This window comes from Jaculus jaculus, chromosome 1, assembly GCF_020740685.1.
Source record: "Jaculus jaculus isolate mJacJac1 chromosome 1, mJacJac1.mat.Y.cur, whole genome shotgun sequence".
NCBI classification, from domain to species: Eukaryota; Metazoa; Chordata; class Mammalia; order Rodentia; family Dipodidae; genus Jaculus; species Jaculus jaculus.
In genome coordinates, this window is record NC_059102.1 from 103,448,054 (window position 1) to 103,515,619 (window position 67,566).

The following is a 67,566-nucleotide window of genomic DNA, read 5'->3' on the forward strand; positions in this document are numbered from 1 at the left end:
AGACGCAGAGAGGGAGGAGGATCAAGATGGAGAGAGAGATATAGTTGGTACAGACGCAGGGAGGGTAAAGAGAGACGAGCAAGAGATAAAAGACCTTAGTGACAAGCAGCCCAGAGAGGGGGACAGGCAGGCAGAGGCGGAAAGAGACAGTGAGATGGGTTAATAAGAGAGACAGGCAAAAACCGACGCAGCAGGAGAGAGAAGAGAGACTAAAAGAGAACAAGAGAAAACAGCAGGGCACAGACAGACAGACAGACAGACAGACAGACACAGAGCTGAGAGGCGGAAGGTAAGAATGGAGCAGGTACTGGAAGAGGGCGGGCGGGGCAGAGCCTTAGGCCGGGACGGGCACTCTGCTCTGGGCGCCCCGCCGCTGCACTCACCTGCCTGGCGCGGCCGGCTGTCCCCGGAGTCTCCACGGCGGTCCGTCCGCGCCGCCCGCCTCCCGGGCGACCCCTGCCTCGCTCGGCTGGGTTCCCCGCGCAGGGTCCCCGCTGTGCGTTCCCGCCGCCCCGGCGCTGCTCTGACCGCGGTGCGCTCACTGGCCGTCGCTCTGCCTGCAGCGGTGGCGGGGGCGGGACCCGAGCGGGCTGGGCGGGCGGGCGGTCGCGCGCGGGCTCAGCAAGAGAAGCCCTTAGTGGGGTCTGCCCGTACCGGCCCCCCAACAGGTGTCTCCCACCTTCCTTACAGCCGGACTCCAGAGAGGAGCCGGGAAAATCGTGGGGCTGAGGAGGGGGGTCCGCCGTCACTGGATTCCGGCCCAGAACCCGCGCCTAGCCTCATAAGTCGTGTCCCCCAATACCTACATTCAGTGCCCACAGATAGTGCACAAACAGCCACACCTTCACACCTCTTCACAAGTTCAGGCCCAATTTCACATACTGCGTTAAAAGGTCAACAGAGGGCCAAGGGCCTGGGCAGGCTGTGAGCAAGATGGAATCTCTCTGCAGGATGCTGGGGTGAATGTGGAGCCCCTGCCCAGAACAGAGCTTCCCTATTACCCCCACCCCACCCCGCTGCCCACCTGCTGTCCTCAAATGCAAGTGTGCAGCAGTTTGCACACCTCAGGGGATCTACATCTGTGCACACACACGTAGATGTTTCTGTGTTGACTGCACATCTTCAGCAGATACACACCCACACGGCTTTGTCTTAAAAAATAACTTTCTGCATTTATTACAGATATTTCCAAATGTGGATGGAAGAGATATGCCCTCAAGTACTGGTCATCTGTTGATCAGCAGTTTGCCCATATTCACACACATCTTCCACCCATCTATCTCTTGATTTCCAAATCTGTAAGTCCAGACCCCTTCACCAAAGTTCCTGGACCTATCTCAGCTATTCACCAGATAATGTTCCTCTTGGGTGGGGGTGGGGGAGAGATAGAGCAGGGGGATAGGGATAATTGGCAGGCCACAGTTTCTCTTCTGAGTAGCTTACATTATTATTTTTTTTTTCCTAAGGTAGGGTCTCACTCTAACCCAGGCTGACCTGGAATTCACTATGTAGTCTCAGGGTGGCCTTGAACTCATGGCAATCCTCCTCCCGAGTGCTGGGATTAAAGGCATGTGCCACCACATCCGGCTGCTTATACTAAGAATAGTATAAGGCACCCTCATACTTTTCCAATATCTTGCTGTGCCCAAGGAGACCTACCTACCAAAGGCAAGAGAACTACCAATGAATAGCATGTGTCTGCAATGGTGACACCTGCATGGGTATGAGATGATACCAAACCTTTTAGCACAAAGGACTATCCTCAGATGTGATACACAGTGAGACACATATGCCTGAGGGCCACCATCTTCTAAAGGGCAGTCTATTCCTCTCAACCTCAGTGTGCCCTGGCCCAGACCAGCAGCTCTTCTCACTAGAATCCCACGATGGGTGCTACACCTGTTTTCCTTCCCTCCACCCTATTCCACAGCCCAGCTCTTGTTCTCTGCCATCATCCCTTCCATGCTGAAAGTCATCCACACTCATTCTTTTGGCAAGTCAGTGTTCTTCCCCTCAGATAGTAGACTTCACAGCAAGTCAAGAACATTACCTCCCACCCCCTTCTTCAATAGAGCCCCATTACCCCCAAGCCCGCAGCTGCATGAGGATGAATGTTCTCCTGCACCACCAAGCCTGTTAAAGGTGGCATGGATGGCTAGAGGTCAAAGGGTAGAGAAATGCAGAACTCCCAGGTCCAACTGGCTCCTCTGTCCCCAGCCTTCCCTGTCTGCTTACAGGCGATTCTTGGAGGGAGAGCTCAAGAGTCTTCCTGGAAAGGCAAAGACAGGCTTGGGGAAATTCTAATTCCAAGGAGCTGGAGACTGCTTTATTGAGGGTGGGGATGGGGGAGAAGGCCTTTGGTTAGGCAGTTCTCCCCCCAACCAAATAAACCCACCTTTGGGATATGAACCAGGAAGGCAACAACTGGGATGGGCTGAAGAAAAGGAATAAACTAAAGGAAAGGCTGCCTCTCACACCCACACAATCTAGTCCTGTACTTCATACAAGGCAAACTAACCTGGACCACCAGAAACCAATACTTGAATTATCCAAAACACACACACACACTCACACACAAATACACACACAGTTTTGTTTTGTTTTTTTCAAGGCAGGGTCTTCTCACTGTAGCCCAGGCTGACCTGAAACTCACTCTGTAGTCCCAGGCTGGCCTCAAACTCATGGCAATCCTTCTACCTCTTCTCCTGAGTGCTGGGGTTAAAGGCATGCACCGTCACACCCAGCCAACTTTCATACTGAGAACCTACTTTATGACAGGTACTACTGGGTACAGCATGAATCAAACAAAGTCTCTGTCTAATTTAGTGAAAGAAAGATATGCTATGTCAGATGGTGATATGTAGCATGGGGAAAAATGTGGTTATAGCTGGGGCTAATGTCATAGACATGTACAGAAAATCAAGTTCAAGGCCTGTCTGGTCTAAAGAATGAGTTCAACCAGGCATGGGGGCACATGCCTTTAATCCTAGCACTCAGGAGGCAGAGGAAGGAGGATTGCATGAGTTTGAGGCCACCCTGAGACTACATAGTGAATTCCAGGTCAGTTTGGGCTAGAGTGAGACCCTACCTTGAAAAACAAAAACACACAAGAATGAGTTCAAGGTCAGCCTGGGAAACATAATGATACCCTTTCTCAAAATAACAAGTAAAAAGGTTAGTGTTGCAGTCAGGTTTGCATTGCTGGTAGAAATCACCAAACCAAGAGCAATTTCTGGGAAAAAGAGGTTTATTTTGGCTTACAGGCTCGAGGGGAAGCTCCACGATGGCAGGGGAAAACGATGACATGAGCAGAGGGTGGACATCACCTGCTGGCCAACATAAGGTGGACAATAGCAACAGAAGAGTGTGCCAAACACTGGCTTGGGGAAATTGGCTATAACACCCATAAGCCCACCCCCAACAATACACCCTCTCTAGGAGGTATTAATTCCAAAATCTCCATCAGCTGGGAATCTAATACTAAGAACACCTAAGTTTATGGAGGACACCTGAATCAAACCACCACAATTAGTATGCTAGGCATGGTGGTACACACCTTTAATCACAGCACTCAAGAGGCAGAAGTAGAAGGATCACTGTGAGTTCAAGACCACCCTGAGTCTACACAGTGAATTCCAGGTCAGCCTGGGCTAGAGTGAAGATAGTGATATAGCTCAATGGTTGAGCACTTGCCTAGCACACACAGGGTGCCACGCTCAATCCCTATTGTGTGTGTGTGTGCTTGGATTACAGGAATAGAAGGAGAAGGTACATTGGTTACTTATTGCTGTTTACCAAATTATTCCCTAAACTTAAAAGCTTAAAACAATAAAGACTAATTTTCTCACATACCTGAGGGCAAGGATTTAAGAATGCCTTTGCTGGGTGGTTCTGACTTATTGTGAAGCTTTTATTAGTTGCTGTGACAAAATACCTAACAAAAGCATTAAGGAGGTAAGGGCTTACTTACTTTGGCTTACAGTGCGGGGGTACAGTCCATTCTGAGAGGATCATGAGACAGCTGGGCACATTGTACTATAGTCAGGAAGCAGAGATGAATGGTAGTGCTTAGCTTTCTCTATTCTTTTTATCCACTTTGGAATCCCAGCCCATGGGGTGGTGCCACCTATATTCAGGGTAGGTTTTCTATGCTGTTAAACCTCTCTGACTGGGTGTGCTGGCATAGACCTTTAATCCTATCACTTGGGAGGTAGAGGTAGGAGGATTGCCATGACTATATAGTGAGCTCCAGATCAGCCTGGGTTAGAGTGAGACCCTACCTCAAACCTCTTCCCCCACCCCCCCCAAAATATAACCTCTCTGGAACACCTTAACAGACATACCTACTGGTGTGTTTCCACAGTGATTCTAAATCTCCTCTAGTTGACAATGAAGATTACCCATCAGGAGACCGCAATAAAAACATTGGCCTGAGCCGGGCGTGGTGGCGCACGCCTTTAATCCCAGCACTTGGGAGGCAGAGGTAGGAGGATCGCTGTGAGTTCGAGGCCACCCTGAGACTCCATAGTGAATTCCAGGTCAGCCTGGGCTAGAGTGAAACCTTACCTCGAAAAACCAAAAAAAAAAAAAAAAAACATTGGCCTGCTAGAAGTCTACAGGAATAGGAGCCCAAAAGGCAATCTGTTTGTTGTGTGCACACTTCTTAACTCCTTGATTTTATTCTTTCTCTCCAACATTTTCTTTCAAGACTGTCTTCCTGCACTCCATCAACAACTTTTGGGGTCTCTTAGATAGTCCCCTCTCTGGTCTCTGGGAGAGACTCTAACTGCAATTCTATGACCTCATTGAGCTGGAAGCAGTTAAAGACTAACTGGTCTTTCTTCTTACAGCAGTTAGAGGACCTTCTCAAGAGAAGGGGAATGAGATGGAGTCACATAGCTTTGTTAGGCAGTTAGGGTGACTGGGCCCTTAAAAAAAAAAAAAGCAGGGAAGTCCTTGGTGTTGCTACAGATCAGAGAGGAAGCTGGCTTCTCCTTATCCCTTGTCTGAAGGAGTTCCCTAGATTTGTTTTCCTTGTAAACAAGCTGAGACCTTCCTAGGATGGAGGTCCCTAGAATGTAAACCTAATCTTGACATTATGGTTGGTCCAGTTCAGCCCCTAGAACTTTGGCATCATGGCTAGCCTCTTCCTGAGACAGCCCCTAGTCCAGACCAATCAACACTCACTCTGACTCACCTGAGCCAGAAGGTAAAGCCCACTACAGTAGTTATACAGTTCTGAGGGGAGAGCAACCTCTCTTGGTGGCTCAGTCATGTGTTGTGTACCTCCAGGCTCTGGTGAGTCTCTCCTGAACCTCTACTCCCACCTGGGTTCTCTACCCTCTCCTGTCCTCCACGTGGGAGGAACTCTTTGCACTTTCTTTTCCTTCCTCTCTAATTCTCTCTCTCTCTGTTTTTTGAGATAGGGTCTCACTCTAGCCCAGGCTGATCTAGAATTCACTATGTAGTCTCAGGGTGGCCTCAAACTCATGGCAATCCTCTGACTCCCGGGTGCTGGGATTAAAGGCATGAGACACCACAGCCAGCTCAAGGAAGGCATTCTTGCAGCCCAAACTCCATCAATAAAGAGAGACAAGTTGCTACGAAATGCTGTCATGTGATGTCTGTAGCAGACATGAATGAAAGTCTCAAGAATTTCTTTCTTACTCATTCCAGGAATATTCCTAGCCTCCTCCTGAACCATAAAGAATGTGTCATGTGTTCAGCTCTAAGTGAGACATCTCTATCATACCCTACAGGAACCTTGAGGAAGAGGTGATGGAAATGTAAGAGCCAAAATAAGTGGAGGTGTCTTCCAGACACAAGTTTGAGGCTTAATGACAACCAGCTGAGGATATGGGGAACATTTACATTCAAACCACCACAGAGGTTTAGTTACTGGATATTTGGTCAGAGGTCACATGGGTCTTGGAGTAGATGTATGGGAGGAAAGAACCAAATGCGATGGAAAGCCATTGGAGATGTCTCAGAATGAATGATGCTGTTGTAGCAAGCCTCCACTGAGGAAGCAAGCATGAGCAGTTAGATGGCCATTGCAGTCCAAGCAACGGATGATGGGGTATAGACCAGGATGACAGCAGTGGAGGGGACAAAAAATGATTAGTCTGAATATCTTTTTTTTTTTTTTTTTTTTTTTTTGAGGTAGGGTCCGGCTCTAACCCAAGCTAACCTGGAATTCACTAGTCTCAGGGTGGCCTCAAACTCACAGTGATCCGCCTATCTCTGCCTCCTGAGTGCTGGGATTAAAGGCATGCACCACCATGCCTGGCTTTTATTGCCAATACCCTTAACTGCCCACCAGAACTAGATGGTAAGATCCTATTGCTGAAGACACTGAAATCAAGCTGGAACTGAGCTGGAAGTCTTTACTATGCTGGTTAGCTATCCTAGTGCTGGAAAGTCCTATGCAGCCTAATGGAGGAGAAAAGTCATCAAGTCTTAACCAGAGCTGGGCATTGTGGTGCATGCCTTTAATCCCAGTGCTTAGGAGGCAGAGGTAGGAGGATCACTGTGAGTTCGAGGCCACCGAGACTACATAGTGAATTTCAGGTCAGCCTGGGCTGAGTAAAACCCTACCTCACAAAAAAAAAAATTAAAAAAAAAAAAAGGCTAGAGAGATGTCTTAGTGGTTAAGGCATTTGCCTGCAAGCCAAAGGATCCGGGTTCAATTCTCTAGGACCCACATAAGCCAGATGTACAAGGGGGAGCATGCTTCTGGAGTTTGTTTGCAGTGGCTGGAGGCCTTGGCGTGCCCATTCTCTCCCTCTCTCTCAAATAAATAAATAAATAAATAACATTTTAAAAAAGTGTTAACCAGAAGTTTACTCTGTCCAAGTAGGCAAAATGTGCCACTGGTGTAATAGTGGCATGATTGTCATGACGGTAACCAACTGCTCTCTGATTGGATTTGAAGCCTGCTCCATGGGAAGGAATTCCTGTCTACTACTGAAAGCCTAGTCAAAAGCTTATGCCTGGGAAGATCACATGCCTCAGGAGGGAAGCCACTACTGTTGTTTGGCTAAATGAAATATGATGCCTGTCAAATTGCCTTCTAAATATTTAGGTTTATGCCCATAGATTAGTGCCATTCTCACCTTTGGTCTGAGAAGATTTTTTTTAAATATTGTTTTGATTTTTTGAGGTAGGGTCTTGCTCTAGCCCAGGCTGACATGGAATTCACTATGTAGTCTCAGGGTGGCCTTGAATTCACAGTGATACTCCTACCTCTGCCTCCCAAATGCTGAGATTAAAGGCATGTGCCACCATGCCTAGCTTTTAATAATTAAAATTTTTTTGTTTTATTTATTTTTTGTTTTGCTTTGTTTTTCGAGGTGAGGTCTCACTCTAACCCAGGCTGGCCTGGAAATTACTATGTAGTCTCAGGCTGGTATCAAACTCATGGTAATCCTCGTACCTCTGTCTCCTGAATGCTGGGATTAAAGACATGTGCCACCACGCCAGGCTACAAACGTTTTTTTGTTGTTTCTTTATTTTTATTTGAGAGCAACAGACCGAGAGAGAGAGAAAGAGGCAGGAAGAGAGAGAAAATGGGTGCATCAGGGCCTCCAGCCACTGCAAACTCCAGATGCAGTGCCACCTTGTGCATCTGGCTTACGTGGATCCTGGGGAATAGAGCCTCAAATCAGAGTCCTTAGGCTTCACAGGAAAGCACATAACTGTTAAACCATGTCCCCAGCCTGCTTTTAAGAATTTTTTAAAAATATTTTTTTGTTCATTTTTATTTATTTATTTGAAAGTGACAGAGAGAGAGGGAGAGAAAGACAGATAGAGAGGGAATGGGTGCTCCAGTGCTTCCAGCCACTGCCAACGATCTCCAGATGCCTACGCCCCCCTGTGCATCTGGCTAATGTGGGTCCTGGGGAAATGAGCCTCGAACCAGGATACTTAGGCTTCACAGGCAAGCATTTAACCGCTAAGCCATCTCTCCAGCCCAAGAACTTTTTAAAAATATATTTTATTTTTTATTTATTAGAGAGAGAGAGAATGGGTGTTCCAGGGCCTCTAGCTACTACAAAAGAACTCCAGATACATGCACTGCCATGTGTATCACTCTTATGTGGGTTCTGGAGAATCGAACCTGGGTCCTTAGGCTTCACAGGTAAAAGTGCCTTAACCACTAAGCCATATCTCCAGGCTGAAGATTTTTTTTTAAACTTTTATCAACAACTTTCATAAACACTATACCATCATCATAATCTCTTCCCACCACCCTTTTTTCTCCCTTCCAAATCCATCCTCCACTGAATCCCTTCTTCTTTCCAACTTGTCTCCTATTTTTGATGTCATTCCCTCCCCCTCGCCCCCACTATTCTGCAGGTCTGGTGTAGGTAGCATCAGCTACTGTGAGGTCATGACTACCGAGGCCACTTGGTGTCTGGAAGACTATTAACACTCCTCCCCTTCCTTCGGCTCTTACGATTTTTCTGCCACCTCTTCCACAATGGTTCCTGAGCCTGTGAGGGTGTGACAGACATGTCTTACTTAGTGTTGAACCCTCCACTGTCACTTCTCAGCACTTTGGTGAGCTTTGAGTCACCCCAGTAGTCACAGCCATCTGAAAAGAGAAACTTCTCTAACCAAAAGTTAGAGTAGTATTAATATGTGGGCATAAACATAAGTATTTGGAGGGCATAATGTATTTGTTATAGCCAGACAACAGTAGTAGTTTCCCTCTAGAGCTTATGGCCTCCCAAGCCATAGGTTTTTGATTAGGTTTTCAGTAACAGGCAGGAATTCCCTCTCATGGAGCAGGCCTCAAGTCTAATCACAGAACAGTTGGTTTCCTCCCTAACAGACATGCCAGTATTTCATAAGGTGGTACATTTGGCCTGGCTTAGCCAGCCAAGAAGTATGCAGGGTCCACCGTTGGTTAATACCATAGGGTCTTACCATTTATTTGGGGGGAGGGCATTAGGAGTCTCCCTGGCCAAGAACTCACTGGCACTGAAAACTTCTAAATATTTATGACTTCTGGGTATAACATTATCCACAAGATACTTCTACCCAAACTCTCATTTTCACTTTTGTTGGTTTTCAAGGCAGGGTCTCACTCTAGCCCAGACTGACCTGGAACTTCCTCTGTAGTCCCAGGCTGGCCTTAAACTCATAGTGACCCTCCTATCTCTGCCTTCTGAGTGTTGTGGTTAAAGGCTTGCATCACCACCTCTGATTTTTTGCACCCCTTGATCAATGGAAAGGCACCAACCAGGGCCTGTCACAGCCAAGGTGTGTGTGTGGGGGGGGGGGGGTGTCAAGATGGCCAGCTTGCTTGAGTTTCACATTCATTCACAGCCACTTTTTTCTTTTTGGTGTGTGCGTGCCTGAGTTCATGTGTGTAAGCATGGGTATGCACACAGAGGTCCTCACCTTCCAACTCACTAGGTCTCTTGTTTTTCACTGCTCTGCTCTCCAGGCTTGCTGGTCTGAGTTTCTGGAAAATTCCTATCTCCACCTCCAATCTCACTGTAAGCATCCTGAATTACAGAAACCCACAACTTCCATCTTACTTGGGATCTAAGGATCTCACCTCAGGTAGTCATACTTGCACATCAAGTGCCTTATCCATTAAGCCACCTCCCAAGCCCATATTTAGATATTTATGTTGTTATTTTTTGAGATGGTGTCTTGTTCTATAGATCAGACTAGCCTGGTACTTGTTATGTAGACCAGGGTGACCTCAAACTTTCAAGTCTTCCTGCCTGTGCCTCAGAAGTGCTGAGATACAAGCACGAGCCACCACACCTTGCTCCATTTTAATATTTTCAAATAAAAGTTATATATATAAGCTGTAACTTGTGTTCTTTAGAATGTCATGATTAATCCAAGAGTCCTGAAAAGTGAGAGTGGTCTTTCCTTATTCAATCTGAGTAAGCCCAGGATGAGGGTGAGGCAACCTTGGTATACAGTTTCAAAAGTTAAGCTGAGAGAAGGGCCCTTGGGAATGAGCACATCTTAGGGAACACTTTTTGTCTCCTCTCTCTAGGCTGGCCATACCTATCTCAAATACTACCAGGCAGAGTGACTACTTCCTGCCCTAGTTGTTCCCATCTAAATGCTAGGTCAAAAGCAGACTACGGAGTGGAGGAACTCTTATCTAGTACCCAGTCTGGAAGCCTAGCAGCAGTGAGCTTTCATCTCAAACGTGGGAGCACACTGCCACCCTGTGGCTATCCAAGGCTGGATTTTCAAGACATCCCCAAAATTGAACTGGGAGAGTAAGGCCAGTACTTCATTCAGCACTCAAAGTCGATTGTGGCTTTCCTAACTGTGATCTCAAGGCTCAACCCAGAAAAAAAGTGGTTTCTGCAGATGGAACCCAGTCATCTGTTGACTTGAGACTGCCAGGGATGGGAATGTAGCTCACTTGGTAGAGTGCTTCCCTGGCATGCACAAAGCCCTGGGTTTGATCCCCAGCACTACATAATCAGCAGTGTGGTAAAGTGTATCAGTAATCCGAGGACTCAGGGAAGAGGCAGGAGGATCAGCAGCTCAAGATCACCCTCTGTTCAAGGCCAACTTGGGATACGTGAGATCCTGACCCCCTTTCTCTCAAGTCTACTAGGTCATTCCTAGGCACATTCTAGTATGTAGTCCCTTCTGTCCAAAGCCAGTCTTTTTTTTTTTTTTTTTTTTTTAAGGTAGGGTGTCACTCTAGTCCAAACTGACCTGGAATTCACTATGTAGTTTCAGGTGGCCTTGAACTCATGGTGATCCTCCCAAGTGCCAAGATTAAAGGTGTGCAACACCATGCCCATCCAAAACCAGTCTAATAAACTAGATTACGCCAGTGATGTTTTCCTGAGATTCCTCTAGGGAGGAGTCAACCATCTTTCCTGATGTCAGACACACAAAGAAACTGAACTGTTCAACAAGTTTTTATTAACAGAGAGACAAGACAGGTGGACAGAGAATGCAGCAGGGCGGGGGGGCAGTGTCTGGAAACTGATGGGGGGTGTGTGCATACATGGAAACAGCCTTCTTTGGACCAGAGATGGCTCCTTGGACCTAGGCCCACTTCTCCAGATTCTCTCCCCAGTGAAGGGTCTTGGACCGAGGCAGGTTTCTCATCATACCCCCAAAGGAGAAAGTGGGGTCTCTGAGATGGAGGAAGGACCTTCACTTAAGCACTGTGTACCTTCCTCTGGTTCCCCAGCTGAGCTGGTTGCTTAGGGGCAGGGGGACAAGCCACAGGGCACTTGCATAGCACGGGAATGGAATGGAGATAAGGCATATGGTGAGGACAGGGAAGATGAAGGGGAAGAGCATCATAGCCACAGGTGAAGGGGGACTCCAAAGGGCAGCTCCTCCTCTCCCTCACTCCCAAAATGACTGCTGGGCTGAGGAGTCAGACTGAAGCAGAGTGTCATACCCATCCCCACCCTTAACCTCAGAGCCATGAATGCTGGCAGGAAACTCTGAAAAGGCCTGAGTTAGTGAGTCAAGCTTGTGAAATGTATATTCAACAATGACTGGTTCCCCTGGTATATACACGGGGGACCCTCACTAGATGGACATGAGTGATGATCCTGCAGTACACACAGGTCTTAGCATCTCTATATATTTCATTTGTTCCCAAGGAGCTCTGTGTGTCTAGAAGTAAAAGCATATATGTCCCTCCTCATACAGCAGGAACTCATTATCTGTAATGGTGTATAACCCTGTCTGTGCACATGGGCTCCAGCAAGTGGATGTATACGGGCCTGCCCGCTCCTGTCCATCCACAGGTCTTCCTTCAGGCCTGACTGGTCAGGAGTCCTGGCCGAAGAGGTAGGTGGTAAGCTCAAGCCGGAGGCCCCGGGCATAGGATCGAAGGGTGTAGAAGAGGGTGAGGAAGTCCTGGGTGCTGAAGACAGTGTCAGCCAGTGCAAATGCCAGAGTAGACGGGATGACACCCCGGCCGTACTCCACCATCCATGTGTTTGGCCCCCACTCCACAGCCGTTGCCTCTCCAGGCCCGTGCACAACTGTCTCCCCTGAGGGATAGGGAGCACCCACATAAGGAGCCCAGCTCTTCCCTGTCCTTCCTACTGTTGCATTGCCCTTGCCTAATGGGCTGTCTGGCTATGTAGCTATCTATCTATCTATCTATCTATCTATCTATCTATCTATCTATCTGGCCGGCTATCATCTAAGGGCAGAAGGTGAAGGGAACTTCAAGAAAAGAAAAAGCCCTATTCCACTGGCATGCCTTCTGTTTGAACAGGAAAGACACTCAGATGGCCCCTCCTAAATATTCAGTGACATCACCTGGCCCATGTCTCTTGGGGGAAGTCAAGAAAGTCTACCTCACCTAGCTCTGGGCTACTATATAGAAGCCATGGACGTCTGCATTCTCAAGCCTCACTCATGCTAAGTGGAAATGCAATTAAATGGGTTGGTAGTTTGATAAGGAGGGGTGGTTAAAAGGCTTCCGTTTAATCTCAAACACTCATTTGAGGTGTTTTTCTTTTCTACCCACAGCTCCATTTTTTTTAATTTCAAATTTTTATTAACAACTTCCATGAGTATAAAAAAATATCCCATGGTAATACCCTCCCCCCCCCCACTTTACCCTTTGAAACTCCATTCTCCATCATATCCCCTTCCCCATCTTAATCTGTCTCTCCACAGCTCCGTTTTTTGAAGCTTAATTAAAGAAAAGGAGGATGGAGAGTAATGCCTCTCTTAATGTTGGGTTATGAATTTACTTCTGATTGGTCTCCAAAACAATTGCCGGAATATACTGGTTAGGTGAAAGCGTCAAGGAGACAAAATTCAGACAGGAATGTGACAGGAAGTTATGCTTTGTTTCCTTTTGACCGGAAGGGGATAGCGTCCCTTAGATCTACCCCAATCAACCAGCCACCTGTAGATTGCCAGGGCCGGAAGGAAGGAAACCATGGGGAGGGACTTCTTAACGCTGTCCGTGTGTGTCATGCTCCCTCCTCCAGCCTGAGGGGAGCCCCCTCTCTGACACAGCTTCCTTACCTGGGTAAAAGACCTCACTTTTGGTGGTGCCCTCTCTCCACTGGTGGAAGGTGCCAGAGATGATGGTGTCAGAAATCTCAGCCCAGTAGCGTCCTGAGTGATAATGAGATGGACGCCGACTATTAGGGTACCCTCATCATTACACAGTCCAGCCAACCTTCAGAAAGGAGGGCAATGGGCCCGTGCACAGCCCCGGCCTCCCGGTCCAGCCCGCCGCCAGCACTGACCCGAATGGCCACGGGAGCCCAGGGCGGTGCCGAAGAGCAGCACGTACTCGGACAGCGAGGCGTGCAGAAGGCACATGGCGCCCATCCAGCCGCCGGCGTTCACGAACACCCACTGCAGCTCCTCGTCGGGCAGCACGTGGCCTGGGTGCAGCCGCCGCAGCTCCACGATCAGCCGAGAGAAGGCCAGCTCGTGGTCCAGCCCTGACAGGGAGACAGCGGAGCGGGGGAGTAAGACCAGCCGGGCACCGGGGCTGGGAGTCCCGGCAGTGCCCCAGGAGGGCCGGCCCGCCCGCCCCGCTCTCCGCCCGCTCCTCACCCGCGTACTGCCGCGCCAGCTGCGCGATCTCCTCGCGCTGGAAGACGAAGCTCTGCGTACCAAGCCAGAGCCACACGACCTGGGCGAGCACCGCGGCGACCGCCAGCATCAGCGCGACCCACGCCCACCGCCGGCCCATGGCCCACTGCATCCCCGCGGGCGGCCCGCCCCGGCCCGGCCCGGCGCAGCACCGGAGGGAGGGCAGGAAGGAGCGACGGAGCCTGGGCCCGAGGGACGCTGCGCGCCGACAGCCGCTCGGCCAGCCGTCCGCGGCCCACCACGCACTCCCCCGCCACCACTGTGGTATGGCTCGTCTCGGCCAATCACAGTGGTCCGAGCACCCTGGCTCCGCCCCCTCGGTTGAACCATTTTCTGGTGGGGAGAGCAGAGGATTGGCTGGGCGGCGTGGGCTCGGAGGCGAGGGGGCGGGGCCGAGCCTGTCGGCGGCCCGCGTCAGGGTGCGCGTCGGGGGGGCGGGTTGGTGGTCTCCTCGCGCCGCGCTCCGTGGGAATGGGGGCGAGTGGCGGCCCGGAAGTGGAACTTCCTGAGACTTGTGATGGCTTGGGGTCCACCTTCCCTGGCTTTAGGAGCCCCGAGGAGATAGCGCTTGCAAACCTGGCAGCGTTAGACGAGGCTTTCCCAGTGGCGGTGACGCCTTTTTAAGAGAAAGAAAGGGGTGCTGGAAAAGTGGCTTAACGGTTAAGGCACTTGCCTGCGAAGCCTAAGCACCCAGATTCGATTCTCCAGGCCCCATGAAACCCAGATGGCGGATGCATCTGGAGTTTGTTTGCAGTTGCTAGAGGCCCTGGCATGCCCATTCTCTCTGTCTCCCCCTCTCTCTCTGTCTCCAATTAAAATGAATAGAAAATAAGAGAAAGAAGACCCTCTTCCAAGAACAAAGGCACCGTGGGGAGAGCCAGTTTGGGGTCATTAGGGATCTACCACCCATTCGTTGTTCTGAAGAACAAAAATAGGGGGGGAGGGGAAAGGCGCCAGGCTTGGTGGCACTCACCTTTAATCCCAGCATTTGGGAGACTAAGGAGGATCACTGTGAATTCGAGTGAGACTAATTCCAGGTCAGCCTAGGATAGGCTAGAGAGCAAGACCATATATCCAAAAACAAAACAAAAAAGGAAAAGCTTGTAAACCAATGAAAGATTTATCCGCAGGGGAGCTATTGGTAGGCAAGGTTTGCTCTTTTCTTCCTGGAATAAATACTCTTTCTAAAGATTATTTTCTGGGCTGGAGAGATGGCTCAACAGTTAAGGTGCTTGCCTGCAAAGTCAAAGGATCCAGGTTGAATTCCCCAGTACCCACCTAAGCCAGATGCACAAGGTGGCACATGCATCGGAGTTTGTTAGCAGTGACCAAAAGCCCTGGAGTGCCCATTCTCTCCCTGCTTCTCTTCCTCTCCCTCTTCTTCTCCCTCTCCCTTTCCCTCTCCCCCCCCCCCGCTTATCAACAAATAAATACAATATTTTTTTTAATTATTTATTTACTTATTTGAGAGCGACAGACACAGAGAGAAAGACAGATAGAGGGAGAGAGAGAGAATGGGCGCGCCAGGGCTTCCAGCCTCTGCAAACGAACTCCAGACGCGTGCGCCCCCTTGTGCATCTGGCTAACATGGGACCTGGGGAACAGAGCCTCGAACCAGTGTCCTTAGGCTTCACAGACAAGCACTTAACCGCTAAGCCATCTCTCCAGCCCTAAATACAATATTTTTTAAAAATACTCTTTCCTTCCGTTTTTCTTCCACCTCCTCCTCCTTACCTGACCAACACTCTTGTTCATGTCTACTGGTCAGTTGAATGTCCAAATTAGGAGCTCAAATCCAGTCTGGAGAGACAGAGCTAGCTGTCATTTAGACAACACTTTAACATTTACTGATTTGCAAGGGTCCCAGTGCTATCTCCCCCCTCCCGCTTGATCAGGCCTAAACTAGGCCTGGGATTTGGGAACTACCTCGTGCTATTGTAATTAAAGTCACCTCTGGACCGAGAAGAGGGAAATGCCACCTCCCCAGCCTCTACCTCAACACTTCATCCAATGCTCTTCTTCACAGAGCAGCTTCTTTCTTCCTTTAAAACCTCTGGTCCTCTCTCCCACTCTTGGGACTTCTTGTTCTTTCTCTGATGCACATCCCACCGTATCCCCTCCTTCTGTCTTTTTTCCCCCTGCTCTGTCTCCCTCTCTTTCCTTGGAGTCCAGTGTCTCTCTCTTTCCTAATAGCTTCAGATCCTGCCAGTCTGTTTTGGCATGCAGTCTTGAACTCAAGGAAGGGTTTGTTTTGGTAATTCTATCTCCACCTCCAAATCTAACAATATCAGCCAAGTTATGTGGTGACCACTGAGATATAACTCAAAACAATGCAGACATGGTCTCAGCCCAATATAGTGTTTACACTAGGGCTCCTATAGGAAGGGCAGTAAATAAAAACTAAATACTAGATGAGAACCTGGAGAGATGGTTCTATGGTTAAGGTGCTTGCCTGCAAAGCCTAACGACTCATGTTTGATTCCCCAGTACCCACGTAAAATCAGATGCACAAAGTGACACATGCATATGGAGTTTGTTTGCAGTGGCTAGAGGCCCTGGCCCATTCTCTCTGTCTGTCTCTCTGCTGGCAAATAATTAATTTTTTTCTCAATTTTATTAAACATTTTCCATGATTATAAAAAATATCCCATGGTAATACCCCTCTCCTCCCATCTCAATAAGTCTCTCCTCTATTTGAATGCCATGATCCTTCCCTTCTCTTATGGTCTTATGTAGGTAGTGTCAGGCATTATGAGGTCATGGATATCGGGGCCAATTTTTTGTCTGGAGGGAGCACGTTGTAAGGAGTCCAATCCTTCCTCTGGCTCTTACATTCTTTCCGCCACTTCTTCTGCATTAGATCCTGAGCCTTGGAAGGTGTGATCGAGATGTTACTCGGTATTCTAGTCACTTCTTTCCAGCACCATGATACCTTCTGAGTTGTCCCAAGGTCACTGCCATCTGAAAAGAGAAGATTCTCTACCAAAAGTGAGAGTAGCATTAATCTAAGGGTATGAATATTCACAGAAGTGCTTACTGGGCAGTTTGATAAGCATAGTATGTACCTTAATCCAGACATCAGCAGATGTTACAACCCGAGGGCTCATGACTACCCCTGTTTTAAGTTTTAAGTATCAGGGATATATTCCCTCCCTTGGAGTGGGTCTCCAGTCCAATTGGAAGGCAGCTGGTTTCTACCATGACAGATGTGCCACTATTGCACCTGTTGGCTCATTTGGCCTGGCTGGCCAATTATAAGGCTTGCAGTGTCCTCTGTTGAGTATCTTCACTGGTGGTGTATCTTTCTCCCATTGAACTGCATGCAGAATGGCTTCTTCCAGCTTTCTGTCAGCTGGTCTACATGGAGGAGGTTATCAGCTCAGTTCCAGCAGGATTTCTCAGTGGCCTTGCAGCCCAAGTATGTGGAGTCTTCAGCAATAGGGTCTTACCATCTATTCCTGGTGAGAAACTAAGGGCCTTGGCAATGGCCTATAATGTTTTTGGGGCATCAGGGACCTGCATGGCCAACAACTCACTGGAAGGTATCCCATCCCTGGCACTGAAAAATTTTCTAGCAACTATCTATGGCTCCTGAGTGTTCCATTGTCCAAAACTGAAGGATTCCATTTGATTTATTTATATCCTCTCAGATTTTGATTAGCCCTCTCTCCACCTTTACTTTACTCAATCTCGTCCCCTGACCTCAATTTGGGCCTTTTTACCCCCATTAATCTATTCTTCTACTTACATATATACAATACCAACTTATTAAGTACCCTCCTCCCTTCCCTTCTCTTCCCTTTGTATCTCGTTTTTAGCTTACTGGCATCTGCTACTGAGTTTTTCCTTCTCACACAGAAGCCCAATTATCTGTAGCTAGGATCCACATAGGAGAGAGAACATGCGGCATTTGGCTTTCTGGGCCTGGGTTACCTCACTTAATATAATCCTTTACAGATCCATTCATTTTTCTGCAAATTTCATAACTTCATTTTTCTTTACCGCTGAGTAGAACTCCATTGTATAAATGTGCCATATCTTCATTATCCAGTCATCAGTTAAAGGACATCTAGGCTGGTTCCATTTCCCAGCTATTATAAATTGAGCAGCAATAAACATGGTTGAGCACGTACTTCTAAAGAATATTTTTTTTTTTTTCGAGCTAGGGTCTCACCCTAGCCCAGGCTGACCTAGAATTCACTTTTTATTCTCAGGGTGGCCTTGAACTCACGGCGATCTTCCTACCTCTGCCTCCTGAGTACTGGGATTAAAGGCATGTGCCACTGCACCTGGCAATATATATATATATATTTCTAAAGAACTAGGTGAGCCTGGTGGCATAGGCCTGTTGTCCTCCCAGCTATTTGGAAGGCTGAGGCCTGAGGCTCAAAAGTTTAAGACTTGTTTGGTGATGTATCTCAGTGATAGAGCACCAGTTTTAAATCCCCAGTACTAAAGAAGAGCAAAACCTAGCCGGGTGTGGTGGCGCATGCCTTTAATCCCAGCATTTGGGAAGCAGAGGTATAGGAGGATCGCCGTGAGTTCGAGGCCACCCTGGCACTCTAATGAATTCCAGGTCAGTCTGGGCTAGAGTAAGACCCTACTTCAAAAAAAAAAAAGAAAGAAAGAAAAGAAAAAAGAAGAAGAGCAAAACCAAACTTAAAAGTTGAGCAAGGCATGATTTCACATACTTGTAATCCCAGTACTCAGGAAAGCATGCCACCCTGAGCTGGGAGGACCTCGATTTGAGGCTAGTCTGGGATGCATAGTTCATGGCTAGCCCAGGCTAGATGGTAGAGCCTATTTCAAACCAAAACAAAGTAAGACTAAAACTAAAAAACTAGATAAAGCTGGGCTTGGTGGCGCATGCCTTTAACCCCAGCACTCTGGAGGTGAGGAAAGAGGATCACTGTGAGTTCAAGGCCAACCTGAGACTACATGGTGAATTCCAGGTCAGCCTGGGCTAGAGTAAGACCCTGTCTCAAATAAACAAACAAAAACAAACAAGTAAATGAAAAGAAAGAAAGAAAGAAACTCTGAACTGGGCAGTTTCACACCTGTAATCCCAGTCAGTATGTAAAGGCATAGCAGGTAGATTGCCATGAGTTCAAAGCCAGCTTTGCGTACTAGTGAGTTAAGGAAAGCCTGGGCTACAGCATGAGACCCTGTGTCAAACAAAACAAAACTCTGGAACTGGACTACCTATGTTCAAAACTTGATTCTTGTCACCTACAAGTTGTGTAACCTTGGACAAATTGTTTAAACTCTCTGACTCAGTCCTCTTATCAGTAAAGTGGAGTAAATAAGAAGTACCTGCTTCATATTACATACCTTCATTACAATGAAGATTATCCAATGAGTTAGTATTTTTAAAGCAATTAGTGACTGGCACGTGGTGAGCATTATGTGTGTTGGTTGGGTAAAGAAAACAAAGGAACAAGAAGAGAATAGCTTCATCCACAGGAGTGATGGAATGAAGGACGAACACAGTCAAATATAATTGAGAGGTTCAATCAGGTGATGGGAAATGAGTAGAGGCATGTGGCAGAGGCAGTGTTGCACTCATAAATCCATTTCCTTTTGCTGTTGGTCAGCCAGATTACATTTCAGAGTCTATTCTGTAGCAAGATGGGGCCATGCGATTGTATTTGGGGCAGTGAGATATAGGCAGAGGAGCTGTGTGTCACTTCTAGGTCTGGCTTCAACAACTCATGAATTTCCATCTGCCCACAGAGAAATCGCAGGGGAAGTGACAACATGAACACTGCTCTTACTGCTAGCCTGACAACCAGCCCCAGGTTGATGGTGACAAACATAATGATCAATAAAAACCTATCAGAACAGAATTCCAGAGGCTAAAGAGACCACTAAATTAGACAGGCTTGCTATGCCTCAGGGAGCATTGTGGAAGAGGAGGTGGACAGATAGTAACAGTCATGAATGGGTAGGAATATCCTGAGGCATGGTCCCCTGCTACCTCAACAGGGACTGACTGAGGCCTTCATGACCCTACAATGAATAGCATAATCCCACTGAGTAGGGTCGCCAGGGTAATGGGAGCTTGGACAAGGGGATAAAAGAAAATAACCTGTTATAATTAATATAAAATAAAATTTCTTTTTAAAAATACACAGAAAAAAGAATCTGTGAATTTCTTTACGTTCACTTTTTGTGCTCACCTATTACCATACTTACAGGAGACCTGTAGAATTCTAAGTAGAAAATTTGGAAGCCTCAGAACACAATAAAGCCATAGATGGATGGAGCCTGAGTCACTGAATACTGAATGGAACAAAGCTTTGCCCCATCCCCACATGCACTGCCCTGTGGCTCTAAGCCACTGACCTTTGGGGGTTACAGCAGCTAGGTTTACTTACCATGACTAATGCAGAGCCAAAGACATGTTGCAATGTACTGTTCAGCTAAGAGTAGTGGCTGGAAAGATGAACTATGGTGGTTTTGTTTTAAGGCCAACTGGAGAATGCAAGGTTGAAGGTACATTTTTTTTTTTTTTTTTTTGGTATTGCCTTTGGCTTCTAAAGCACTCCTGAGATGATCATTCTTTAAGACCCCCGATCTTTCTTTTAATTATTAAATTATTATATTTATTTAGGAAAGTACAAAACCAAGGGAAGGAAAATTGACACGTGGTGGGCCTGGAAGAAGCGTGAAAACAGATTTAGAGAGAAAAGATGAGAAAGGAAAGACAGCTCCTGCCGTGTAGAGAGCAGAAGAGGGGTCAAGGGGGTTTTCCCCTCGTCTCAGACCAGTTAGGCAGAGATCAGGGGAAACTTGCCGGAACTGGAGGTTCACGACAAGTGCTGAATGGGCCATCAAGCAAGATCTCTATGATCCTTTTTAAAAATCTTTCTTTTTTTTTTAAACCCTTAAGTTTAAACTTTTTTTTTTTTTCCTTAAAGTGCATCTCAAGCCAGGCGTGGTGGCGCACGCCTTTAATCCCAGCACTCAGGAGGCAGAAGTAGGAGGATCGTCATGAGTTCAAGGCCACCTTGAGAATGCAGAGTGAATTTCACCCAGGTCAGCCTGGGCTAGAGTGAGACCCTATCTTGAAAAACCAAAATAACTAACTAACTAACTAACTAAATAAATAAATAAATAAATAAAAAATGCATCTCAGCCAGGTGTGGTGGCATTTGCCTTCAATCCCAGCACTTGGGAGGGAGAAATAGGAAAATCACCATGAGTTGGAGGCCACCCTGAGATTACATAGTGAGTTCCAGGTCAGCCTGGGCTCAAGTGAAACTACCTTGAAAAAAAAAAAAAACAATCAAACAAAAAAAAAGTGCATCTCCCTATCTCTGTTTTCACCCCGTTGTACTGTGGGTAGTGAGTGGAGTAGGTAAAACTCATTTCCCAGTCCCTGCTCTCTCCCTAATGGCCTTTTAAGATTCCAGGCTAAGGATTCTAGGGCAGAGATCAGGTAAATGATCAATGACCCAATTTTTCTAGCTCAGCTGCCAGAAAAATGGAGTCTGGCTTGTCTAAGGGTAGGAGCCTCTCTGCTGTAGTATAGCTCCTAACTCACAGAGTTTCTGTCCTGAATTCCATTGAAGGCTCAGAGGCATCTCATTAAACTGGGAATGTTCTTAGATATCTACATTCAAATCTTGTCATAGGGGATGGGGGTGTACCTCAGTAATAAAGTACTTGCCTAGCAACACAAGAGCGCTGTCCCCCATGCCCAGGTAGGGTCTCAGTCAAGCCCAGGCCGACCTGGAATTCACTCAGGGTGTCTCAGGGTGGCCTCAAACTCACAGTGATCCTCCTACCTCTGCCTCCCAAGTGCTGGGATTAAAGGCGTGCGTCGCCACACATGGCTGAGCCTTGGGTTTTATTTTCATTAGCCCTCAAACAAGCACCTCAAACCTCAGCCTAGCCATTTATTCTCTGCTTAACCTAAGGCCCCTGTTCCTTACTGTCAAGTTTAGACAACATTTAGATGGCTTTTTAAAAAGTGCTCAGGGAGGTATTAATTTTAATTCTATCCTTGTGTTAGCTAACTGGATTGCTTCAAAGATTTAAAACAGGGAAGGGGATGTGTAAAGAAATGATGTCCCCCAAATGGTGGCTGAAGCCTGTGCTTTCTATATTTTTATATTTCTCTTTTTTTCTTTTGTTTTGTTTTGTTATTGAGACTCATCTCACTTTGTTGCTCAGGCTGGTTTAGAACTCATGGGCTCAAATGATCTGCCTCAGTCTGGAAAGTAGCTGGCATGCACTCCACTGTGTTAGGCATATATATCCTTCCTCCCTCCCTCTCTCTCTCTTTTTTTTTAATTTTTAAAATTTTTATTAGCATTTTCTATGATTATAAAAAAAAATCCCATGCCGGGCGTGGTGGCGCACGCCTTTAATCCCAGCACTTGGGAGGCAGAGGTAGGAGGATCACCGCGAGTTCAAGGCCACCCTGAGACTACATAGTGAATTCCAGGTGAGCCTGGGCTAGAGTGAGACCCTACCTCGAAAAACCAAAAAAAAAAAAAAAAAAAAAATCCCATGGTAATTCCCTCCCCCCCCACATTCTCCTTTGAAATTCCATTCTCCATCATATTACCTCCCCGTCACAATCATTGTACTTACATATATACAATATCAACCTATTAAGTACCCTCCTCCCTTCCTTTCTCTTCCCTTTATGTCTTCTCTTCCCTTTATGTCTCCTTTTTAACTTACTGGCCTCTGCTACTAAGTATTTTCATTCTCACGCAGAAGCCCAGTCATCTGTAGCTAGGATCCACATATGAGAGAGAACATGTGGCGCTTGGCTTTCTGGGCCTGGGTTACCTCACTTAGTATAATCCTTTCCAGGTCCATCCATTTTTCTGCAAATTTCATAACTTCATTTTTCTTTACCTCTGAGTAGAACTCCATTGTATAAATGTGCCACATCTTCATTATCCACTCCTCCCTCCCTCTCTTTTTCTTTCCCTTCCCCTTTCTTTGCTTCCTATTCACTTAATTAGGGATTGCATCTGCATATGAAGAGCTGGGCAGGCTGGGCTCAAACTCCAGAGCACACTCTGCTTCATTACTAGGGCTTTCACTCTCTTTTTCCAAACCTGTTCCTGCTGATGGGGATGAAGGTATAATTACAGTGAAGTACCCACTTCTCCTGGCAACATCTGAGGGGACCAGGGTTCAGCTACAGACTGACCTGTACTGGCAAGCTGGCTTCCCCTCTGCCACAGTCACTCGGCAGGTGGCCGGGTGCAAGATCATGCCTTTACTTAACCTAGAATGTAAGCCCCACGAGAGCAGAGGCCACGCCTGGACTTGCGTCCACAGGGGACCTATCTAGGCTTCACCCAGAACCTAGGTAAATATTTGCTGAATGAATGGGCAGATGAGTGAGCACAGCAAAGATGTCTTGTTTCTCGGTGCAGAAGCATTCTGCAGTAAAACCAGTTCTCGCGGAGGTTCTTCCACAGCAGCGGGCCCAGTTCTGGGTGCAGTGGGCTTGTAAATATCACCCTGCACGGCTGCGCTGAGCCCCGCCCCCAGGTGGCAGCCGCTGTCCTCCGGTTGTCACATGCTGGCTGCTGGCCAATCACTGGGGCGGGGCGGAGCAGGACGGGGCCCTTAGGAATGGAAGTGTGAGTCTGGGCCTCGCAGATTATTACCGACGGTCCCCTCCGGCGGCTTCATGTCGCGCAGCGGAACGGATCCTGAGCTGCGCCAGCAGGCGGAGGAGGCGGACGGCCCGGCGGCAACCTTCCGGGCGAGTGGTAATTGCAGGGCGGCGGGGACTCGCTGGGTTGCGGAGCTGAGCCTTCCTCTTCCTTAGGAAGTTCTTGTCCCAACGTCAAGGTCGGTCGGCGCAGCCCCTTCCAGCGTGGGTGGCAGGGCGAGAGATGGGCTGCAGGCCATTTGGCTCTGGAAGGCAAGGTGCCGTCCTTCAGCTCCTGGAAGCCCCGAGCCCTTTGAGCTTGGGCCTGCTCACACGTGAGAGCCGGGGAAGAGGGAGGCACCGTTCTGTTGACTGATCCTGACTCCGGATCCTGTCTCCAGAGCATCAGCACATCCGCTACAACCCGCTGCAGGATGAATGGGTGCTGGTGTCAGCTCACCGCATGAAACGGCCTTGGCAAGGACAAGTGGAGCCCCAGCTTCTGAAGACAGTGCCCCGCCATGACCCCCTCAACCCTCTGTGCCCTGGGGCCACACGAGCCAATGGTGAGGTAAGCCTGTAGGGCCCACAGACGTAGGGTGGGAGTGGGCTGGCGGGAAGTAGCCCTCCTTTAGAGCTGCCTATCACTCACAAGAGGGAGCAGTGCCCTTCCTTTACGTTTATACCCCGCCAAGCTTTTTGGTTCCCTGGAGGGGGTTTTCTTCACCCCCCTTGCAGCCTGTGAAGGCCTCGAAGCCCACCAGATGGTGTATGGGGTGGTCGATGTTTCTAACCTGTCCTTGTCAGTAGGTGAATCCCTACTACGAGGGCACTTTCCTGTTCCACAATGACTTCCCAGCTCTGCAGCCTGATGCCCCGGATCCAGGTACCTTCACTCTAACCATTGTCGGGAAAGAGGGAGGCTGGGCCTCTTGCAGGGAACTTCTACTGCAGAGGGTGATGTGCGCTTTAATCTTAGGACCCAGTGATCACCCCCTTTTTCGAGCTGAGGCTGCCCGAGGAGTTTGGTAATTATGGATTTTCTTGCTTACAGCCTTCAACTCAGGGTTGAAGACTTAAACTGTGGGGGAGGGCCCTGCCCCTAGATCCCAACCCCTGTCCCTCTGTTATCCCTTCCCCCCTCACCACTTAGTAAGGTCATGTGCTTCCACCCCTGGTCGGATGTGACTCTGCCACTCATGTCAGTCCCTGAGATCCGAGCTGTCGTCGATGCATGGGCCTCAGTCACAGAGGAGCTGGGTGCCCAGTACCCTTGGGTGCAGGTCTGTGAGGTTGCCCCTTGCCCTGAACCGGCGGGAAGGGGGCGGTACGACTTTGCAAACTTCCATGGAATAGCATTCCTGTTTCCACAAGGTGTGGTCTTGAGTTGATTTTATGTCTTTTAAAAGAAATATTTATTTACTTATTTATTTGAGAGAGAGAGAGAATGGGGGTGCCAGGGCTTCTAGCTGCTGCAAATGAACTCCAGATGCATGTGCCACCTTGTGTGTCTGGCTTACTGGGGTTCTGGGGAATCAAACCTAGGTTCTTCGGCTTTGCAGGCAAGGGCCTTAACCGTTAAGCCATCTCCCTAGCCCTTATGTCTTTTTGACTATTAGGGCTTTCTACCCCTGCCCAATAGATCTTTGAAAACAAAGGAGCCATGATGGGCTGTTCCAACCCTCACCCCCATTGCCAGGTAAGTGTGTCAGTCACTCCATTGGCTGAATCCAAGCCAGCATTATAGCAAGCATACTGGATTAAGGGGTGGGACAAAAAAAATATAGTAGTAATGTGGAAGCCTGGAGGTAAAGGACTTACCTTCTTTGTTTTTGTCTCTTGGCAGGTGTGGGCCAGCAGTTTCCTGCCAGATATTGCCCAGCGTGAGGAGCGGACCCAGCAGGCTTACCAGAGTCAGCATGGAGAGCCTCTGCTATTGGAATATGGCCGCCAGGAGCTTCTCCGGAAGGTGGGAGAAAGCCATTCCCTGGGTCCCCACAGAGTCCCCAGACTTCTTATCCCCAAAGAGAGAAGTGTGTGAAGGATAAGGGGGAAATGAGGCTAGCATCATCTAAAGGGAAGAGGACATGGGTGGAAGTGTACAGCATCAGTCTGGTTCTTTTCTTCTGCTTCCCCTGCTGTTTGCTGTCTCATATCCACTTTGCTGACCTCGTCTCCATTTTGTGTGCCTAGGAACGTCTGGTCCTAACCAGTGAGCACTGGTTAGTGCTGGTCCCTTTCTGGGCAGTCTGGCCTTTCCAGACACTACTGCTGCCCCGAAGGCATGTGCGACGGCTGCCTGAGCTGACCTCTGCTGAACGTGATGGTTAGTCTCCCAGCTAGGACCCTGGGGCTGGGCATGACATGGGTGGAATGGTTCTGGTAGGCCATCTTGTTCCCAGGCTGAAAGCCAGGTTCTGATTTCAGATCTCGCCTCCATCATGAAGAAGCTCTTGACCAAGTATGACAATCTGTTTGAGACATCCTTTCCCTACTCCATGGGCTGGCATGGTGAGGCTTTTAAAGTACCTGCATGTAGCCCTGACACCATTTCTGGCCTCCCGTGCCCCAGCTCAGGCTTTGAAAAGTGGTGGGGGGAGTGTTTATAGCAGGGACTGAGGGTGGAGCAGCAAACTTGGTGAAACCATCACTAGGGTGCTTTTTAATGTTCGGGCTCCTCTCTGGTGGAAGATACTCAACAGATGCAATTTTTCAGGTAACAGACCCTGGCTTAAAGATAGGGTGGTAAGGGCTGGAGAGATGGCTTAGCGGTTAAACGCTTGCCTGTGAAGCCTAAGGACCCCGGTTCGAGGCTCGGTTCCCCAGGTCCCATGTTAGCCAGATGCACAAGGGGGCGCACCCGTCTGGAGTTCGTTTGCAGAGGCTGGAAGCCCTGGCGCGCCCATTCTCTCTCTCTCCCTCTATCTGTCTTTCTCTCTGTGTGTCTGTCGCTCTCAAATAAATAAATAAATAAAAATTTAAAAAAAAAGATAAGGTGGTAGAATGAAAACCTGAGATAGAGCTCTCCCTGCCATCTGTGCCTTCTTCTTGTCAGGGGCTCCCACAGCGTCGGAGGCTGGGACCAACTGGGACCATTGGCAGCTGCACGCTCATTACTACCCGCCGCTCCTGCGCTCTGCTACAGTCCGGAAATTCATGGTTGGCTATGAAATGCTTGCCCAGGCTCAGCGGGACCTTACTCCTGAGCAGGTCATTACATTCCTTGGAGCATCCTGGGTTTACAGGTCCTCTTTCTCCCCACTTCCTCAAGGGATTCCCAACAATTATGACCTTGAGAATCTTTGTTAAAAACCTAGAACAGGGCATGGTGGTGTATGCCTTTAATCCTAGCACTTTGGAGAAGAAGTAGAAAGATTACCATGAGTTTGAGGCCACCCTGAGATTACATAGTGAATTCCAGGTCAGTCTGGACTAGAGTGAGACCCTACCTCAAAAAACCAAAAAAGAAAAAAAAAAAAGCTGGGTGTGGTGGTGCATGCCTTTAATCCCAGCACTTGGGAGGCAGAGGTAGGAGGATCGCAGTGAGTTCCAGGCCACTCTGAAACTATATATTGAGTTCCAGGTCAGCCTGGGCTAGTGTGAAACCTTACCTTGAAAAAACAAACAAACAAACAAACAAACAAACAAAAAACACCTAGACATTTCTAGAAACTCAGTTGTTCTCCACTCCATCTTTTTTTTTTTTTTAAATTTATTATTATTATTTATTAGAGACAGAGGGAGACAGAGTGAGAATGGGCACTCCAGGGCCTCTAGCCACTGCAAACGAACTACAGATGCTTACGCCACCATGTGCATCTGGCTTATGTGGGACCTGGAGAATTGAACCTGGGTCCTTAGGTTACACAGGCATGTGCCTTAACCACTAAGCCATCTCTCCAGCCCCTCCACTCCATCTTTTGATATTCGAGCTATCCCTGTCACCAGCCTCCAAATCCCACAAACCCTCCCCAGTGTCTTCTGAGCATTCACACCTCCATGCTATCATTCTCACCCTCCTAATTGCCCTTTGTGCTCCTTCTAGGCTGCTGAAAGACTAAGAGCACTTCCTGAGATACATTACAGCCTGGGGCCGAAAGACTTGGAGGCAGCAGCCATCAGCTGACCTTGCTGACGACAGTACCTTGACTTCTTTTGCCCGAGAGAACTGGGGCCTGGAGTTTGGATAGACGTGTCATCAATAAAACTGCTTTCTCAAACTTTATGTATTTTGACATGAGGGGAGTGAGAACTGTAACATTCAGGGTTCTAGGCTGTGTGACTTTCAGCCTTTTTTTTTTTTTTCTTGCCTACAAATGTGTAAAACGTTGATGTAAAAATTCACTCCCAAGACAGGCATGGTGGTGCATGTTTGTAATTCTAGCACATGGGAGGCTGAGAAAGGAGGGTTGTGTGAGGCCAGCCTGAGCTACTAAGTAAGACCCTGTCTCTAAAACCTAAATCAAACCAGGCCAAGTGGCACAGACCTGTAAACTCAGTTACTCAGGGGGGTGAGGCAAGAGGATCATAAGTTCAAAGTCAGTCTGGGCAGCTTAGTGAGACCCTGTCTCAAATTCAAAGGTACAAAGGGGCACTGGGGAAATAGCTCAGGAGTAGGGCTTTTGCCTAGCCATGTATAGGCCCTAGGTTCAGTCTCCTCCCAAGTACCCCTCTTCCCAAATTCTACTTCAGATCTCTGAACACAGTGTAGATTCCTTCACTTGTAACATAGACATCATTCATGTTTAGAGAACAGTTTCAAAATATGTGTTCTTAGCTGTGGCTGAGGCTTTGGGAAGGCCAGAATCCTCTTTATCACCAAGCCTGATGTCAGTTCACCAAGTCTAGGCTGACTTTTGTGGGGAGAGTTCTGGTCCTGGTGGTCAGTGGCCAGCCTCTGGGCTGCTGGCCAGAACCCTGACTTTGTGTGTGGCTGTAGTTTGGCTCTGCTCCTGCCCACAGGGGCTGAAGGGACGGGTTGGGAGCATGCATGTGGCTTTGTGTCCTTGGCGTCCTGATGCTCCCACGTGCAGTATGTAGTCTCACTATCCCTGTAACTCCCATGCTACAGTCATTGCATAGGGCAGTAGATAGTGCTGGCCAGGAAAAGGCAGCCAAAGATAGGAGCCCCAGAGCCTGAACGGAAGCTGCGACTCTCAGTATGACCCTGGTTTACCTCCTCCGAATGTTTCCCCGTGGGATAGTGGGGAAAACAACAGGAGACCAGATATTACCTGGTGGCTTCCTTTTTTTAAAATTTACTTATTTTTTTCTTTTCAATTTTTTTTATTAACAACTTCCAGGATTATAAAAAAATTTCCATGGTAATGCCCTCCCCCCACTTGAAACTGCATTCTCCATCATATGCCCTCCCCCTCTCAGTCAGTCTCTCTTTTATTTTGATGTCATGATCTTTTCCTCCTATTATGATGGTCTTGTGTAGGTAGTGTCAGGCACTATGAGGTCATGGATATCCAGGCCATTTAAACAATTTTTTTTTATTATTATTTATTTGAGAGCGACAGACACAGAGAGAAAGACAGATAGAGGGAGAGAGAGAGAATGGGCGTGCCAGGGCTTCCAGCCTCTGCAAATGAACTCCAAATACGTGCGCCCCCTTGTGCATCTGGCTAACGTGGGACCTGGGGAACTGAGCCTCGAACCGGGGTCCTTAGGCTTCACAAGCAAGCACTTACCGCTAAGCCATCTCTCCAGTCCTATCCAGGCCATTTTGTGTCTGAAGGACCATGTTGTAAGGAGTCCTACCCTTCCTTTGGCTCCTACATTCTTTCTGCCACCTCTTCCGCAATAGACCCTGGAAGGGTTTTTTTTTTTTAAGTTAGGGTTTCATTTGCCCAGGCTGACCTGGAACACACTCTGTAGTCCCAGGCTGTCTTCAAAACTTGTGGTGATCCTTCTACCTCTGCCTCCCCAGTGCTGGGATTAAAGGCATGTCCCACTATGCCCGGTTTATGTCTTCCAAATTTTAAGGTGAAAGTAAGGCTGTGAGATATGCAAGTATGGCCAGAAGGTCCTTTCCCAGAACTGAGTCCCAGGGTTGGGAAATCACACTGAACCTGGGCAATCAATAGATCTGTCCCAGAAGAACTCCGGTTGCCTGTGTTCCAACCCAGGGTCTTTTTTCCTGAGGCTGTGGTGGGGAGGTGCACAGGACTTGGGACTGTTGCCTTTCTCTTGAGGCTCATAGGACTAGGAGTCTTGGCTGGTTTACTTATTTGTTGATTGACTGAGGTAGCCAACGCTGGCCTGGAACTCACTGTTGTCCCACAGCCATCCTCCTCCCTGTGCCTCCCCAAAGCGGGGTTTAAAGGCATATACCACCATGTCTGCGTTGCTGTTTTCTTTTTCTTTCTTTCTTTCTTTTTTTTCTAGGTGGGTTTCACTCTAGCCCAACCTGACCTAGAATTCACTATGGAGTCTCAGGGTGGCCTTAAACTCACAGTGATCCACCTACCTTTGCCTCCCGAGTGCTGGGATTAAAGGCGTGAGCCACCATGCCCGGCTTGGCTGTTTTCTTAAGCGACACATAAACACACACACATACACACACACACTCCTTTACACCTCTGCCCTGTTTCATCTTGAGTTTATTTTCTCTCTCTTTTTTTTGTTTTGTCTAGGTAGGGTCTCACGCTAGTCCAGGCTGACCTGAAACTCCCTATATGGTCTCAGGGTGGCCTGTAACTCTCAGCCATCCTCCTACCTCTGCCCCCAGAGTGCTGGGATTAAAGGCCCTTGAGTTTATTTTCTTAAACTACACACACATGGGCTGGAGAGATGGCTTAGCGGTTAAGCGCTTGCCTATGAAGCCTAAGGACCCCGGTTCGAGGCTTGGTTCTCCAGGTCCCACGTTAGCCAGATGCACAAGGAGGTGCACGCGTCTGGAGTTCGTTTGCAGTGGCTGGAAGCCCTGGCGCGCCCATTCTCTCTCTCTCCCTCTGTCTTTCTTTCTGTCTGTCACTCTCAAATAAATAAAAAATGAACAAAAAATATTTAAAAAAAAAAACTACACACACACACACACACACCTTTACACCTCTGCCTTGTCTCATCTTGAGTTTAGAGATTCTGACCTAGCTGCTAAGGGTGGGATATGTATATTCTAAAAGCATAATCTTCAACATAGTTTGAAACTTTGACCAACTCCTCCTTGCTTATCTTATCTGGAGTAAGGGGCACCTTCAACTTCTCCAGTCACCTGCTCAGTGGCTCCTGACCCTGAGGCTTTGTGCACAGCTGGGAGGGAGAAGGGCCTGAGGCCTTCCAGGTCCCAGGAGTGCAGCTCCAGGTTCTGTCCTGGGCATCCTTCTCGCCGATCCCAGACGGGACAGGAAGTGTCCGGAGGAGGTGGGGGTGGAAGTGATTGGCAGTCGGAGGCTCCAATGGGCCGAGAGCCCCCCTAGTTCACCTCTCTCCTTCCATTGGCGCCTGGACGGAGCCGCCCCCACTGTGAGCCCTGTGCGGGAGGGAGTGGAGGCCGGGGCAGAGGGCGAGGGCGGAGGGCGCTGGCGGCGGCGGCCGCCGCGGAAGGTGAGCCCTGGTGGGGCCCGCGGGTGTTGACTCCGAAGTCGTGCCAAGAGGGGGCAGGGCAGGGTGGTGCATGATCTGAAGGGCCCGGAGTGACCGATGGACTGATAGCGTGCCTGTCTGTGTGACGATGTCAGCGTGTGAGACTCCGTAACTTGGTGCAGCTGTCAGCTAATGGGACTGCGCGTGTCTGTGCTTGTGGCCAAGTTTGCATGCGGTGGACCACGGGTGCTGTCAATAGACGTGCGTGTGTGTGTGGAGAGAGAGAGAGAGAGGGAGAGAGAGAGAGAGAGAGAGAGATGGCTATTTGTGGTGTATGATAGGGACTGTGATCACATTAGGGAATGTGTTTTGGGAAGGTTTCTGTGTGAGGTTTAAAATTTTGCCCACCAGTGTGAGTGGGTGGCTGGGTTTGTGTGTGCCAGTGTGTGACTTAAGCAGCAATAACAGGGCAAAAGTGCAACTGTGTGTGTGTGTCCTGTGTTCTGACTTAGACCCTGTGGAAGTGTAGCTGTGTTCATACATTGGGGACTACTTCCCTTGCTGGGGGGAATAACCTTTCTACTTAGACAGACTTCATCCCCACCACACGTGGCTTCCCTTCTTCTTGCCCAGAATTCCATGGGGCAGAAGGTGCCGAGGATGTAGCTCAGTGGTAGAGTACTTGCCTAGCATGAACCAGGTTCAAAATTTCATCCCCAGTACTGCCAAAAAAATAAGAGTCCCCCCCCCACTCACCTACTGCGCATTATTTTCCATTTCCCTGTGTGACTCGGTTTCTTTGCATTTTCTTCTCTCTTTCCCCATGATCATTTTCGCGGAGATGTTTTTCCTCTGTGTTTCTTCTCTCAGCTGTCCCTGTGCTTCTGCCTTTCTTTCTTTTTTTTTTTTTTTTCCCCAAGGTAAGGTCTCTTTCTAACCCAGGCTGACCTGGAATTCACTATGTAGTCTCAGGGTGGCCTCGAACTCACAGTGATCCTCCTACCTCTGCCTCCTGAGAGCTGGGATTGAAGGCGTGCATCACCACGCCCAGCCCTGTGCTGCGGCTTTTCTAATTCTGCTCTCAGACTCTGTTTCTCAGTGTCCCTCTGCTTGACTTTCTTTCTTGTTTACTCTTGTGTCTGGCCACTTGAATTCTTGTCCCAGTGATGAGGTGCTGGTCTGCCATTGCTAAGCGCTTCCCTCTTGATGAGGAGTTGATTTTAGGATATGCTGTGACCCCCCCCCCCACCCCACCTCAGAGGCTGTGTGTGTGTCTGTCTCTGAGTATTGCTGACATGTGTAAATAGGTCTGAGCCCAAGTAAGGATGTCTGAGTGATCAGTGTGACCATGAATGACTGTATCTGAGAGTGAGTATGAGGGGAAGCGTGGGGCTTGTGTATCTGGCAACAAGGGACCAAAGGCATTTCCTGGTGCTGGGGCCCAAAGAGTAGAGGGGGAGGTGAGAAATGGCTTGAACTTTTAGAGGAGGGGGAACTGGTCTCTGGCCTTTCCTTGTATCCCCCCAGTTTGAGGCCTCCCTTCCCCTGGAAACAGTCAGCTGTGCACTAAGGAGACATTTGCTGGGGAGTGGAAAGAATGGGGAAGGAGCATCTCTTTGTGTTTTTGTTTGATGGCATCCACGTGTGTTCAAGGGAGTATCTTTGTGGTAGTTAACTGCAGCGAGTGAGTCCATGCTGGAATGCGGCTTTGATGGCTGTGTGAAAACACAGGGAATCTCCCACTGACAGGGACATAACCAAAAACAATCCTCCTCTCCCTCTTGCTGGTCCTGGCTGTTTCTTTGGCTTCCTTTCCAGCTTGGGGGGAGGCCTCTTCCCTTCCCAGGCCCTGGGGTAGAAGGGGAGGAGGGAAGGGGAGAAGAGGGAGAGGGTGGGAGGAGGGGGCCTGGCTAGGGGTGGCAAGCTCTGAGGCTTAGAGGGGGCGGGGCAGGGAAGGAGAAGAAGGGGATGGTTCTGGGGTCCTGGAACTGAGTGGAGCAGAGGTCCATTCCGTAGCTGGTCAGAGGAAGTCTTGGAGGCCATGGACACTCAGCCACTGGGATTTCCGAGGTAGGGTGGGGCCAGAAAGGGTAAAAGTGGCAGGGGAGTGGGCAGGGATGGGCAGTGAGACACACTCAGGTTGATACAGACATGTGGGGACCTCTGTCCCATTCTACTCTGGAGAGCTTTTTGGCACTCTTCACCCATCCCTTCATTCCCTCCTGCCTTTTTTCTTTTGCTGACCCCTATCCAGAATCTTCTCTCCTAGCACCCTACCTCTCCTATATACATGTTTCTCTTACTTTGAGTCCCCACTGTTCTCAACCCAGTTCTCAGCTCATTGAGACCCCCACTGGCTCTGTTCCTGAACACAGAGTGATCTTTTCTCTTGGTGCTGTGGCCCCCCACACTAGGCGCCTGTCCCCAAAGGCTCCCAGCTCTCCTCCCTTCTCCGCCACCCTGTCTCCATCTCCATCTGCTGGCTCCGTGCCCGCCCCCAGCCTTTGGCAACAGTCAGGGCATCTGGATCCGCTTAACTGTGCAGCCCCAGACTGCACCCTAGCTCCATCCAGCCTCACAGGCTTGAGACCAATAGCATTTCAAGCCAGGCCTAGCTGAGTAGCCCAAGTAGCCAGAGCAAAGATCCAGGCCCAAGCTAGAGGCTTGGCAGCCAGAGCAGGGCTAGGCCTCATGGTGGGATTGCAGGGTATGTTTGGACCCACCATGACAGCCTCCCATTCCAGGCTTGATACATTTGCCCTATGTTAGTCAGAGCCAGTGATTAGCCCCGGACAGGTGGGGGGTGGGGTGAATGTCAAGATTCTCAACAGCTGGACTGTATGGGTTAATGGGAGTGGTGGAGTCAGTGCCAGCCCTTGGTGCCAGGGGTGGGCGCCAAGGGCGGTGTGTGTATGGGGGGGGTGGTTGCTGGCACAGTCTGTTGCCTCCGGCTTTTGTTCTGGGCCCCAAGCCCAGGACTAAGATGGAGGATGTGTGTGTGTGTGTGTGTGTGTGTGTGTGTGTGTGTGCATGTGTGTGCACATAAGTGTATACAGCACTGAATATATGGTGGAAAAGGGGACTTCAGGTCAGATCCCCTAATCATTTCTGGTAGCTTTACTCCTCTTGATGCCTCATTTTCCCCAGCAGTTTGGAGAGGAGGTAGTAGGCTTTAGTCTTCTTTTTCAAGGATGGGATCTCCTAACACTGCCTCTCTGTCCCCCACAGATGAGCAGCAGCTGCACAGGGCTGAGCAGGGTCCTGGTGGCCGTGGCTGCAGCCCTGGTGTCTTCTTCCTCCCCCTGCCCCCAGGCCTGGGGTCCCCCAGGTAAGAAAAATACTGCTGTTATGACCTCCCAGCTTGGATTTGGGATTTGTCATTCTCATAGTGCCCTCTTCCCATTGGCCCAGTTTAGGATCCCTCCCCTGATCTCTAACAACCAGGATCCCAAGTATAACTTGGTGCTTTGAGACAATGACTTAGACTGTTAAGGGCTTAACAGTCTGCTCCTTACCCTGCCATTCTCATAAATTGGTGGTGTGTGGGGAGGTAAAAGACAAGCCTTACCTCAGAAGTGCCCTTCACAGGGGTCCAGTATGGGCAGCCTGGCAGGTCGGTGATACTGTGTTGTCCTGGAGTGAGTGCTGGGTAAGTACCCCACATGCCTGGTGATGCAATCATGACCTTTTCTTTACTCTGCCCAGACGGCATATTTCTTCCCATCCTTGCTTTCTCTGACTGTAATTCTCATCTCTATCTTAAACCCTCTACCCATTCCTTATTCAATAGAAAATTAGTCTACTGCTTGCCTGGCATGCACAGGGTCCTATTTAAAAAAAAAAAAAAAAATCAGGGCTGGCTGGGTGTGGTGGTGTATGCTTTTATTCCCAGCACTTGGGAGACAGAGGTAGGAGGATCGCCTTGAGTTTGAGGTCACCCTGAGACTACATAGTGAATTCCAGGTCAGCCTGGGCTAGAGTGAGACCCTACCTCAAAAAACAAAGAAAACAAAAAAATCAGGGCTGGAGAGATTGCTCAGTGGTTAAGGTGCTTGTCTGCAAAGCCTAATGACCTAGGTTCCATTCCCCAGTACCCACATAAAGCCAGATACCCAAAGTGGCACATGCATCTGGAGTTCATTTGCAGTGGCTGGAGTCCCTGGTGTGTACATTCTGTCTGTCTCTCTTCTTTCTCTATCTCTCTCAGCTTGCAAATCAATAAAAACATTGAAAAAAAATCAACCAATGTATATTGTTTTGAGCGCCTGCTAAGTGCCTGGCCTAGTCTGGGCTGTAAGATAGAGCAATGTGCAAGTCAGGTAAGGTGCCTGCTTTCACAGAGCTTACATCCTAGTGAAGAAAGTAGTAAGCAAACAAGAATCTTGCCAGGCCTGGCATGGTGGCACACGCCTTTAATCCCAGCACTTGGGAGGCAGAGGCAGGAGGGTCACTGAGTTTAAGTCTACCCTGAGACTACATAGTGAATTCCAGGTCAGTCTGGGCTAGAGTGAGATCCTACCTTGAAAAACAAAAACAAAACAAAACAAAAAGGTGCCAGGTCAGAAAAGAGGCACATAGATTAGGGTAATATTATTCCAGACAGAGGGAATTGCTAGTGCAAAGATCCTGAGGTGGGAATGAGCTCAGTCAAGCCTGCTGTGGAAGAGAAAACAGCAATGTGGCCGGGGGCGGGGGTGGGTGGGGAGGGAGGAGCTGGAGAAGGAAAATAAGGCAAGGGCTAGATCACAAGGGGCCCTACAGGAATTTGGGTTTGAGTTTAGTCTTCTTTCTTTTCTTTTTCTTGTTTGGTGCCTGGGGATGGCCTGGAATTTCCTATGTAGCCTAGATTGGCTTCAAACTAACAAACCTCCTGTCTTGGCCTCCTGAGTGCTGGAATGACAGGCATGGCTCACACTGCCTGGCAGGGAATTGGAGTTTTATTGCATGGATACTCAGAAAGCTCATGGAAAAGCTACATGACCTGACTTAGACTCTCTGTGTTTCATCATCTCATCTTACCTCCAGGACCCCGGTGTCCTGGTTTCGTGATGGGGAGTCAAGGCTGCTCAAGGGGCCTGATTCTGAACTAGGGCATGAACTGATCCTGGCCCAGGTGGACAGCGCTGATGAGGGCACTTACATCTGCCACACCCTGGATGGTGCACTTGGGGGCACAGTGACCCTGAAGCTGGGCTGTGAGTTAGAGAGGATGGCAATGAGGGGCTGTGGGATTCCCAAGGAAATATGGGGCCTGAGTACGCCCTCTGGGTTAAGGAGGAGCTGGGGACTGCTTAGTGTCCAATTATACCCTTTGCCTCTAGTTCCCCCAGCTCGTCCTGTGGTCTCATGCCAAGCAGCCGACTATGAAAACTTCTCCTGTACTTGGAGTCCCAGCCAGGTCAGCGGTTTGCCCACCCGCTACCTCACCTCCTACAGGTGTGTGTGTGCGCGCGTGTGCATGTGATTGCTGTGTGTGCCTATGCAATTTGGTTTGCTGGCATGATATATGGATGTGGGAGGCCAGGGTGGAGGTTCTGGGAAGTACTCAGAGAGGGCAGCGGGCACTCTTTTCCTTCTGACCTCAGATGGCCCCCTCCTTACCAGGAAGAAGACCATGCCAGGAGCTGAGAGTCAGAGGTAGGACGTGAGGATGAGGCTGGGGGCTTTAGCTTGTGACCCACTGTGGGTACTTCCAAAGCTCAAGATCACATCCTCCCTCCTAGAATGAGTCCATCCACAGGACCCTGGCCGTGCCCACAGGACCCTCTAGGGGCTGCCCGCTGTGTGGTCCATGGGGCAGAGTTCTGGAGCCAGTACCGGATTAATGTGACTGAGGTGAACCCACTGGGCGCCAGCACACGTCTTCTGGATGTCAGCTTGCAGAGTATCTGTGAGTACCCACCCTATGTCTCCTTCCTTCCAGAGTCCCATCTGAGACCTTAGACAGACTTAGTTCTCCAAACTTAGTCCCCCACACTTCAGCCCCCAAACAAGCTTCTCCCAACGTAGGTTCCGTTTCACACAGAGACTGAGAAGTCAAATGGATGGCCCCATTACCTCTGTACATACTATTGAGGGTGGCAGCCACTACCCAATGGATCCTTCTGGCTGCCTATCTTCAGAGGTGATTCCTGCTTCTAGACCTCATGCTTAAAGTGTCCTCCCTGGCCAAGAGAAGACCCTGCTGGCCCCTCCTTTTTCTTGATCCACATATGAGAGGGAGGAGGGCAGTACAACTTAAGCTAGAATTTGGGCAATTCGTCTTTCTTAGATGGAAAGAAAATCTCTCTTCTATTCATTCAACAAATCTTTCACAACTCCATTCCCAGATTGCAGTGTCATCATCTTCTCTTTTATTATTTATTTATTTATTTATTTTTCAAGGTAGGGTCTCGCTCTAGTCCAGGCTGACCTGGAGTACACTATGTAAAGTCTCAGGGTGGCCTCCAACTCAAGGTGATCCTCCTACCTCTGCCTTCCGAGTGCTGGGATTAAGGGTGTATGCCACCACGCCTGGCTTATTTTTTGTTTTTGTTTTTTTTCTTGCTTTTTCGCGGTAGGGTCTCACGCTAGCCCAGGCTGACCTGAATTCACTATGTCATCTCAGGCTGGCCTTGAAATCACAGCGTGATCCTCCTACCTCTGCCTCCTGAGTGCTGGGATTAAAGGCATGCGCCACCACACTGGTGCAGCTTCTCTTATAGTAGAGATCACAGACAGGTTTTGAAGCTAAATGGGTGATGATCAAATTTGAGATTGCCCCTTCTCTCCTGGAAGTCTCTGGCTAAATACACAACTTGGGAAATGGTAGGGAAGGGATAAAAACCGGGCGTGATGGCACACAACCTTTAATCCCAGCACTCAGGAAGCAGAGGTAGGAGGAATGCCATGAGTTTGAGGCCACCCTGAGACTACATGGTTAATTCCAGGTCAGCCTGGACCAAAGTGAGACCCTACCTCCAAAAGCTAAAAAAACAAACAAACAAAAACCTGTCACCTAACCTGACTTTGTGTCTGTCTGCCCTCAGTGCGTCCTGACCCACCCCAGGGGCTGCGGGTAGAGTCAGTACCTGGTTACCCCCGACGCCTGCGTGCCAGCTGGACATATCCTGCCACCTGGCCCCGCCAGCCCCACTTCCTGCTCAAGTTTCGGTTGCAGTACCGTCCAGCACAGCATCCAACCTGGTCCACGGTAAGGGCTGCAGTGTGTCTCATCCTTAGGCTGAGGTCACTGGTTTCAAGACCCTGGGTATTCTGCATAGCCTCCAGGTGATGGCAGGTCCTTACAGAGGTGGAGTTGAGTGCTGGGAAGATAGACTGAGTCTCTGCCCTGGGGACAGAAGTGGCTTTCATTAGAGGCAATTCTTCATATGAGTATTTCTGTGCCTAGCTAAGGATAACAGTGGATTCCTATGTCTGGGGATGTCAAAGATTGGCTGGCATTTGTTCTTGGAAGCAGTCCATTAGATCATACCATGTATTCAGTGATGTCTGCCTGCTGAGTATCATGCTACATATTTTGCATGTTATCTTGGTTGGGTATATTTACCTTTGTTTTGCATATTAAGAAACTGAGGCATAGAGAGGCTAGAAGTTCACCCCATAAGTGTTTTAGCAAAGGTATAAACCTAGGCACATTGACAACAACAGCCCAAGTTACCACTGCATACCCCAGACATGGACTTTTTCCCATCAGCCATCCTACGTGAGGCCTAGACCCTGTGCCAGGCTAACAGAGATGGCACTGGGAGGGTGGTCTTGGCAGGCTGGGACTGGACAGGCTCTTCCTTTTACAACCTGAGCCACACCTTGAGGAACTATCTTCACCCCCAGATGGAGCCCACTGGCTTGGAGGAGGTGATCACAGACGCTGTGGCTGGGCTGCCTCATGCAGTTCGTGTCAGTGCCAGGGACTTTCTGGATGCTGGCACCTGGAGTGCCTGGAGCCCGGAGGCCTGGGGCACTCCTAGCACTGGTGAGAGAAAAAAGCCAATGAAAAGGGCAGAGGCCTCACCTGAGAGCATCTATTAGCTGCACAGTTGTGCACATTCTCCTCTTCCCAGGTCGTAGCCTTAGCCTTGGTGGCCTGCTTCCCCATTTTGCCTCTCAAGCCCTGCCCAAGTTGTCTACAAGCCAGATCTGCAGAAGCTGGCCTTCCCCTTTTGAGCTCCTAGGCCCCTACTTCAAACCCAGAATCTGCCCTCACCCCCACTATCATACTCCTCAGGTTTCATCTTCCTTCAGGTCCCTTGCAGAATGAGCTATCTGTTGGGAGCCAGCTACACATGCTGCAGCAGGAGGCAGTAGCCCAGGAGGACAGCCCCACTCCTTCAAGGCCTTCGCTGAAGCCAGACCCACAGCCACTTGGTGAGTTTGGATGGATGGGCAAAGGCTTGTAGAGGAGGAAAGTCCCAGAGAGAAGTGGGCACCGAGCTTGGTTAGGTTTGCACTGACAGTGGCATGTGTCCTTCTCCCCTCAGATCAAAGGGACCCCTTGGAGCAAGTGGCTGTGCTGGCACCTTTGGGGATCTTCTCTTTCCTGGGACTGGCTGCTGGGGCTCTGGCCCTGGGACTCTGGTAAGTTACTGTCCCTGGTGCTTCAGCCTCAAACCTCTCCAGATGCTCTATTGCCTAAAGACCATATCCATCTGCATACCTTACAATTTCCTGCTGATTGCCCACTGCACCTGATTCTAAAATTTCCTCTTCCCACCTGACTTTCCACACTCCATACTTGATGATTCACACCGATTCCTGACTGCGTACTAAATTGCTGCAGGCTGAGGCTGAGACGGGGTGGGAAAGATGGACCTCAAAAGCCTGGGTTATTGGCCCCGATGATTCCAGTGGACAAGCTTCCAAGTGAGTAGGACCTCCAGGACCTCTGGCTTGAGAGACTGATGCCTTCCCTAGTAATTTTAAGGGTGTTGGAATCTGAGTTGGGTCTCCACATTCTTACAGTGTCAAGGTTGGGAACTAGACCTTGTGAGGATATTGGGGATTCTAGATGGGCTCTCCTCATTTTAAGGGGTGAAGACTCATAACTGGGTACCCACTCTTTTTCCTTCTTGGGATATCTTGGATCAATGCTTGCTACCCTCCCTCATTTTACCTGGGCTCAGAGCTATGTCTCCTTCTGCATCTTTAGAGTGTATGGCTCCCTCAAAATTGTTTCTGTATACCTTGTCATAGTATTGGGCTTGGAACAAGCCTCTTATATTCTGTCTGGACCAAGACCCAGTCATCATTTCCTGATCTGCCTCCTGATCTTCTAGGAGCTGCAAACCTGTAGAGGACCCAGGAGAACTTCAGCTGAATTCACCTGTAATCATGTCATGCTAGGGTGCCTATGTGGACACACGGAACCAACCAGAGCAGTAGATCTCTATGGATGAATGTTTCAGCTGGAAGTTCTGAGCCCATTTCTTTGAAATTTGCCAGCTGAAAGGTGTCTGGAACTCTGATGTCATCCCAGAGGTGGAAATCCACCTGAGGAGTGTATGTAGGTGTGCATGTCTGTGTCCATATGGGACCAAGTGTATGTGAGAAAGGGAGCATGTATTCTCTGATGTGTGTATGTTGGTGCTTGAAGAATGTATGTGGGTCCTTAGCTCTTGGCTTTGGGGCCCTTTAGGGACTGTGAAGAGTTGAAATAAAGACCAAGGAAGAGTTTTGGAGATTACTGTCTATGCTGCTTTATTGTTTTGGCTGTTGTGAGGTGGTCCAGCCCATTTTCCTTTGCAGTGCCAGATTCAAGCTGGGTTGAGTTCCCTGGGGCCTTTTTCCTTGGCGTTCAAACCATCGAGCCAGGCTGCGGTTCTGGGGATGGATGCAAACACTGCGTCGAGCCAGGTGAAGCCTGGGAAAGGACAGGTACACAGCTATACTCATATTTTGGGGATGAGGTTAGGGTTCAGGGGCTAGGGGTGACAACCAGGTGAGAACACGAGTAGGCATCAGAGTTAGCAGTTAGGGCTAGGGTTGGAATTAATATCAGGGGTTGGGACTAAGGTCAGAGTCATAAGTATCAGTGGTGGAGGCATCGCTCACACAAAAGCCTGGAGGTGACAGTCCCCATCAGCCTCCTGCAGTTCCACCTGGATGATCTTCTTCAGCAGTTTGCTTGAGAGCGGCTGCCTGTAGAGCTGAGTACAGCAGGTATTGCTCGGTGACAGTGGCAAGGCTACAGAGAAGGGTCCAGACCCATTAGAGAGCAGGAGATTGGATTTCCTGGGCTCCTTTCCCTACAGCCCATTCACCCAGCCCTTCTGCACCCCCAAGAACTTACCTGCTCCAGGGTCTGGGCTTAGGAGCAACAACAGTATTAGTAAGAGGCTGCTGGTGGGAAAGAGCCCCTTCATGCTGCTCGGCCTCGATGCTTCTTTCTTTCTCTCTCCTCCTCTCCCCTACCTTTTATTTGGGTACATTTTGCCTGGAGCACCAAGTGAGTCACAGACAGGTGCACTCGTTCTGCTTATCTTGTGATGCTACTGAGCTCTAATTCTTGGCCTGTTGTCACAGACCCTCGTCCTCTTTTAGGACTGCCATTTCCCATGGGCTCCTAAGCCCTGACTAGATAAGCAGAGGAGAGAGAGAGAGAGAGAGAGAGAGAGAGAGAGAGAGAGAGAGAGGGAGGGAGGGAGGGAGGGGGAGGGAGAGAGAGGGAGAGGGAGAGGGAGGGAGGGATGGATTGATTGATTGTGCAATTTGTGGGACTGATATTACAGAAAAGCCAGGATCCACAGTGGCACCTACTAACAGCCATTCACCCTCATTTCCATAGCCATACATTCACAGTCACATCGTGGTCACTCAAATAACCTCCTAAAGTCATACCCATGATTGGACAATTACAGAAAAATCATACAGCCCCAGTTGTACTTGAAGTCCCACTCTCACAGTTGTGTTTCCATGACCATCAAGTGACACACTCCTGCTAGTAACACACATGTTCTGATGGTGGAGGCGTTGGGTGGGGTGGGAACAGACAGCAGGCCAGCACTAATCTGCTTTCATCTTCCCCTCCCAACTTCCTGCCCTGGCCTGCTTGTCTTATCAGAGGAAATTGATGGGACTGGGTCCCTAAAGCAGACCCTTCTGGCTGAGGTGGGGACTACTTTTCCCAGAAGGTGAGGTGGATGAGGAGGGGACATAAAAGCTCTCTGGTTGCCGGGCGTGGTGGCGCACACCTTTAATCCTAGCACTCGGGAGGCAGAAGTAGGAGGACTGTCATGAGTTCGAGGCCACCCTGAGACTCCATAGTGAATTCCAGGTTAGCCTGGGCTAGAGTGAGACCCTACCTCAAAAAAACAAAAACAAACAAACAAAAAAAAGAAGCTCTCTGGTGCCAGGTTGCTGATCTCAAAACAGGTGAATTGGTTCCAGGAATGCCACCGTGTCAGCAGAAGCCTGGGGTTTCCAGACTTAAGTCTCTGGCTTACTGTAGACATCAGACTCAAGAGCAAAGTTAGGTCCCTTGTTTGACTCAAATTCAAATTCAAAGCCTCTTTGCATTCTGGGCTTGAAGGAACATCCCTCTCCCCACCTAAGGTTCAGTGATATCCACTTTTTCAACCCCTCACCTCTGAGCATCTCTTTTCTCCTACAGTCCCAAGCACAACATCTCCTGTCCCCATCATACCCAGGCCTACAGCCCTCTTCCCTCTTCTCTGTGCAAAATTTCTCCCATCTTGAGCCAGTTCTTTCTGTAAAGCTGGAATTTGCCTTGGGTGGGGCATGCTTGCTAGGTTAGTGGCCCAGACTCCTGATCTGGGAATTTCAATTCTCAAGCTCTGTTCTGTATTTGAAATATAAACTAAGTCATAAGTCTCAATAATCCAGCCCTTATCTGGACGTTACACTTTCCTGCTCAGAGGCTAATTGCCTTCTAAGGGATAGAATTTCTCTTGGAATAGGACTTCCACCTAGGCGGCCCTTTGTGCTCCAGCACTGGTTTAACATTCAGGGAGCTGGGGCTCCCTGGGAGTCTTCCTCCAAGGCTGAAAACTTGAGCCTATTTTACTCTTGTCTAGGGTGAGGCTCAAAGGCCCCTCCTGTCAGAGGCTGACAATCTGGTGAGCTGTAGGCCCAGGGATAGCCAGAGCAGTCCACATTTGAAGGGATCTTTGATACAGATTGTGAGGCGATGGCTTACGAACTTGGGCACATTTTTGTGAGTGACCACAACCCAGAGGCCACTCATATTAAATTTTTGGTGCCAGAGGCTTTAGGGTCCCTTTCCTACTTCTGGGCTGGACTTGTGCCCCAGAGCTTGGGTATAGCCACAGAAGAAATTCTGAGAAAATCCCCCACGTTCCATCATCTTGTATTAGATCTTCTCCATCAGGTGGTTGCCTGCACACACTATGATCTTTCCTGGACGTGTCAGTACTGAGACTTTGGGGAGGCAGAAAAAAATTCTCCTGGCTGTATGTCCATCTTTCCACTTTGGCTTCTCCAAAGATAAAGGGGCCAAGTCTTCCTCCCCACCCATAATCTGTTACCGCAGGAACAGCCCCAGCCTGAAAGTCACTATGGAACTCAGCCACAAACAAGGCTGTCTCTGGAACTTAATCCTCTGGATCCCTTTCTGGTGCCTGGACCAGTGCCTGTGTGCAGGTACACACAGCAGCCCCTGGCTCTCACCACCTGAGGGCTCCAGGCTGATTGGGCAACAAGACTAACAATGGTGACATGGAGTAGGGATCTTTGGATTCTCCCATGGAAGTAGCAAGAGCTGCTTGATGAGTTCATGCCAAGTTTTGTCTAAAACTGGGATCAAGTGGAGGAGCTTGGTTAGGTTAGTAACAGTAGAAAAGGCCAGGACTCTGGACACTGGTTATTCCTTTAAGGCAGGATACCCAGGAGACAGCTTCTAGGAATTGTCCCTCCCCAACCCACAGCTGATTTGCTAACAACCCTAGTTAAGATGTTTATTTTTTAAATTTAATTAATTTATTTATTTATGAGAGAAAGGGGCAGACAGAGACAGAGAATGGACCCGCCACAACTTCTAGCCACCCAAACTCCAGATGCCATGCGCCATCTAATGTAACTGGCTTACACCGGTACTGGGGAATCCAACCCGAGTCCTTAGGCTTTGCACACAAGCACCTTAACTGCTAAGCCATCTCTCCAGCCCTAAGATGCTTTCGATTCACTCTCAGGAAGAAATGACTCTTCAGACACTTGGCAAAGTTCTGGTTAGAGGAAGGTGGCAATTTGGGGGTTGCAGGATAAGGTGTGGTCTACTACCAGTGACCAGTGCTTTTTAGGAAGGCTGTGACAGGGAGGCAGTCACTGATAGGAACAGGAAGCCTGAAACTGATGAGGGGCCCTTGACATAGAAGGCCATCCGACCAAGGAGGGAGACCCTGTCAGGAAACAGCAGGCGCGGAGTGGGGCTCCCAGTCCAAATAAATGGTGGCTGCGGTGGTGGTAGAGTCAGGAAGGCAGTCCGGTGGACTTGGCTTTAAATCTTTAATGCTCCGGCTGTCTGGGCAGCGGTGGTGGGGGTGCGACAGAGGAGGCCACGACCCGAGCGTTGGGGAGCAGGCCCCAGGCCACTGGACAGACAGCTCATTAGGCCCCGCAGAGGGTCCAGCTTCTGCTCCCGGGGGTGCGCTGAGCTGTAAGGCGAAGGGACAAATGACATGAAGCGGGGCGGGGGCGCCTGAATTTCCCTCCCGACTCCCCAGCAATCAGTCCTCCGAGACTGAACCGCGTTTCATGCCTCCTCCCCGCGAGATCGCAGCCCTCCTCACCTCCGCTCTCGGCGCCACATTCGCAGCCAAGGGAAAAAGTAAAAGCAGCCCCAGTAGATCCTGCAGCAAGAAGACACAGCCAGACCAGGAGGGGCGGGGCTGACCCCTCCCCCGGCAGCCGGACCACAGTAAGGCCCCGCCCCTCGAGCGGACGGGGGGCGGGGATGACCCCTCCCCCGACACAGAGACCACGGCAAGGCCCCGCCCCTCGAGCGGACGGGGGGCGGGGCTGACCCCTCCCCCGACACAGAGACCACGGCAAGGCCCCGCCCCTCGAGCAGACGGGGGGCGGGGCTGACCCCTCCCCCGACACAGAGACCACGGTAAGGCCCCGCCCCTCGAGCAGACGGGGGGCGGGGCTGACCCCTCCCCCGACACAGAGACCACGGCAAGGCCCCTCCCCTCGGAGCAGCCAGCACAGACCCCGCCTCTCGGAGCAGACCAGGAGGGGCGGGGCTGACCCCTCCCCCGGCACCGTGACCACAGCACAGGCCCCGCCTCCCCGGGTCCGCCCCGCCCTCCTCGAGGACCTGCGCCCTCCCTCCCCCCCACCCGAGCCGCCGAACCCCTCCTCCTCCGCACCGGCCGCCTCCACTCACTCCTCCTCCGCCTCCAGCGCCACCTCGTATCTCCTCAATCGTGACATGTCCCGGGCTCCGAAGGTCTCCTAGGGAGCAGCACGATAGGATCAAGCAAGCATTCCCCAGCCCCCAGCTCCCCTACTCCTCCATTCTCCGCACGAGCTTGAATAGTGCTCAGGTAATCTCAGGCAGCTGTCCCCCTCCCCGGAAGCCATTTCCACGTCGGATCCGGGTGGGGCTGGAGATCTGGGAGTTACTGGAAGTTAAAGGCGTTGGGAGGGTGGTTAACTCGGGGGTTGGGGCAGGTAAGGGGGTCAAGGCAAGAGGGCTGGCGGTAGTGGGACTGAGAGATCTGGGGCCCTGGGTGAAGATTTTTCAGGGGCTGGAGTCACCTGAGGGGGGTCTGAGGGGTCGGAGCTGCCTAAACTCCCCGCCCTCTCTGGCTCCACCCCGGAAACACCGTTACAATTACATCACAGGGATACCACTCTACGGGCGTGGCTGGATCGCCCGGAAGGGGAGGAGCCAGGGTTTTTCTCTGCGGCTGAGTCGAAATGTCATTTTAAGAGGCGGAGCCAGTTCCTGTTACTGAAGGGGCGGAGTTGGGGTTTATTAAGATGTTGGGCACACCGGGACCCTCTTTTTATAGGGATAGAGTCAGATTTTGGAGCTACGCACTAATAGACTCAGCCTCAAACAGCAATAAAAGTGTTTTGGAATTCTCCAGTGCTGTGTCTCCCTTTCCTGGCTGCTGCCCTGTCAGTTGCCTTTGCTGCCTGGTTGTCCTTGTGTGACCCTGGGTTGAAGACTAGTAAGCCATCGGAGAGAACATAGCCCGGAGCTGGTCAGGCTGTGGGAATGTTTCTTAGCTGAGTGGCCTTGGCCAAATCACCAAATGGCCAGAAGATTATTGCCCTTCCTCTCTGGAACTGAGACTAATCTCCTTGTGATTAAAAAAAATATTTTATTTTCATTTATTTATTTGAGAGAGAGACAATGAGGCAGACAGGGGGGAGGGGAGAATGGGTGCACCAGGGCCTTCAGCTGCTGCAAATGTACTCCAGATGCATGTGCCACCTTGTGCCTCTGGCTTACTTGGATTCTGGGGAATTGAACCTGGATCCTTTGGCTTTGCAGGCAAGTATCTTAACTAATAAGCCATCTCTCCAGCCCTTTTGAAAGGATTTTTTTTTAAAAGTGTGTGTCACTATGCCTGTCATTCAGCCATTTACTGAATGCCCAAGATATGCCAGACATTGTCCTGAACATGGGAACGTGGTAGTAAAAACAGGCAGATGCCAGGGAGATGGCTGAGTGGGTAAGTGTGAGGACTTGTGTTCTCATGTAAAAAGCCTGGTGTGGCTGCACAGGCCTGTATCCCCAGTGCTGAGCGTTGCAGAGATGGATTGTTGAGGCCCGCTGGTCAGCCAGTCTGGCTGGAGACACTGTTCCAGATTCAGTGAAAGACCCTATTCTCAAAGAAATAAGAAGCACAGTATCAAAGGGCACTTGCGGGCTGGAGAGATGGCTTAGCAGTTAAGGTGCTTGTCTGCAAAGCCAAAGGACCCAGGTTCAATTCCCCAGGACCCACGCAAGCCAGATGCACAAGGTGGGCGCATGCATCTGGAGTTTGTTTGCAATGGCTGGAAGCCCTGGTGCACCCATTCTCTCTCTTGTCTCTCTCTGTCTCTTTCTCCCATTCTGCCTCTTTCCCTCTCTCAAATAAAATAAATAAAAATAAAATATTAAAAAAGGGCACCTGTTCTCTCTTGTCTCACATGTATGAGGCATGCACATGTGCACATATATACAACACACATACCACATACTATACATTTAAAAGAAAAAAACAAGAAAATCTGTGCCCTGAAAGAGCCTGTCATGTTGGGTAGAGTTAGGCAGTCACATAGGACAGTCAAATCATTACAGTAAATGGAGGAAGCTGTCGGGGAGGCAGAAGGTACCAGAGCTAGAACTGGTCAATAACCCCAAATAGCAGGTTGAAAATCGCTGTCCATACCTCTGATGTCTCACTCAGCCAGAGTTGGTCTGGGAGTGAAGGAAGAGAACCTGTGGCTGGATTGTTGGTATGGCAGTGTGTGACCAGAAATAAAATGAGCAGACATTTCCTCATGCCCAAACAGGAAGATTATATACCCCTGCTCTGTCCCCATTCATATCCTCTGCTTTATCCATATGTAGGCAGCAGATAAACAGGTCCATGGGTGCTAAGCTGCTTTATTGGCCATGGAGAAGCTGTGTTCTTGCCACACTTCCTTCTTGCTCACACTGACATTGCCTCTAGGTTCTTTGAGTTAGGTCTGACTCAGAGTAGCAGCATGAGGCCTGGTCCTTCCTTTTGGTTCGGGATTCCTTGGCCAGGGTGTCACATCTCATTCCTGTAGACACAGGGCTCCCTCTGGTGCTGTCATGGGCTAACTACTGTGGAGAGGAAAGAGAAGCAGGGTCAGGGGCTGGAATCTTGCATGGAAGCTTGGAGGGAAGAAGGAGGGCTCAGGAAGGCCAGCTTGCCTTGGCAGAGGACTTCTTCAGTCTCCAGATGATGTGTCCCACCCAGGGCTGGTCTGGGAATGCACAGAGAACTGGTGGTCTGTCAAGGTGGTGAATGTGGAGTCCAGTAGAATGGAGCCTTAGACAACTTTCTTAGAAGGTTTGAGTATAAGGAAAAGATGCCGAATACCAAGTGTGGTGGCACATGCCTTTAATCCCAACACTGGGGAGGCAGAGGTAGCAGGATCGCCATGAGTTTGAGGCCACCCTGAGGCTACATAGTGAATTCCAGGTCAGCCTGGGCTAGAGTGAGACACTACCTCAAAATAAAAATAAAATAATCAAAAGAAAAAATAATGCCATCAAATTATGCATCCATTAGTGGATTAAACCATTGATGGCCAGACCCCTCACTTATCCATGTATAGTGCCACCAAATGGTGACCAAGCCTCAACACATGAGCCTTTGAGGACCTTAAAATTTTTATTTATTTGTGCATGTGTGTGAGTACTCACGCATACACAATGCAAGTATGCACCAGGGTCTCTGCCCCTGCAAACAGAATGCCACACTCTAGAGCCACTCCTTGCATCTGGCTTTATGTAGTTGGCTGGGGAACTGCACTTTGAAAGGCCTTAACCACTAAGCCATTCCTCCAGCATACCCCCCCCCAACGCCGCTGTACTTTAGGCAGGGTCTTACTGTAGCCCAGATTTGCTTTAATCTTCCTACTTTAGACTTCTAAGTGCTGAGATTAAAGGTGTGAGCTACCACACCTGGTGCCCTGGCCTCCTTTAAAAAAAAAAAAATATATATATATATATATATGGTTTTGTTTTTTCGAGGTAGGGTCTTGCTTCAGCCCAGGCTGACCTTGAATTCACTATGTGCTGTCAGGGTGTCCTTGAACTCATGGCAATCCTCCTCCCTCTGCCTCCTGAGTGCTGGGATTAAATGCGTGCACCATCATGCCCAGCTCCCTAATATGTATATATTATATAGATATAGATGTAGATATATTAATGGGCTGAGAGATGGCTTAACAGCTGAAGCATTTGCTTGCAAAGCTTAAGGACCCATGTTCGATTCCCCAGTACTCATGTAAAGCCAAATGCACAGGGTGGCATATGTGTCTAGAGTTCATTTGCAGGGGCTAGAGGTCCATTCTCTCTCTTTCCCTCCCTCCTTGCTCTGCCTCTTTCTCTCTCTCTCAAATGAATAAATAAAATGTTTTTTAAAATTATTATTCTCTAACATTTATTCTAACAACTCATTCTAACAAGTCATTATTCTCTAACATTTATTCTGACAATTCAATCATGCCTATGTAATGACACCTCAATAAAAGCTGCCACACTAATGCTCATAGGTCTTCTTTGTGGTGAGCACACTGATGTGCAAGTAGGGCAATGCACACCACATGCTGTTTTCTTCAGAGCAGTTGGGACCCTATCAGATTTCATGCTATGTCTATTTGGATACTCCTGATTTATACCCTGTATAAGAATCATATATTTAGCCGGGTGTAGTGGTGCACACCTTTAATCCCAGTACTCAGGAGGCAGAGGTAGGAGGATCACCGTGAGGTCAAGGCCACCCTGAGACTGCATAGTGAATTCCAGGTCAGCCTGACCTAGAGCGAGACCCTACCTCGAAAAACCAAAAAATAAAAAGTAAGAAAAAAATCATATACTTGATGGTACTTGAGTTCTGTCAGTCCAGAAAATTATCAAAACTGAAGAGGGTTATGAGAACTTCCAAGACTTGCAGTTAGTTGGCCAGAAATGTGGATGGCTCAGGGACCGTACTTGTAGCTGACACCTAGAAGGGGATAGTCCTGTTGAAGACTGTTGTCCAGCTCCATGTTGCTGGGATGAACATCCAAACCAGGCACAGTTTAGGGGAGGAGGGGACTCATTTCAAGCTTACAGATCCAGGGGAAGTCCCATCGGTGGTAGAGGCTGCTTCCATACATGCAAGCAGAGAGAGAAACAACCAAACAGCCAGCAGCACCAAAAAGCAGCAAACACGAATGACTCGGGCAGAGCTCAAAACCTCTCTGTATACATTTAGGCTGGAATTCAGATCTGCCCTCAGTGACACCTCTTCCAGCCAGGTGGCTGGAAATCCAAGTTACAAGCTTTAGTAAAACACCTGAAGCCTGGCGTGGTGGTGCACGCCTTTAATCCCAGCACTCGGGAGGCAGAGGTAGGAGGATCGCTGTGAGTTCGAGACCACCCTGAGACTACATAGTGAATTCCAGGTCAGCCTGAGCCAGAGTGAGACCCTACCTCAAGAAACAATCAAACAAGCAAACAAACCAACAACACAAAACAACAACAAAATCACCTGAGTCTGTGGGGGACATACATTCAAACTACCACAAAGGCCTTCCCCCAAAACTTATGGGGTCTGATGCTAATTATGGTGGTTAATGTTGGAACTGAGTGGAACTTAGTCGGTGGTAGAACAGCTCATTGAACACTTTGCCCACTCTGAAAAATCCCCACTTAAAAGTTCTTAGTAGGGCTGGAGAGATGGCTTAGCGGTTAAGCTCTTGCCTGTGAAGCCTAAGGACCCCGGTTCGAGGCTCGGTTCCCCAGGTCCCACGTTAGCCAGATGCACAGGGGGGCGCATGCGTCTGGAGTTTGTTTGCAGAGGCTGGAAGCCCTGGCGCGCCCATTGTCTCTCTCTCTCTCTATCTGTCTTTCTCTCTATGTCTATCGCTCTCAAATAAATAAATGAAAAAATTAAAAAAAAAAGTTCTTAGTAGCTTCTTTGCAACTCTTTCTTTCCCTCCATCCTTCCTTCCCTCCCTTTTCCCTCTCCTTCCCTCCTTCCCTCTCCCCCATCACACTGATTCTTTCCTCCTTCCTTTCTTTCTCCCCAAGTGTGTTTATTGGGTCATTTCCCACTCATCTTGATTCAGGCTGCTGTTAGTGCTGCTACAGTTTGTGCATGGCTAAAGACCACGGTGGTTTTATAGCATCCTTAGTATTTCACATCCACGAAGTAGGAATTGGGGCTCTGCACCAGGCACGTCTGGTGTTCCCTCTTCTCATCTGGAGAAGCATGAAGGAGAGCCTTGGTGAGAGACATGTTCTCGTGGGGAGGGCGTCATCGCCAGAAAGGGTTTGCACCAGTTTCTTACTGATAATCTCAGCGATCAGCAGTTTGGGTAATATTGTGTGAGTGTGTGTGTGTGTGTGTGTGTGTGTGTGGTAGGGGGTGGGGTGGGAGTTGTATTGTTACCTGTAGGGAAGGTGTGTAGTGTTGCTCTCTTGAAGTATCAACTTCCAGTCTCAAGGCTGGGAGTCAGGGTTTGGGCCAGAGTAAGGAGCAGTCATTCTCTTTCCGGGGTTTCTCCTTAGCCCCATGTCTTCTTTCTAGTTCTGGAATATCTGGGGAGTGGGGAAATGGGGAAAATGGGACACAGTCAGTCGCCCAGATGTCCTGAGTGCAATCACAGGAGCAGGGAAGGCTGGAGAAGATGGATTCTGCAGGTCTGTCTATACCCATTTCAGTGCCCACACATCCGTTATCTGAGCTCCACTCCTCCCATGGATGAGCAAAGAAGGAGGGAAAAAGATCCAGCTCCTCTATCTCACATTTCTGGATTTGTCCCCTCTTCTGCTAGGCCATTTTCCTGTGTCTGAAGCAGTCAGGGGAGGGTCAAGAGAGGAGTATGACCTAAACACCCTTTTCTACCATGCCCCTCCTCTCCTTGGAATCCAGGGACTTCTGAAGAGAGGGGCTGGCCAGTTCACAGAAAGGCAAGGTCAGTAGAGTGAGGGAAACCTGTAAAGCAAGTTCACTATGTATTGGTTACCAACTTATGTGAGTCCAGTGAGAAAGAACACACATATATGTAACAAGGCATACCAAGCAGATATATCACTTACAATAGGCAGAGAGGAGCACCACGAGCCCAGGTTCAGGCCAGGTGTGGTGGTGCACGCTTTTAATCTCAGTACTCGGGAGGCAGTGGTAGGAGGATTGCTGTGAGTTTGAGGGCAGCCTGGGACTACAGAGTGAGTTCCAGGTCAGTGTAGGCTAGAGTAAAACACTAGCTCAAAAGAAAACAACAACCACAAAAACAAAACAACAACAGCAACAAGACAGATGAAAAAAGCCTATATTCATTATGAGTTAGACCCTCAAGACTCATAAAAGCTGCCCAACATATAAGTCTTGTTCTATCTGCTTGTGTTGCACTTGCTTGTTGCAGGGACCCTAGAAAGTGACCTACCCTGGATTTTCTATTGGAACGTCACTGTGATTTGCTGTATTACTATGTCAAAGGAAATATTTTTATTTACTTATTTGGTAGGAGAGAGAGGAGAAGAATGAGAATAGGTATTCCAGGGCCTAGGGCTACTGCCAATGAACTCCAGACACATGTGCTACTTTGTGTATCTGGCTTTACATGGATACTAGGGTATTGAACCCAGACTGTTAGGCTTTGCAAGTGAGTGCCTTTAACTACTGACTATCTCCCTAGCCTGACTTCATATTTCTTTTTCTTTTCTTTTTTGGGTTTTGTGAGGTAAGGTCTCACTCTAGCCCAGGCTGACCTGGAATACACTATGGAGTCTCAGGGTGGCCTCAAACTCACAGTGATCCTCCTACCTCTGCCTCCCGAGTACTGAGATTAAAGGTGTGTGCCAACACACCCGGCCCAATTTCATATTCCTAAAAGAGACTATTCCTGGTCTATTTTTCTCAAGATGTTGCATTCCCAGCACATTCTACAGTTATTTTTTGAGAACAAGTGAGAAATAGAGGAGAACTGGGATAGTCCAAGGCCAATTCAGGGCTGTCCTACAAGACTCAAGAGACTGAAGGAGTCAACCTCCTCAGACAGACTATTGTGAGATGCTCTTCTGTTTCCTATTCCAAGTATTAGGATATATCATATGACAAATTTAAACTGTGGGCCTGTATTTTTCTGCCCCATCCATCCATCCATCCATCCATCTTCCCATCTCTTCATCCTTCTGTCGCTCCAGTTATGTGTATATGTCCACCAATTTTGGCTTATTCATAAGCCCATTCTTCCCTCATTCCTCTCATTTATTTTTCATCTATTTACCTGTACTTATTCATCTGTGTGCTCAATCATTATCAATGCATTCATCTGTTTATCAGTTATGGTATTAACATTTGTTGGTACTATCTATCGTGTCTTCTGTTCTATTTTGTACCTATTTTGGAGACAGTGTCTTGCTTTGTAGTCCAGGCTGGCCTATGTAGCACAGGTTGGCCTTAAATTTGCTATCCTTCTGCCTTACCCTCCAAGTGCTGGCATTTTAGATGAGTACCACCATACCCAGTCTGCACTTCTAACATACTGAGTGAGAATATCTGATATTTGTCTTTCTGGGTCTGGCTTGTTTCTATGTTCTTTGAGGCTTTTTCAATTCATCTCTCTATTGTGTTCAACCTCAGAGGACCTGCAGGGGGTGTCCTATGCCTAGGGAAAAGAGGACATTGGGCCTGCAGGGGGCATCTAAAGTTCACAGGCTAAATGGGGTGTGGGGTTCCTGGCCTGTGGGATTGGAGCTTTGGCTTGAACATGCTGGGACATATTATTCCAGGAAGGGCTGGAAATGAGCAAGAAACCAAATGACTCAATTTCTGAAAGTCCCTGATCCTGGGAAGGGGTCTGTTTCATTCCCAACCTCCATATCTGTCCATGTTCGGAGGGTCTCTGCTCAGACACAGGGGCAGAGCTTGACCCTGCAGTCCCAGAGTGGGTGGAACTTTGCAGAGAACTCCAAGAAGTACTGGAACATTTAGGGCAGTCTTGAGCAATAGCACCCCCCCCCCATCCCCTTCCCTGCCTCCTACCCTCTGGAGCTTATGCCATTGCCAGTTTCTTGAATTCTTCTCTCCCTCACTCCCTGTTATCTAAGCCATTCTCAGCCCCAGGGGGCCTGGCCTGGGCCAAGCTTGCTTGGGAGAAACTCAGGAAACCAGGGCCTCTGACCACAAAGCAAAAGGTGACCCGGGTAGCTGAAGATGGGGTGTTCTGGAGGGTTAGAGGGAGACAGGGGCCCTGCATGATGGAGAGAACTTTGCAGAACCTTAAGAATGACTAGGGCAGACCGGAAGACATTCCAGGGAGCAGGAACAGCAACCACAGAAGCTCAGAGGAGGGACATCAGGGTGTGTGCTCAATCCCAATGAAGACAGGTAGAGCAAGAGCTAGTGTGAGAGAGGCTGGGTGGGGGTGCGGGGGGTGGGGAGTGGAGTGCGTTACTTCTGTTCAGATTCCCGAGCATGGAGCCGTGAGGCTGGCCAGCCAGCTTCAGTTCACAGTCCTGAGAAGATCTGTCTGAACCTCCCTGGACACAAGGGAGGGTGGAAAATGAGTGTCGGGCCTACTGGGTCCTTATGTGGTAAAGGATTCAGTTCTCCTTTGAGAAGGGAGGACAGAGTTGGGTCTGTGCTGAGGCAGGGGGACTAAGGAAGCTTCATCCTCCCCAGAGACATTAAAGAGGTAGGAAGCCCTTGACTTGGTACCCAACTGAAGTGAGGGAAGAAACAGATGGAGGAAGAGCTGGGGATGATGTACAGATCCACTTCTGGCTTCCAGGCTTTAGAGCCAACTTCTGATTCGGGATATCTTTTGGCTCTGCCACAGACTCCCAATTCCAAAACCAAACCCAGATTCCCAACACCTCCCTCCCAGCTTGTCTCCTTCCCCAGTCACCCATCTCTGAGAATGTCGCCACCATCTCCCCGGTTGCTCAGGCCTGAAGCCTGCTGTCATCCTGAGTTTCCCCTCCACTTATGCCTCAAATAAAATCTACCAGCTCAGTATGTGGTGCTATTTCATAAGTGTGCCTAGAATCCCTACCTTCTCTGTATTATCTTTGTGTGTATGTGACGCGTGTGCACGCGTGTGCACATGAGTGTGGACATGTTTGGAGGTTAGAGGACAACTTCAGGTATCAGTCCCTCCCTTCCACCTTACTTGTAGTCCCTGGCTGCATACACCAGGCCAGCTTCGGAGATTCTCCTGTCTCTGCCTCCCATCTCCCTGGAGAAGGGCTGGGGTTACAGATGCTGCCGTGTCTGGCTTGCCTTGCATTTTGGGGGTCTGAATGCAGTTTGTCAGGCTTGCACAGCAAGCACTTTTACCCACCACGCCATCTCCCAGCCTCTCCTTTACTCTTTTCTATTCTAATCACCACCACCAGTGCTAACTCTTTTCTAGCCAGAGGACTTCCCTACTCATTTTTCTGTGTTCTGTTTTCAAGAAAACCAAGAGGGTCCTCTGACACTGTAAATGAGATCATGTCACTTATCACTTGAAAGTCTTTCCTAGCACTTAAAACTAATCCTCATTCCTTCCTGCGGACTGCACAGACTCGCATCATGTGACTCTGGCCTGCCTCACCTTATCCTCTCCCCTCCTTGTCCACTGTGCTCCAACCCCACTGGTCATTTTTCTTTGAATGGATGGCTTCTTGAGCTTTTGGTGTAAATTTAAATATCTCCTCAAAGAGGCCTTCCCTAGACATTCTATTTTAATGGTTATAGAACTGGTGGAATGCCACTTGCTTTCATGGACCTTTGACTTGGCGGAATTTGAAGTGTCTGTGGCCAATTGTCATACAAGAAAAACCCAATACATGTAGACAGTAGTATGCCAGCTAAGCTGCAGGCCCAGTGTCAGAACTACTGACTATAGCTCCCCCTCTTCCCCCCCCTCCCCGCTGTAGCGTCTTGCTCTAGCCCAGGCTGACCTGGAATTCATTATGCAATCTCAGGGTGGCTTCCAACTCATGGTGATCCTCCTACCTCTGCCTCCTGAGTGCTGGGATTAAAGGCGTGTGTGCCACCACACCCAGCTGACTATAGATTTTTTTTTTTTTTTTTTTTGGTTTCTCGAGGTAGGGTCTCACTCTAGCTCAGGCTGACCTGGAATTCACTATGTAGTCTCAGGGTGGCCTCGAACTCATGGTGATCCTCCTACCTCTGCCTCCCGAGTGCTGGGATTCAAGAAGTGCACCACCACACACAGCCCTGACTATAGTTTTTATCACATTTTTTTCTTTGTGTCAAATGTGTCTTTTTTGTACTTTCACTCTTTTTTCTTCTTTATTCCTTTTTAGTTTTTAATTAATTTATTTATTTACTTGAGAGAGAGAAAGAGGCGGAGAGAGAGAGAGAGAGAGAGAGAGAGAGAGAGAGAGAGAGAGGGAGGGAGGGCATGCCAGGGCTTCCAGCCACTGCAAATGAACTCCAGGTGCATGTGCCCCCTTGTGCATCTGGCTTAAGTGGGTCCTGGGAAGTTGAACCAGAGTCCTTTGGCTTTGCAGGCAAACGCCTTAACTGCTAAACATCTCTCCAGCCTTTATTCCTTTTTTTTTTTTTCTTGAGGTAGGGTTTCACTGTAGCTCAGGCTGTGAATTCCAGGTCTCAGGGTGGCCTTGAACTCACTGGGATCCTTCTACCTCTGTCACTGAGTGCTGGGATTAAATGTGTGCGCCACCACACCTTTCTCATTCTTAAATGTAGCTTTGTTATGGTGGTGTTGCTACTTGCAGCAAGATTCTGATTTACTTCTCCTGGGAGCTGACCTCTTAAGGTTGGTCATGGCTGTCCAAGCCACTTTGGCTAAAGAAATGTGAGCAGAAGTGGTATGTGTTACTTATGGGCAAAAATAATTTAAGAAAGTTTTCCCCCTTTCAAAGCTGTCTTCCTGACTGGAACAACCATGGACACATGTGTTGAGATGAAGGGGCATGCCAAAAGATCAAAGAGCTTGGAATGTTGAGTCATCACATGGAACACAGCTGTGCTAGAAACTTGTCTGGACCCACAATAGGCCTCAGCATGCATAAGAATAGAATTTCTGTCATGTTAAACCACCCAGCTTTGGGTGTCAGTTGTTAACACAGAGTAACTCAGTCTGTTGTGACTGATCAGGTGTGTTGTGGTGGTCACCAGTTATTTCAGCATAGATAATAATAGCAAAAGTACAGGAGGAATGAATGTCACCCCAAGATCTTAGAATTGGAGCTGGATGTTGCTATGTATCGAATTATGTCCTCCCCAGATCCATATGTTGCAGCCCTCACCTTCAATGTGACCATATCTAGAGATAGGAGGAACCCTGGGAAGGTAATTAAAGTTAAATGAAAAGCCAGGTACAGTGGTGCGCATCTGTAATCCCAGCACTTGGGAGGCAGATGTAGGAGGATCAGGAGTTCAAGGCCATCCTCAAGTAATTAGTGAATTTGGGGTAAACCTGGGCTACATAAGGCTACCCTCTCTAAAAATAATAAAAAGGCTGGGTGTGGTGATGCACACCTTTAATTTCAGCACTCGAGAGGCAGAGGCAGAGGTAGGAGGATTGCCAGGAGACTGCATAGTGAATTCCAGGTCAGCCTGGGCTACAGGGAGACCCTACCTTGAAAAACAAAACAAAACAAAACAAAACAATAAAAGGATAAATGAAGTAAAAAACCAATGGCTGTAATACAATAGTAGTGTGGCCCAATAAGAAAAGATTCTCTCTACACATGCACCCGTACATACACACACACATGTGCATGTGCAAGGAGGTAGCAAGATGATTATCTGGCTGCAAGCCAGGAGGAGAACTCTTATCAGAAACTGACTGTGCTGGCACCTTGTTCTTAGATTCTCAGTCACAAAACTGAGAGAATAGGTTTCTGTGGTTTAAGTCTTTCTGTCTCTGGAACTTTGTTATGACAGCCTGAGGTACTAAGGTGGTTGTGCTAATATTCTGAGTTGTCTGTCTTTGGAAAGGAAAAAAATTTTTTTAATTATTTATTTATTTATTTGAGAGCGACAGACACAGAGAGAAAGACAGATAGAGGGAGAGAGAGAGAATGGGCGCGCCAGGGCTTCTAGCCCCTGCAAACGAACTCCAGACGCGTGCGCCCCCTTGTGCATCTGGCTAACGTGGGACCTGGGGAACCGAGCCTCGAACCGGGGTCCTTAGGCTTCACAGGCAAGCGCTTAACCGCTAAGCCATCTCTCAGCCCGTGGAAAGGAAAATTTTTGGTTGTGTCAATAAAGGTGATATTATATTAGGTCATACTGTTAATTTTTTAAGTGTAAGTATTGGGCAGGATGATGTATATTGACTATGGAGATGTTTACTGTTTATTTATTTAGGTTTTTTGAGGTAGGGTCTCACTCTAGCTCAGGCTGACCTGGAATTCACTATGTAGTCTCATGGCGATCCTCCTACCTCTGCCTCTCGAGTGCTGGGATTAAAGGCATATGCCACCACACCCAGACTTTATTTATTTTCTTTTAGAGAGAGAGAGAGACAGAGAGAGGAGAGAGAATTGGTGCACCAGGGCCTTAGCCACTGCAATCAAACTCTAAATGCTTGTGTCATTTAGTGGCCATATGTGACCTTATGCTTGCCTTACCTTTGTGCATCTGGCTTATGTCGGATCTGGAGAATCAAACATGGGTTGTTAGGCTTCGCAGGCAAGAGCCTTAACTGCTACACCATCTCTCCAGCCCTTTTATTTATTTTTAACTTACTTATTTGTGTGTGTGTGTAAAGGTTTACATGTGCCACAGTGTATGTGTGTAGGTCAGAAAGCAACTTAAAAATTGTTTTAAAAATATTTTATTTATTTATTAGAGAGAGGGGGAAAAGAGAGAGACAAAGAGGGAATGGGTATACCAGGGCCTCTAACCACTGCAAACAAAGTCCAGACACATGCACCACCTTGTGCATCTGGATTTAAAGACATGGGTCCTGGGGAATTGGGACTGAGACCTTTGGCTTTGCTACAGTGCTAAACCATTTATCTGTGAACCCAGAAAGCAACTTTTGGGTTGGCTGTCAACTGCCACCTCATTTGAGACAGGGTTCACTGTTCAATTTGCAAGCTTCTAGGAGATTTTTCTGTTTCTGTCTCTAACTTTCTTCTTCTTCTTTTTAACTTTGTATTTATCTGACAGAGAAAGAGAGAGAGGGAGAGAGAGAGAATGAATGGACTCGCCAGGGCCTCCAGCCACTGCAAATGAACCCCAGACATGTGCGCCCCCCTGTGCATCTGGCTAACGTGGGTTCTGGGGAATCGAACCTAGGTCCTTTGACTTTCCAGGCAAGCCTTAACCCCTAAGCCATCTCTCAGCCCTCTACCTTCCTCCTTTTCCATAGGCACAGTGCCTCAGCTTCTGGCTTTATTTTATTTTTAAATATTTTATTATTTATTTATTTGACAGAGAAATAGGAGAGAGAGAGAGAGAATGGGTGCACCAGGGCCTCCAGCCACTGCAAACGAACTCCAGATGCGTGCGCCCCCTTGTGCATCTGGATAATGTGGGTCCTGGGGAATCGAACCTAGGTCCTTTGGCTTCGGAGGCAAACGCCTTTAACTACTAAACCATCCCTCCAGCCCAGCTTCTGGCTTTTATGTGAGATCAGGGGAGCTGAACTTGGGTACAGAGTTGCACTGCATGAGCTTTATCTACTGTGCCATCTTCTCAGCTCCTTATTTTTTCTTTTCTCACTGCTCACAAACAACCTCTTTCTATGTCTAGGGGATCTCCTATTTTTATTAACTTGATTTGCATAATAGAATTGTCATTTCTCCAGCTTTCTTTGCAACTAGAACTCAGACATATGACCTAGGCTTTGCTAAGCAGAAATACCTTTCAAGGACCACAGACAGGAGACTGGTACTGATGGAGAGGGGAAAGAGTATCAGAAAATACATATGGGAGATGGTAGGAGTGGTAGCAGAAGCAATGTCCATTATACAGGATCAGTTGTACCTGTGACTACAGAGGTGGTATCTGACAACCTGATCGTTTCACATTTGTGGGGCCTGGGAAAAATACAAATGGACGACCACCATCTAGATATTGATTTATTTACTTGGTGAGGAAGATTGAGCTGAGAGTCTGATGCAAGCTAAGCATGTGCGATCACTGAGCTATCCTTCTAGTCCCATCTAGTTAAAGGTAACATATCAGGAGCTGCAGAGATGGCTCAGTGGGTAAGAAAGCACAAGGACTTGAGTTCATTTCTCAGAACCCATGTCAAAAAAGAATAATAATAATTAAAAAAAACAGCCATGCATGCCTGAAGCCCTAGTGTTAATGGGGTTAGAGACAGATGGATTGTGGAGGCTTGCTAATCAGTCAGTCTAACTGAAAAATGGAACAAGCTATAGTTTCAATGAGAGACATTTCCGTGAACGGAATAAGGAGGAAGAGAGATAGAGAAAGATACCTGACATCCTTCTATGGCTTTTGTGTGCATATGCATAGGGTGTGTGCATCTGTACAGACATGCATATACCACATGCACACACACCTCATATCCTATACATACACACAACTAAAGAAGTAACATATTGATCTAACAAATTGCCAAATAAAAACATGTGTCTATCTATTTTTTTTTTTTTTCAAGGTAGAGTCTCACTTTAGCCCAGGCTGATCTGGAATTCACTATGTAGTCTCTGGCTGGCCTTGAACTCACAGTGATCCTCCTGCCTCTGCCTCCCAAGTGCTGGGATTAAAGGTGTGCACCACCATGCCTGGCACTCTTGGTATTTTTATGTTACTGGAAACAGTCCCACACATTGGCTCTTCAGTGATTGAGGTTTGGAGGTGGGTAATAAACTCATACTTCTAGGGATGGAGGTTCTGAGATCCAAAGCTCTGGGGGTACAGTTATCCTAGAACTATGGTGGTCACTGTGCCCAGGGTGGCACATAGCTTCTGTCTTCTCACTGGAGCCTCAGAAAGAACATAAGGTCCAAGGCTCAGAAGCAGGGTGAATTGTCTTTGCTGATTTTCAGACATTCCCCTTCACTCTGTCCTCTGTCTTCTGCCCCTGCCTTACCTGTCCCTGACTGTTCAGGAGATGGAAGCGATTCTCACAAACAGGTGTTGCAGGAGTCTTTTCCTGCCATCCTTCAATTTGTCACCCTTCAGACGGTTTCCTGGCAAGGTTCTCACAGAGACCCTCAGATACTTGCTCATTAGAGGGCTGGTCTTGCTCCTTCGTAGAAGCCACACCCACCAACTCCCTAGCCTAGTCTGTACCCCTACCCTCTGAATCCTGAACCATGCCCCTCCATTCTTCTCTGCTGTTAGCATCACTGGGCCTTGGCCTCTCATGCTTGCCTGGCAATGATTGGAATAAGATGAGTATTGTAGCCTGGTCCTAGCTCTATCGCTCCACTGTTGGAAAAAGGAAGGCTTGAACAGATTTCCCTTCTGAAGTTCTGGAGAATTTGACTCCCCTTCTGTTGGAGTGACCAGGAGGCTGGATGCTTTCCAGGGGCCATTAAAAAATATATATGTGCATACATATACATATATACATACATACATACATACATACATACATACATACATGTATATGTGTATGTATATATATATATGGAGAGAGAGACAGAGAGAGAGAATTGGCACACCAGGGTTTCCACTACATTAGAACTCCAGACATTTGCACCACCTAGTGGGCATTTGCAATCTTGTGCTTGCCTTATCTTTGTGCTTCTGGCTTACATGGGATCTGGAGAGTTGAATATGGGTCCTTAGGCTTCACAAGCAAGCTCCTTAACTGCTAAGCCATCTCTATAGTCCTAGGGGCTATTTTTGTTTCTGAGTTCGAGTGCTGTCTGGCCCTTCCAACTTCCCTTCCTTTCCTCCTTTCTCTAGCTGTTTCTAGCAAGCCAAGCCTCTCTACCCCAACTAGCTCTGCCAGCCTTCCAGCCCTCAGTTTAAACACTTCTGTTCAAGCAGGCTTGGATTTCAGGTCCAGCACTGTCACTTTATGGTTTTGTGGACTTGGGAGGTCACTCCATTTCTCTATGCCTCATTTTCCTTACACATAGAATGATACAAATGGTACCTACTTCATAAGGTTATTTAAAGATGAAGTGATATAATGCAGGTATAGGACCCAGCTTGAAGACTGGTCTACATGGCCACCAGGTCAAAATAGTGGCTTTCTGTATTTCCTGATGGCCATACCTTAAGACCTGGCCCTATTGTACTGTTCTCTCTCTATTTTATTTTATTTTTCAAAGTAGGGTCTTGCTTGCCCAGGCTGACCTGGAATTCACTATGTAGTCTCAGGGTGGCCTCGAACTCTCGGCAATCCTCCTACCTCTGCCTCCTGAGTGCTGGGATTAAAGGCATGTGCCACCATGCCCGGCTCTGTTCATTCTCTCTCTGTCTGTCTTTTACCTAGGGGATGGGCAAACTTCGAGAGGTGGTATATGGAATAGCAGTCTGGAACCAAGCTACCCAGTATGAATCCCAGCTCAATTTTTTGGCTATCTAGCTTGGGCAAGTTCCTTTGCTTCTCTGCCTCACTTTTCTGACCTGTAGCAGATCAGCGACAGTACTTAAAGCAGGGCCCGCCACCTAGAAAGCCTGAGTGGTGAGTTAGCTACTCCAGAGTTCTTCCTGTACAGTTTCAGGGACCTTCTAGGAAGTTCTGCTTGTTCCTACAGAGGGACTCTTGGAAGAGGCTCCCCACTTGGGAATCTTGCTTCTTTGTGAGACTATTTTCAAGATGTTCTGGCTGATTCTGAATTTTCCGGAGTATCGAAAGAGGAGATGACATGGGGTGGGAACTTGCCGAGAAGTTGAACATGAGATGATCAAAATTTGATCAAATCCGTATGGAGCTGGCTCTAACCAAACACTCAACCATGCAATAGAGACAGCTCCAACCAACTGTCTTGAGAACTGGATGTTCTCTCTCTCTTTCACTCTGTCTTTCTCTGTATATGGTAGGAAAGGACCATGTCCAATTTTATGTTTTGTTAATCAAATATGTAAGCATGTGTTGGGGCTTATTCTGTGCCAGCCACCATGCAGAGCAGTGTTGGCAATGGAGACGGACAAGGCTCAATCCCTCCCCTAGGAACTCTGAGCAAATACTTAGGACAGGACACTTTTCATCCAAAAAGATTAAACGCTCCCTGAGCAGCCACATACTTTATGGGAGGCATTAACTGCAGGGATATGGACCTTCAGGGTAGGGGGATATTCATCAGTTGCAGGTCTTGAACCTGTAATAGGTGCCATGTACCCAAGGGAGGAAGGTGTCTATCTAGAGGTAAGTAGCAAGACTTGGCCTCCATATCCTGTGTGTGGGGAGCCAGGAGCCCATACTACCTGCCAGAGAGCAGCGGCCTTGTCATCGTCAGAGGTAAGCAAGTTAAATAAGATAAATGAAGATGCAAACCTTGTCAGTGAATTGTGGAGAAACTGGAAGAAGATGCTGATCACATGGAGTCCTGGTGCTGAGAAGGGTTGAGCAGGCAGGGACAAGCCTCAGACTGCTGGGATCATGTACCTGGCAGGGAGATCAGAGACCAAGACCCAGTGCCCAGGAGGGGTGTATGTGACTGGGGTGTGGGAAACAGAGGAAGGGAGGGGGCCAGAATGGAAGGTTGCATGCCTTGTGATATCCATTCCCTAAACTCTTCATTCCTAAGGTTTTCAGAGTCAAGCAGAGGACTGTTAGATGTAGAACACATCATTTGCTCCTAGTTATTTTTTCTCTCTTCCTTAGTACCAGCCTCCTTTCTGTTTTTAGAGGAAGGCTCCTGGAGAACCAAGAAAAGGAAAGTGTCTGCAGATATCAGACTTTAAGACAGCATGTATAAAGCTGGTGGTTTAGTATAAGACCCAAAGATTCAGAATCAAGTCTTTGTCTGGAAGGACTTTCACAAATCAGTTCCTTCTCTGCACATGACAAGCGGGCTAGAGAATGTTGGAAGAACTTTCTCAGAGTCACTCTGTGACAGGGTCAGAGACAAGACCCTGAGGCATAGGCAGGCCAAGCATCGAGTTCAGGCTTTGCTCTTGAATAGTCCTATGGACATAGTATACAAGGGCCTCTGTCCTGGTGGCACATGGTCACCTCCTCTACTCTGTGATCCTGTGAGGGTTCAGAGGGAAGATTTGTGTCTGCTTCTGAGGCTGGCTGACTTCCTCTTGGTTTTCTTGGGACTTGAATAAGATTTGAAGAGGGGCTGGAGAGATGGCTTAGTGTTTTAAGCACTTGCCTGTGAAGCCTAAGGACCTTGGTTCGAAGCTTGATTCCCCAGGACCCATGTAAGCCAGATGCACAAGGTGGCACATGTATCTGGAGTTTGTTTGCAGTGGCTGGAGGCTGTGGCGCGCCCATTCTCTCTCTGCCTCTTTCTCTCTATGTCACTCTCAAAAAAACACGAAAAAAAAAAAAAGATTTGAGGCAATGTTATCCTCTACATATGTTTGTCTTCTGTCTATGGGGTGCAGAGCAGTCCATGGTCAGGTGACTTGATGGATGGATTCCATTGACAGGTGGGAAGAGTGGATATGTGGGTGGTGTCTGGATGGAGGTTAGCTGGGTAAGTGGGTGCATGGATGCATGAATGGATGGGTAATTTTTCCCAGCCAACAAAACCTAACTTTCCAGCCATAACATAACAGCTGTTCTTGAAAATTGTCCCATCCCTCCTCACCCCTCGTAACTCTGAGACCAGAGGTTTTGAACACCTGCCTGTGTGACCAGAGAAGAGGCTGCAATGTGCTGAGTATGGTGGTGCACGCCTTTAATCCCAGCACTCAGGAGGCAGAGGTAGGAGGATTGCTGTAAGTTCGAGGTCACCCTGAGACTACAGAGTGAATTCCAGGTCCGCCTGGGCTAAAGTAAAACCCTACCTCAAAAAAAAAACCCCACAGTATATATATATAGAATTAGGTACTCTGCCCCCTCTTTCCTTCTGTGGAAGTCCCTCCCCTTTCCTTTGGGATACCTGATCTCTGAGACACCTGGATGCTTGAACACTTGCCTGGACAGCAAAGACAGAGGGCCTGAGGGGCAGGCTAACACATCCTCTTCACCACAGCCCTCCTAAGGCTTGTCCAGACCTATCTTGGTGACTGACTGAAGTATAGCTGGCATAACAATGGCTTTTCTTCCCAGAGCTCCTAGCTGCCATCTGACCCCAGCAACACAGACCTGATACTCCCCGACGGAGAAGGTGTCATAGTCTAGAAGCCAGCAAGCTTCCCCGGGAGGCTTCCCAGACACACGGAGCTTACGCTCTACAGAGCAGCTCTGTGGGTTGTCTTAAGAAACACAGAACCTTTGCCCTCCAATCTTGAGACTCTTTCTTCGAGACGCTGTTGTCCCCAAGCCTTGCAGCCCATGTGAACTACAGATCTCCCTGGTGGAATCTTGTGAGCTTCCCTGACCTGGTTCCTAGGTCTTTCTGTGTCTTTGACAGGTGAGGCCACAGGATTGTTCAGATGGGGCCAGACCTTGTTCAGATCAACTTCAATGACAGGGAAGGGCTGGTCTATAGGTGGGATTCAGTACGGACGGATGGACAGATGGAGCCTTCACTCATGGTTGTGGAGCCTTTCCTTACACACACTTGTTCATTCTCTATAAACAATTAACTGAGTCACGACCATGTACCAGTGGCATGTTGGAAATCTAAATAGATATGACCCCTGTCCAGGAAGGGGGATGGATTGGCCAACATAGGTCAGCTCGATGAATACTATGAGAGGTTTGGGAGGTACACGGAGCCATGAGAGCTTTGGAGGGAGCAAAGCTACCTACACCTGCCTGAGGTCAAGGGAGAGTTCCAGAAGAAGCATCCAGACCCAGATGGGAAGCAAGCAGGACAGAAGAAGGAGCGAAAGGTGTGTCAGCGGGAAGGGCGTGGGTGGCTGCGCACTTTCCTCCAGGCAGTAGACCTAGACCTCCCCGCCCCTCCCCGCTTTCCCTGAGGAACCTGGAGGCTTGAATGTTTGCTCAGCAAAGACAAGAAGGCCTGAGAGACTTTCCAGAGACTGTGTTCAGGAAACTGATGCACACGGAAGTATGGCTGAATGTGGAGTGTGATGGGTTTGAGGAGACATGAGACAAGCTAACTGAGGCTGATCTGGGAGCACTAAGGTGTTAGGTGGAGGCTGGCAAGCAGATTACTCAGAACCCAGGGTGGAAATAGATCTCACCATCCCACCTCCTCTCTTCCTGTTCCTGTCTTCCTGGGGAGAGAGCAAACAGACAACAGACAGATAGACCTATGGGTGCCAAGTAGCTTTATTGGAAGCACTGTAATCTGGCCGAGGAGAGGCTGTTCCACACTCTCTCTCTCCTGCACACTCACACTCATTTTCACACTGACACTGCAGGCTCTGCTGGGTAGGTCTGGTGCAGAGATGAAGCATGGGGCCTGGTCCTCTCTTCTGGTCCTTGTTTCTCCAAGCCAGGCTGAGTCACAGCCCTTCACTCAGAGGCAGGGCTCCCTCTGGTGCTGTCTGGGGCTAACTGCTGTGGCGCTTGCTCTGAGGGAGGGAGAGGCAGAGTCAGGGGCTGGAATCTTGGGGAGGGACTTGGAAGGTAGAAGCAGGGCTCACAATGTCCAGGCTTACCTTGGCAGAGGACCTCTTCAGTCTCCAGATGATGCGTTCCACCCAGGGCTGGTTTGGGGGTGCACAGAGTTGATGGCCCCTCAGTGTGGTGAACCTGTAATCAGAGGCCAGAGAGAATGCAGCCGTGGAACCCAGTTTCCTAGAAGGTTCTAGTGTGAGGAACAGAAGCTGGAGATTGTGTGTGGGAACCTGTTTCTTAGGTTTATTTGAAAGGTTGAACTCGGCTAGGAGTCCAGGGATAAGGCAGTGGGGTATCACCATAGGCTGATGGGAAGATGGGGGTAGGCAGTCTTCCCACAACTCACACTACAGCAGGCACCCTGCAGCCATCCTTCATAAGAAGATAGCGAAAGGCTTTCACGATGTTTCCAGGGATGGGACGCCGGGTCACAGACAGGCAGCAGTCTTCTGCGTCATTAGCACCCCCCAGAGCTGGGGCTGAGAAGAGGAAAGAAGGGGACGGGACATGGGGATTATGAGGAAGGGAGGCCATAGCCCTAAGTGGTATTAAAGATGTGTGTGTTGGGGAGACAGCTGGACCCACTATTCAGCCAGAGCACACTAATATGGCCCTACTGGTCATTAAATATTCTAAACAGGTTGGCAACTAATCACTGCTTGCAGTCCCACAAATGCCTTCTTGTTGCCCTGATGACACAGCCTCCCTCACAGGTCTTCTCAACTTCCCCCACGTTTCAACAAATAAAGAGTTCATGCTGGTCGAAGAGCTGGGGACCAGAGAGGCTGGTGTTAGAAACTGCTAAATAGCCAGGCTGGCGTCAGCTGCATCTGCAGTCCCAGATGCTTGGGAGGCTGAGACAGGAGGATCAGCTTGAGCCCAGAATCCAAGACCAGCCTGGGCAACATAGAAAGACCCTCTCTCAATACACCAACCAACCAACCAGACAAACAAAACACCCAAACAGAACCCCAAATGACAGCAATGCAAAGGGAGCAAGTTGCTAAACATTTTGACTTCATCCTTGCCTCAGCATTTTCCCTTTCTTTATCTGAAGCAATATGTACTATCCCCTTCTGTCCGAGAAACTAATGTAGCAAGACATACAGTCTGCAGGGATAGGGGCAGCCATAGGCCCCAGGATATGCCAAGGGTTGAGTCACATTGGAATTTAGGGGTGCACTCATAGGCATACCCACAGGGCACAGGGAACCCTTGACTTTGAATTTACAGTATCCTTCATGGCTATGGACAAGCAGTCTGAGATCTAGCTATTCCCTCCTCTTCCCACCCCCGCTCATGGTCACTTCCTCCTCCACTCTTCCCTCAGCTTACCTGGGGAGGTCCAGAGAACCAGCAAGCTGAAGCCCAATAGCGTGGCCACACAGGGTGCCATGGAGGGTGATCTGAGGCAGGCCTGAGCGAGGCTCTGGGTGTGTGCAGGGTGCGTGAGAGGTGGAGTGAGGCTTGTGCAGGGTAGTGATGCCAGGCAAGCACACGAGGCGTCCTGAGGGTGCAGGAAAGTGCCTAGGAGGGTGACTGTGTGAGCCCATGTAGAGCTGCAGCCACCTCTTATTTATGAC

The 67,566-nt window shown here is 48.9% G+C and overlaps 6 protein-coding genes across 20 annotated transcripts; 2 read left to right on the forward strand and 4 right to left on the reverse strand.

The window, feature by feature from the left end:
- Nucleotides 1-3,970: 3,970 nt before the first annotated feature.
- On the reverse strand, nt 3,971-13,740 carry Sigmar1 (sigma non-opioid intracellular receptor 1). Of its 5 annotated transcripts, none has more exons than XM_045142040.1 (4): nt 13,552-13,740; nt 13,236-13,436; nt 13,009-13,101; nt 3,971-4,035 (listed from the first exon to the last, which is right to left on the reverse strand). In XM_045142040.1, the coding sequence occupies exons 1-4, from the start codon at nt 13,700-13,702 to the stop codon at nt 3,977-3,979; spliced, it is 504 nt and encodes a 167-aa protein (XP_044997975.1). In that variant the 5' UTR covers nt 13,703-13,740; the 3' UTR covers nt 3,971-3,976. The 5 variants fall into 5 exon arrangements, 3 of the variants coding, with proteins under 3 accessions (XP_044997975.1, XP_044997976.1, XP_004658411.1); XR_006635123.1 differs by having other exon boundaries at nt 3,982-4,035; nt 13,283-13,436; XM_045142041.1 differs by lacking the exon at nt 3,971-4,035 and adding an exon at nt 10,899-11,884.
- Nucleotides 13,741-23,149: 9,409 nt separating this feature from the next.
- On the forward strand, nt 23,150-27,443 carry Galt (galactose-1-phosphate uridylyltransferase). 9 transcript variants are annotated; one of them, XM_045157314.1, is made up of 11 exons: nt 23,150-23,336; nt 23,620-23,789; nt 24,029-24,104; nt 24,198-24,246; nt 24,372-24,501; nt 24,861-24,917; nt 25,065-25,187; nt 25,412-25,544; nt 25,646-25,729; nt 26,274-26,428; nt 27,264-27,443. In XM_045157314.1, exons 1-11 carry the CDS (start codon nt 23,255-23,257, stop codon nt 27,342-27,344), a joined length of 1,140 nt encoding a protein of 379 aa, XP_045013249.1. In that variant the 5' UTR covers nt 23,150-23,254; the 3' UTR covers nt 27,345-27,443. The 9 variants fall into 9 exon arrangements, with proteins under 9 accessions (XP_045013249.1, XP_045013287.1, XP_045013255.1 ...); XM_045157352.1 differs by having other exon boundaries at nt 23,172-23,336; nt 23,652-23,789; XM_045157320.1 differs by having other exon boundaries at nt 23,293-23,418.
- A 3,287-nt stretch (nt 27,444-30,730) lies between these two features.
- Nucleotides 30,731-40,425, forward strand: Il11ra (interleukin 11 receptor subunit alpha). 3 transcript variants are annotated; one of them, XM_004658481.2, is made up of 13 exons: nt 30,732-30,769; nt 33,977-34,076; nt 34,337-34,397; nt 35,774-35,943; nt 36,070-36,184; nt 36,353-36,385; nt 36,472-36,638; nt 37,777-37,940; nt 38,582-38,723; nt 38,993-39,115; nt 39,229-39,325; nt 39,528-39,610; nt 40,024-40,425. In XM_004658481.2, the coding sequence occupies exons 2-13, from the start codon at nt 33,977-33,979 to the stop codon at nt 40,038-40,040; spliced, it is 1,272 nt and encodes a 423-aa protein (XP_004658538.2). In that variant the 5' UTR covers nt 30,732-30,769; the 3' UTR covers nt 40,041-40,425. The 3 variants fall into 3 exon arrangements, with proteins under 3 accessions (XP_045016266.1, XP_004658538.2, XP_045016260.1); XM_045160325.1 differs by lacking the exon at nt 30,732-30,769 and adding an exon at nt 32,710-32,818; XM_045160331.1 differs by lacking the exon at nt 39,528-39,610 and having other exon boundaries at nt 30,731-30,769.
- Nucleotides 40,426-40,427: 2 nt separating this feature from the next.
- On the reverse strand, nt 40,428-41,320 carry Ccl27 (C-C motif chemokine ligand 27). Its single transcript, XM_004658480.2, has 3 exons — nt 41,037-41,320; nt 40,799-40,931; nt 40,428-40,607 (listed from the first exon to the last, which is right to left on the reverse strand). The coding sequence occupies exons 1-3, from the start codon at nt 41,107-41,109 to the stop codon at nt 40,445-40,447; spliced, it is 369 nt and encodes a 122-aa protein (XP_004658537.1). The 5' UTR covers nt 41,110-41,320; the 3' UTR covers nt 40,428-40,444.
- Nucleotides 41,321-43,679: 2,359 nt separating this feature from the next.
- Nucleotides 43,680-45,546, reverse strand: LOC101595049. Its single transcript, XM_045160354.1, has 4 exons — nt 45,485-45,546; nt 45,111-45,178; nt 44,512-44,571; nt 43,680-44,376 (listed from the first exon to the last, which is right to left on the reverse strand). Exons 2-4 carry the CDS (start codon nt 45,155-45,157, stop codon nt 44,220-44,222), a joined length of 264 nt encoding a protein of 87 aa, XP_045016289.1. The 5' UTR covers nt 45,158-45,178; nt 45,485-45,546; the 3' UTR covers nt 43,680-44,219.
- Nucleotides 45,547-65,823: 20,277 nt separating this feature from the next.
- On the reverse strand, nt 65,824-67,379 carry Ccl19 (C-C motif chemokine ligand 19). The gene is made up of 4 exons (XM_045142025.1): nt 67,319-67,379; nt 66,330-66,462; nt 66,025-66,118; nt 65,824-65,937 (listed from the first exon to the last, which is right to left on the reverse strand). Exons 1-4 carry the CDS (start codon nt 67,377-67,379, stop codon nt 65,917-65,919), a joined length of 309 nt encoding a protein of 102 aa, XP_044997960.1. The 3' UTR covers nt 65,824-65,916.
- Between the last annotated feature and the right edge of the window lie 187 nt (nt 67,380-67,566).

Coding starts and splice junctions, on each gene's coding strand:
- Sigmar1 (XM_045142041.1), bottom strand. CDS start 13,702: ATGCAGTGGGCCATGGGCCGGCGGTGGGCGTGGGTCGCGCTGATGCTG. Junction 13,102..13,235: donor GGGCTCCCGTGGCCATTCGG/GTCAGTGCTGGC, acceptor ATTATCACTCAG/GACGCTACTGGGCTGAGATT. Junction 11,885..13,008: donor AAGTGAGGTCTTTTACCCAG/GTAAGGAAGCTG, acceptor CACTGTCTTCAG/CACCCAGGACTTCCTCACCC.
- Galt (XM_045157314.1), top strand. CDS start 23,255: ATGTCGCGCAGCGGAACGGATCCTGAGCTGCGCCAGCAGGCGGAGGAG. Junction 23,337..23,619: donor GGCAACCTTCCGGGCGAGTG/GTAATTGCAGGG, acceptor TCCTGTCTCCAG/AGCATCAGCACATCCGCTAC. Junction 25,545..25,645: donor GACCTCTGCTGAACGTGATG/GTTAGTCTCCCA, acceptor TTCTGATTTCAG/ATCTCGCCTCCATCATGAAG.
- Il11ra (XM_004658481.2), top strand. CDS start 33,977: ATGAGCAGCAGCTGCACAGGGCTGAGCAGGGTCCTGGTGGCCGTGGCT. Junction 36,386..36,471: donor CCAGGAGCTGAGAGTCAGAG/GTAGGACGTGAG, acceptor CCTCCCTCCTAG/AATGAGTCCATCCACAGGAC. Junction 39,116..39,228: donor GCCAGACCCACAGCCACTTG/GTGAGTTTGGAT, acceptor TTCTCCCCTCAG/ATCAAAGGGACCCCTTGGAG.
- Ccl27 (XM_004658480.2), bottom strand. CDS start 41,109: ATGAAGGGGCTCTTTCCCACCAGCAGCCTCTTACTAATACTGTTGTTG. Junction 40,932..41,036: donor AAGCCCAGACCCTGGAGCAG/GTAAGTTCTTGG, acceptor CCTTCTCTGTAG/CCTTGCCACTGTCACCGAGC. Junction 40,608..40,798: donor TGTCACCTCCAGGCTTTTGT/GTGAGCGATGCC, acceptor GTCCTTTCCCAG/GCTTCACCTGGCTCGACGCA.
- LOC101595049 (XM_045160354.1), bottom strand. CDS start 45,157: ATGTCACGATTGAGGAGATACGAGGTGGCGCTGGAGGCGGAGGAGGA. Junction 44,572..45,110: donor GCGCTGGAGGCGGAGGAGGA/GTGAGTGGAGGC, acceptor TTCTTGCTGCAG/GATCTACTGGGGCTGCTTTT. Junction 44,377..44,511: donor ATGTGGCGCCGAGAGCGGAG/GTGAGGAGGGCT, acceptor TTCGCCTTACAG/CTCAGCGCACCCCCGGGAGC.
- Ccl19 (XM_045142025.1), bottom strand. CDS start 67,379: ATGGCACCCTGTGTGGCCACGCTATTGGGCTTCAGCTTGCTGGTTCTC. Junction 66,463..67,318: donor GGTTCTCTGGACCTCCCCAG/GTAAGCTGAGGG, acceptor TCCTCTTCTCAG/CCCCAGCTCTGGGGGGTGCT. Junction 66,119..66,329: donor TGCAGGGTGCCTGCTGTAGT/GTGAGTTGTGGG, acceptor CTCTGATTACAG/GTTCACCACACTGAGGGGCC.